The sequence below is a fragment of the Neoarius graeffei genome, chromosome 21, assembly GCF_027579695.1.
Source record: "Neoarius graeffei isolate fNeoGra1 chromosome 21, fNeoGra1.pri, whole genome shotgun sequence".
Taxonomy (NCBI): Eukaryota; Metazoa; Chordata; class Actinopteri; order Siluriformes; family Ariidae; genus Neoarius; species Neoarius graeffei.
The window spans coordinates 40,926,525-40,990,566 of record NC_083589.1 but is presented as its reverse complement, the minus strand read 5'-3'; the positions used below and the strand labels follow the sequence as shown (position 1 = coordinate 40,990,566).

Here is a 64,042-nt window from a genome sequence, read left to right as displayed (position 1 = left end):
GCTCACTGACGTCCCTCAGAGTAGTGCCAGGCTCGTAGAGCTGGCAAACAAATTCTTCAATGCATTTCTCCATATCAAGAGTAATTTCTTCTCTTGCTCCAAGACCAGCAAATGCAGACCACACCTCTGCGGAACACCTACTGAATGCTTGCCAACATGTCAGCTTTCCCTTACCAGCAAATCGGCCTGTCTGGTCAGCTCCAGAGAGAGCGTGGAAGCCTGGCAAGGCTGTGGCTCTTTCTTTACCAAGAGCATTCACCACTGGTTCCAGCGAAATAATCCATTTTTTGTTACCCACACCAGTGATGAAGTAGGTGTCTTTGCATAGCTGATGGTACCGTCGAATTGCAAGAACAAACACATCAGTGTCAGGTGACTCTATATAGAGTTTTGTTGCCCCTCTTTTAACAGCATCCAGACTATGAAGTATTATCCTTGTGTCGGCCTCTTCTTGGGAGCTGTGAAGATGCTGCACATCAATACAGTTTGACAGAACATCTTGCCTTAATGTAACAACCAAGACTTTTGGTTTTCCCTGAAAGTGTTGAAGAGCTTTCCTCGCAAGGTAGACAGTCAGTTCATCTTTGGTACTGGTACTCGATAGGAACTGTTTTGCAGACACTTTCCTCACTGGTGTGCTGTCTGCTACATGGTAAGCAGTTGGTTGCTTGCCACCTTGGCGTCTCTCGCATGTGGCCTCCTTTAGTGAAGAAGGAAGATCATAGCGATCAAACACTACATGGATCTCGTTATACTCTTTGGTCTTGCTTTCCAGTGTGGCTGTGAAGTGGTTGGCCCATTGGGCACATGTAGTGATATATGGTGGCTTTCCCATTCCCTGCACAACTGCCATTCCATCTATTACAATGACCTTCTTGGTTGGCAATGAGCAACTATGAGCTGTAACATCCCGTTGTTGTTGATCATTTTCATCACAAGTGCTCTGATTGGTCAGGTCCTCAAGTATAGACATGAGCGTACTCTTGTCTGTACATGGCAGAAGGTCTCCAGTCACTGAGAACAGGGCACGTGGTTGGGGAGTAAACTCATGCTGTCCAATGGCTTCTTTCAGGTTAATCTCTGGTCATGAGCGAGCAACTATCAGCATTCGAGCAAAGAGCGACCTCTCATCCTTCAATTCCACAACCTGGTCAACCAGCTTTTGTTTTACAACTTTCCTTGCACACTTCCACATCTTCAGTTGAGTCTTTTTCATTCTGGCCCAGACACTAATTTCATTTTTGTTAATGCGCTGTTCCACAAAAGTAACATACATCTGCTGTCCAATCTCATCTTGGCTGCAGACATCCTTCTGAATATGAGGTGGCATCACAGCCTTTGTCAAAACATTTGGCAGATCTTGACCATCATATGTCATAGGATTCAAGGATGATCTGATTACATCTTTGAGTCGTACAACATTCTCCTCCTGCCTGGTCCAGACAGTCATGGACAGCTCATGGTGCTGATTTCGCTTCATTGTGGGTGAGCCTGCCATTTGGAGTGCTTGCTCAGCTAGCCGACTCAACTCAGGTGCAGTCAGGAAAAATGGTTTTCGCCGAACCGCGTCATAGCTCATTACCATGATATTAACTGACTTTTAGCTGCTGAAATTCGCTCTGATTGCCCAATTCGTTTTCAGTCGCTCATTTCTCAAATTTTACCACAGTACCTGCATATAACTTATTTATCCCATTTATTATATTCTACTTGTGTTTATATTCTATTTATTTCTCAGAAAAGATGTCATTTTGTCTCTATGGAACAATCACGTTCTAACCAAAAATTTCAACACGTTTTGGTTAATTCGGTTACTTTCTACAAAAAATGTCCAATAAATGTGTATTCATGGAATTAATTGCCAATAGTATTAAAAAAGATGCTTCTGAAAATGTGTTAAAGACAAATATAATTAAAAAAAAATCAGACCGTATCGTTTTGGGCTAACTCTCGTAAAAGAATAGTAAAAATTACGAAAATTTCCATAATAAGTTAGCAACTACATCAAATATTACCATAGCTTTTGATTATTCATCTCATCTCATCTCATTATCTCTAGACGCTTTATCCTTCTACAGGGTCGCAGGCAAGCTGGAGCCTATCCCAGCTGACTACGGGCGAAAGGCGGGGTACACCCTGGACAAGTCGCCAGGTCATCACAGGGCTGACACATAGACACAGACAACCATTCACACTCACATTCACACCTACGGTCAATTTAGAGTCACCAGTTAACCTAACCTGCATGTCTTTGGACTGTGGGGGAAACCGGAGCACCCGGAGGAAACCCACGCGGACACGGGGAGAACATGCAAACTCCACACAGAAAGGCCCTCGCTGGCCATGGGGCTCGAACCCAGGACCTTCTTGCTGTGAGGCGACAGCGCTAACCACTACATCACCGTGCCGCCACTTTTGATTATTATTTGCATCTATCTATCTATCTATCTATCTATCTATCTATCTATCTATCTATCTATCTATATAAAATCAAATATCTTTCCACAAAATGTCTTTTAAATTATATTTTTGGTTCAGGGACAGCAATTTGCACCAATTCTGTAGAATCGCCCATAGAAAATATATGTTTACAAATCTCGCCTTTTTCTAGTCACTAAAAGTGACAAGAAAAAATGGAGACATGTTTTTTTTAATTCCTTAGACCCCCTAGAATGAATATATAATGGTCTCCAATAATTAACATGCAAAGCCAACGAGACCCCAAATCAGATACATAGGCTCCCCCACTAATAGACTTCCATTACGGAAGAAAGTTGAACAATAATAAGAATACATAGAAACACCCCCGGGGCGGCACGGTGGTGTAGTGGTTAGCGCTGTCGCCTCACAGCAAGAAGGTCCGGGTTCGAGCCCCGTGGCCGGCGAGGGCCTTTCTGTGCGGAGTTTGCATGTTCTCCCCGTGTCCGCGTGGGTTTCCTCCGGGTGCTCCGGTTTCCCCCACAGTCCAAAGACATGCAGGTTAGGTTAACTGGTGACTCTAAATTGACCGTAGGTGTGAATGTGAGTGTGAATGGTTGTCTGTGTCTATGTGTCAGCCCTGTGATGACCTGGCGACTCGTCCAGGGTGTACCCCGCCTTTCGCCCGTAGTCAGCTGGGATAGGATCCAGCTTGTCTGTGACCCTGTAGAACAGGATAAAGCGGCTAGAGATAATGAGATGAGATGAGATGAGATGAGATATGAGAAACACCCCCCAAAAGGGTGCTAAGACTGTGTGTGTGTGAGAGAGAGACACACACACAGAGAGAGAGAGATTGATTTTGTCTCCAGGTCAGTAGATGGCGGTAATGTGAGTTTAAACGCGTTTGAGTAAACTGCAGTGGGGTAAAGGGGAAACGCGCCTGAAGCGCTTAATGTTCCTGTAGTGATTAAAGTTTTTATACAGCAGTTATACACTGAACAACGACATGGGTATGTACGAAAATGCATTGCGTTTATTAGTTAATGTTATGCTATAATTATTTTCGCTTTCTTCGTGTATATATGAAATAAACTCCGGTTAGCCTCCGGTTAGCTAGCACAGCACAGCAGCAGCAACAACAGAAGTTTGTGCGTGTTTGGTTCGCGTTCAGAGATTTTCATTCTCATATAATGATCTCGTTTTGATTTGTCTGGTCGTTTCATTGGGGATTCGTGCGTTTCTGAGGTTTACAAGGAAAACTCCACCCTGATTCCTGTGTTTGAGTAACTTATTGTAAACATACAGGTGTTTCATGGCCACTCACTTTGGCAGTGAGTTTTGGGATATTAATTTTTAATTTTCTGTAAAAAAAATAAAATGTTATGATTAGTAAATCCGAAGTACAATTTTGTAAACCTGTAAGTTTCTTACTCTGTGGAAACGCCTGGTTTGCTGGTGTGAGATGGTGTTATACTGGTGTAACTGGAAGGCAGGCAGGCTAACCAACTCGACCAACCAACACCATCTACTGTAACTGGTCTTGGGCTGGTCCTAACTGGTTGGCCAAGGGATGGTCAAGCTGACTGGCTAGAACCAGCCTGAAAATGTTCAAAACTTTCCTAAAACCAGTAAACCTGACCAGTTAGAACCAGCCATACCAACTGGGCTGGTCTAAATCCAGCTCACTCAGCAGGCCAATCACTAATTTAGTATTCGTACTTCTTGTGATGTTATTGTTATCATCATCTAAAACTTTTTTTCCCCACAGTTAAAGGTGGAGTATGAGATTTTTTTTCAGGAGTATTTTTTACCATATTGCTTGAAAAGCTCCTCACACCCATGTTGCAAGCAGTACAATAGAAGGTTTGACCCAAAAACGAAATATTTTAATCCAGTCTACAGTGTAAAATAAAGGAAAAATGCCATCCAATCATATCGAGGTACCACCTCAAAATGATTGGATACTGACACGTCAATCAGACTGAAGCCCGAGCAGCCCGGCCCTTCTGTGTGTGAGAGAGCGTGAGCAGAGCAGTGTCACACAGAGCGCAGGATTTTGTCAGTGCGCTCCCTCCAAACAACGGGGATTTACACGAAAACGGAAGGAGATATTCACAAAATTCTTTCACAGTGAGTGCCACAATGATCTCCTGCACACACTGATGTAATTTTTTTGTCTGTAGTGTAAAAAATGAGGTCACTAGAGCGAGTTAAAAACGAGTGACTTTTCTGCTAAGTTTATAATGGCAGTCTGTGTGGCTGCGCGGCTGTGCTCTCCTCACTTTCAGGCTTCTCATTCAAAAACTGCAAGTCCTATCGTGTAGGTAGACACATTGTGTGAATCAGGACAAGTGTGGCTACTACTTTTGAGAAAATTATGTGTGTGGAGTGAAAAGTGGGGCTGAAAACAATTTAAATGAGAGAGTTTGAGCTATTTTTCCAAGCTCTCTACACTCTGCTCCACTGGTGTGTAACGCAATAGACACCCATTATAAAGGCTGATTTTCTCAGGCTTTATAAGGGGGAGGAGGGATGGAGACGCGGGGGGTGGGAGCATGGCGAGGGCGGGCGTGTTTCTTTTCAAAATATGGCTTGCGGGAACCGTTATTCCAAAATCTCATACCCCACCTTTAAGGGCTTAAGAAGGAAAAACAAGTTGTCATTATTATCTCATCTCATCTCATTATCTCTAGCCGCTTTATCCTTCTACAGGGTCGCAGGCAAGCTGGAGCCTATCCCAGCTGACTACGGGCGAAAGGCGGGGTACACCCTGGACAAGTCGCCAGGTCATCACAGGGCTGACACATAGACACAGACAACCATTCACACTCACATTCACACCTACGGTCAATTTAGAGTCACCAGTTAACCTAACCTGCATGTCTTTGGACTGTGGGGGAAACCGGAGCACCTGGAGGAAACCCACGCGGACACGGGGAGAACATGCAAACTCCACACAGAAAGGCCCTCGTCAGCCCCGGGGCTCGAACCCAGGACCTTCTTGCTGTGAGGCGACAGCGCTAACCACTACACCACCGTGCCGCCCCTGTCATTATTATTATTATTATTATTATTGGGTGGTATGGTAGTGTAGTGGTTAGCGCTGTCACCTCACAGCAAGAAGGTCCAGGTTCGAGCCCCGTGGCCGGCGAGGGCCTTTCTGTGTGGAGTTTGCATGTTTTCCCCGTGTCCGCGTGGGTTTCCTCCGGGTGCTCCGGTTTCCCCCACAGTCCAAAGACATGCAGGTTAGGTTAACTGGTGACTCTAAATTGACCGTAGGTGTGAATGTGAGTGTGAATGGTTGTCTGTGTCTATGTGTCAGCCCTGTGATGACCTGGCGACTTGTCCAGGGTGTACCCCGCCTTTCGCCTGTAGTCAGCTGGGATAGGCTCCAGCTTGCCTGCGACCCTGTAGAACAAGGTAAAGTGGCTAGAGATAATGAGATGATGATGATTTATTATTATTATTATTATTATTATTCATAATAACTTGTTTTTCCTTCATAAGCCCTTAACTGTGGAAAAAAGTTTCTGATGATGATGATGATAACGTCTCACAAGAAGTGTGAATAAATTATTGTTGTTGGTGGTGGTGTTATTAACATCAGTTTGTAAAATTTACTTCTCCCTTTATTGGTTTATCTCCTTCAGGTTATACAGTAAACACTCTGGCAGCGGTTCTCTTAGTCTTGCAGTAGTGTTGCAACATCCCTTCACAAACCACGAGCTGTACTTGGTCTAATGATTAACTTTTAAAGCCAGTAGTTTTCAGTGTAAATGTATGTTGTAGGCTCTCTCCCTCTGTGCTCTTTGCGGCTGCTGGTGCCTCCACTGCGCCTCATGTCTGCCTTCATGTGGCGAGTTGTCCAGCAGCAGAACCTGGAATATTTTGACAAGCTTGAAGAGTACGTCCTCCTCATAACAAGGATGGTCCCTGAGATTCTGAGTGAAAGACAGAGGAGTGTGCTCGTTATGGGTTTGAGAGCAAAGGTGAGATTCAGTAGGAGCTTCTCAAAACACTAATTGATGCCTTCTTGATTCCTTGATCCTCCCTTCTTCAGCTTGTAATGTGGAAATTGATCAAGGGATGTACCTGTTCTTAAAGTGCAAAATAATCAAGGAGGTAGGAGAGAGAGAGAGAGAGAGAGAGACAGGTTGTTCCAAAGCAGAAGTACTTCAGTTTTTATCTTGCATGATCCCCCCCCTGTTTTTCATACAGATGATTCTTGAAATGTGCAAAGACGAGTTACCAACTGATCTAAAGTCCATCAAGGCACGTCTTCACACAGTTGAGTCTTTAAGCATGTCTAAGGTGAGAATGATCAGTGAAAATGTTTAGATACTTAATTAGACTTATTTGAGAGATGATGTACTGTTTCACTGTCCTGCCTTCCTCTGCAATTTGTAAAACTCCAGTTTTAACATTTTGATATTCAGGGTGCTTCACATTTAGTTCATTCAAATCAAACCCTCGTGTGTTTTCTTTTTCAGGGTGGTTCTTTACAAATAGTAAACCAATCAAAAGTATTAGTATCACTCTGACTCTAATAGGTGTGAAAACACACTTTGATTTTGTGTGACTGGAGTATAAACATTTGTTCTGTACAATCAGACTTTACTCTTATTGTCCCCTTTACATACATTATAAATTTCAGGAGTAGTATGAGCAGTAATTAACATTAACAAGTAGATCATTAATGTCCACCTTCTTTAGAGCACTGGTTCAGAGGTGGAGGTGTTACAGGGCAGGTTGTTAAAGCTTGTCATAAGCCTTCTTGAGGACCCAGTTAAAAAGGAGCATTTCTTTCAGGTAAGATTTTTGTGAAATGTTAAAGAGGAGGTAAAGCACAACACATTTATACAGTTATATTCTGAAACCGGTTTATTGTTCAGAAGAAAAAAATACTCTCAAACATTAGAGCTAATGGCACAAAAACATCCAAGTCTTCATCTAATATCTAATGTTAGCTAATTGGTTAACTTTTGCTAACCCTGGTGAAAAATAAATGTGCTAAGTGTACTAAAATGTAGCATACTTTTGTGTACTTGAAGCCACACTAATCATCAATATACTTCAAGTGTGTTTATGATTAGTTAACTTAAGGCACGCTATTTTGGAACAACTAATTTTGTACTAAATATATTTTAATTGTAATTAAATTGTAGAAAATTGCAACTTGAAGTGTATTTAGTGTACTTTTATGTGCTAAATTACACAACTTTCACTTAAAGTATATTTTAGTATAGTATATTTTAGTATAATATATTTCTATAAAGTGTAATATAGTATAATTATGTTAAAAGTGTTAGCGTGAAAGCGTGATGTTAGTATACTTTTTATATATTTACAAAAAGTACAATTTGTGTAAGTACATTTTCAATATACTATTGAAAATATGAATATACTTTAAATACAATAAAGTACATTTTTCACCAGGGAAGCTTAGTAATATTGCAGTCATTTGTGTATAATTAACTGAAAAGGACAAACAGTGATCACAGTTTAAATGCAATCTGTTGTGCATTTCTGTAATCAATTTAACGCTTTATTTGCCAAAATGTAGACTGATGTGAGAAAGATTAAATCAGCCAAAAACCAGAAAATGTCTTCAAATTAATTTAGAATTTTGGAGACCAACATGCTGAGACTCTGTGTCATGTTATGTTCCTGTTTCTCTAGGAGGTGTTCCCACATGAGTTCGGTCCTGAATTCGACAAAGCAATGCAGGTCCTAGTTGGCCATTTTCTGTCCAGGCTGGAACAGCTCTTACCGATACCCAACTTCAAACAGGTATTCTGTGATGACTCTTCACTGGACTGTTTGTTGCTTGGACGTGTACTGCTCCTTGTCTTTTTAATGCCTCGGTCACAACCGGTCGTACATGCTCCTACGGCCGGTCTATGTGCAAGAAACGCACGGAGGGCGCGTGTGTGACGTGCTGATTTTCGAGCCGCAGACCGGCCGCAGAGGTTCTTTGTCATGTCAAACTCTACGGGCGCTTACATTTTTTTCAGGTTGCAAGACAAACTTACGGCCAACGTGCGTCTTTCTCCACGAACAAAAAAAACGCAGCGATTTGGGAAACGCCAAAAATCGCACGGCCAAAAAACCGTACGTCCGGTTGTGACCTAGGCTTAAATAAGCTCACCCTTCTTCATCCTGAGAATGGAGGTCTGTGTTTTACATTTTTGTGGCACAAACATCTTTGGAAGTTGAGGGTTTTTTGTTTGTTTTTTGTGTGTATGTGGCAGCCTGATTCATATGGTGAAAACTAAAACATTTTTTTTAAATTGTGTGTATGTAATATATAAAATATGACGTTTTGAAACTAAAGACTTTCCTATGTAGTTGGACTGCATGCGCTGTAGGGTTGGTCTGAAGAATCATTTCAGCCAGTTGTTTGGATTTGTTGCTTTAATATGTCATACCTAATTTACACAGACATGAAAAAAAGATTGATTCAAATATCTTGCTGCTTTTTTGTTACTTGTATATAAATTCATTATTATTCATTCATTTTATTTATTTGTTTGCTTGTTACTTATTTCTGGAAATTACAGATTTTCGTGAACTGAAATGTTTATTGTCATGTATCTCAGTCAGAAGTAAAGTTTAGTTATCTCCAAAAGTGAAAAATTTAACATGTAGTAAATAAAATACACACATGATGATAAATATGGTTTGAAAACTATGTATTTGAGAGACTGGTTGGCTTTAAGTGAGGCTGATACCGAGTGCCAATTTTCTATTAACACAATATTGCAGATAAATAAATACTTTCTGATGTATTGCCATATTTTGGACAAAAATTGACTGGTTTCTGCCTACGGCAGACTGATTCCCTCAGCCCTACTTATTAATTTATTCATGGCCTACATCCATTTTATAACTGAATTTATTCAACCTGATCCTTATTAAGTAATTTTTGTGGAAAGTTTAGAAAGTTAATAAAACATTTCTGCATCATTTTGGTCAAAGATAGTTATTTTTTCTTAAAGTTTAAGTGTCTGTATGCTCTATGCAGGGGAAATGTGTGGTGTTTTTGTTAATTTACTTTTCCAATATTCAACCACAGTGACTGACGGGTTTTCCCAAACTACTCCCCAACACACACAATCTTAATATTCTGACTGATCAAATTAATTTGTTGTAACATAAAATGTTATTTATGAGGATATTTCTGATTTTTTTTTTCTTTCAGGCTGCTCAGTGGCTAGATACTGAATCCACAGGCTGGGAGGATTTAGTACAGATGAACTGTGATCCGACCCACTTGCTTCCCCTGCTACAAAGTGACTATCAAGGAAACCTGGATAAAAATGGTAAGGCATTCTAGAAAGCAGGGGCAAGGCTACAATTTAAGCAAAAGTCTTAAATGGGAATACTAACGTCAAGAATTCTAATGTACTTCCCATCTGACCGTGCATTCAGACTAGCAAGTGACAAGTTGCTCATGCTGCTCATAGTTTGTCTCTTGTAGGAGTGTAGTGACCCCGGCTGTTGTTGATTGATGTATATGACCCAGTTTTAATAGGCAGCACTAATAGCCAAAATGTAAATGCTGTAAAGCTAACTAACTAAACACAAACAAAATAATGCACCAGTCAGGGTGAAAATGAGTTGTTTGATTTAGTGTTAGGTCCTGCACTAGCTTTGTTGGAAAAATTCAGTTAAAGTTTAGTGCTTTGAATGCAATATTTTCTCTCCTTGATATATTTTATTGTCAGGACTCCCATCGGTCGTGGAGGAAAGAATCATCTCCTCTTTGTCTCTTGCTTCTTTGACTGACGAGGTCATCCCAAGTGAGAACAGGTCTGATCGAGCTGAACCTCCTCACAGCATGGACAGTTCCTCCCAGACAGACCAGGATGTGATGCAGGACAGTAAGACAGATATTTTAACCCATGTCGTCGTCACTTCAGAGCAAGCATTGTGTCATAATGAGACTGTGTTTGAAGAGCCGGAATTGCTTACAAATAATGGACAAGAAGAAGAAAGGGATTTAAATGAGAGAGGTGTTTCTGAAACCAGAGAGGAGGAGATGAAAACCTCTCAAACAGAAAGTGAGGATGAAACATCAACAAACCTTGAAAAGGGTGAGCCAAGCGCAGTGATCACTGATCTAGGAAATGATGGTGGAAGAAGTGCTGAGGAAGTACCTGCTGGATCTGAGGGCAACAGTGGACAGATGCTGAAAGTGATTGTTCCAAAGCATCTGTTACCTGCAATTAAACACATCAGCCTGCCATCTGTTTTACTCTCTCGCTGTACGAGCAGTGAACCAGTACCACTGAAGTGAGTGCTTTGCTTTTATGTGCATGAATATTACTCAAACACGTCTTTTTGTGATGCATATGAAACAGGTTATCTATGTTTCTTGACAGAGTTGCATCTGAAACAGGAACATCATCTTCCCTGAATTCAAGTGTTTCAGGTATTTGAATGAATGAATGAATGAATGAATGAATGAATTTATTTTATTTCAAACATGTATAAAAATGTATGTAACTATTTGTACATACAAAAGAAAGAAAAAGAAGTGACAAAAAAAGAATAAATAAAATAACCAAGAGCTAATACATTACAATACACTGCACATTGTTCGAAAAAGGAGTGGGAAGAAGTACAATACTTTTTTTTTTTAAATTTCCCACCCCTTTTTAACTACCCTGAAATCCAAACTACATTAATACACCTATAAAAATATATACCATATATACACTTCATGAATATCCATATAAATATATAATTACAAAAATAAATATATACTACATACCATGGGCGGCACGGTGGTGTAGTGGTTAGCGCTGTCGCCTCACAGCAAGAAGGTCCGGGTTCGAGCCCCGGGGCCGGCGAGGGCCTTTCTGTGTGGAGTTTGCATGTTCTCCCTGTGTCCGCGTGGGTTTCCTCCGGGTGCTCCGGTTTCCCCCACAGTCCAAAGACATGCAGGTTAGGTTAACTGGTGACTCTAAATTGACCGTAGGTGTGAATGTGAGTGTGAATGGTTGTCTGTGTCTATGTGTCAGCCCTGTGATGACCTGGCGACTTGTCCAGGGTGTACCCCGCCTTTCACCCGTAGTCAGCTGGGATAGGCACCAGCTTGCCTGCGACCCTGTAGAAGGATAAAGCGGCTAGAGATGATATGAGACTACATACCATATATATATATATATATATATATATATATATATATATATATATATATATATACACATACATACACACACTTCATAAATATCTATATAAATATTTAGTTACAAAATTAAATATATACTTCATTCCATATATACACTTCATAAATATCCATATAAATATATAATTACAAAAAAAAAATATATATATATATATACACTTTATACCATATATACACTTCATAAATATCTATATAAATATATAATTACAAAAATAAATATCTACTACATGCCTATCCCTGTAAATATGAAGATATCTACCCCCATAAATAAATATATACCATATATTTAACATGTAGCATAGATGCAGTTAACAGTGTTATCAGTTTTATAACCTCTCCTGATTGTGTGTTGCTGAAAACGTTTAGTTGAAGCTCACTTATAATGCAGCATTATAAGGATTCATTACCTCCGCCATGGAGGTTATGTTTTCGGTAGCGTTGGTTTGTTTGTTTGTCTGTTAGCAACATTACGGAAAAAGTTATGAATGGATTGCTCTGAAGTTTTTCCCAGAGGTGTGACTGGACACAAGTAACAATCCATTAAATTTTGGCAGCGATCCGGATCACCGTCTGGATCCCGGAATTTTTTAAAGGATTCTTGGCGGAGGTCTGCGCTCTCCGAGTGCTTTTCTAGTTTGTTAGTTGCATTTGTTACTTTCTGTCAATAAGCGTTTTAAAATACAGTGGTGCTTGAAAGTTTGTGAACCCTTTAGAATTTTCTATATTTCTGCATAAACATGACCTAAAACAACATCAGATTTTCACACAAGTCCTAAAAGTAGATAAAAAGAACCCAGTTAAACAAATGAGACAAAAACATTATACTTGTTCATTTATTTATTGAGAAAAATGATCCAATATTACATATCTGTGAGTGGCAAAAGTATGTGAACCTTTGCTTTCAGTATCTGCTGTGACCCCCTTGTGCAGCAGTAACTGCAACTAAACGTTTCCGGTAACCGTTGATCAGTCCTGCACACCGGCTTGGAGGAATTTTAGCCCATTCCTCCGTACAGAACAGCTTCAACTCTGGGATGTTGGTGGGTTTCCTCACATGAACTGCTCACTTCAGGTCCTTCCACAACATTTCGATTGGATTAAGGTCAGGACTTTGACTTGGCCATTCTAAAACATTAACCTTATTCTTCTCTAACCATTCTTTGGTAGAATGACTTGTGTGCTGAGGGTCATTGTTTTGCTGCATGACCCACCTTCTCTTGAGATTCAGTTCATGGACAGATATATCCTGACATTTTCCTTTAGAATTCACTGGTATAATTCAGAATTCATTGTTCCATCAACGATGGCAAGCCGTTCTGGCCCAGATGCAGCAAAACAGGCCCAAACCATGATACTACCACCACCATGTTTCACAGATGGGATAAGGTTCTTATGCTGGAATGCAATGTTTTTTCCTTTCTTCAAACATAATGCTTCTCATTTAAACCAAAAAGTTATATTTTGGTCTCATCTGTCCACAAAACATTTTTCCAATAGCTTTCTGGCTTGTTCATATAATCCTGAGCAGACTGCAAATGAGCAGCAATGTTCTTTTTAGAGATTAGTGGCTTTCTCCTTGCAACCCTGCCATGCACACCATTTGTTGTTCAGTGTTCTCCTGATGGTGGACTCATGAGCATTAGCCAATGTGAGAGAGGCCTTCAGTTGCTTAGAAGTTACCCTGGGGTCCTTTGTGACCTTGCCGACTATTACACGCCTTGCTTTTGGAGTGATCTTTGTTGGTCGACCACTCCTGGGGAGGGTAACAATGGTCTCGAATTTCCTTCATTTGTACACAATCTGTCTGACTGTGGATTGGTGGAGTCCAAACTCTTTAGAGATGGTTTTGTAACCTTTTCGAGCCTGATGAGCATCAACAACACTTTTTCTGAGGTCCTCAGAAATATCCTTTGTTCGTGCCATGATACACTTCCACAAACATGTTGTGAAGATCAGACTTTGATAGATCCCTGTTCTTTAAATAAAACAGGGTGCCCACTCACACCTGATTGTCATCCCATTGATTGAAAACACCTGACTCTAATTTCACCTTCAAATTAACTGCTAATCCTAGAGGTTCACATACTTTTGCCACTCACAGATATGTAATATTGGATCATTTTCCTCAACAAATAAATGACCAAGTATAATGTTTTTGTCTCATTTGTTTAACTGCGTTCTTTTTATCTACTTTTAGGACTTGTGTGAAAATCTGATGATGTTTTAGGTCATATTTATGCAGAAATATAGAAAACTCTAAAGGGTTCCCAAACTTTTGAGCACCACTGTATAATGCAAATTCAAACCGACAGTTAGACCTTGATGAGAGACTCTGAGGTTCCCTGAGTTTTTGTGGTATTCATTAATTGGAAACTGAGACACTTCAGAGGCAGACAAATAGTCATAATCTCAATAGCTAGCAAACCAGGCAAGTAAAAACATACTGTAATGATGTATGGTGAGCTAGTTAGCCAGTTAAGAGTATTAATACAGACTAAGCGTACAGGTAGATAAATGGCCTTGTGTTGCATACGTAGTGTGAATTAGTAGTAGTTCACTTGTCTGCCTGATTAAAAAACAAACAAAAACAAAACCGCACTCCGCGCCCAAACATGCATTCAGACTTGCAGCTTAATTTATTAACACTTGACTGAAGAATCCATGAAAGCATTTTACAAAAACCTGTCTTTGATATGTTTATTGGTATATTCTGTTACACTTCCATTTTAAGCATGTTTAGAGTAAAATGGTTCTTGTCTATGGTAATCACACACATGCTCCAGCTATAATGGCTAGAGAAGAGGTTGAAAAACGCTAGTGTATTTGTTTAAATGTTCACTCACTGTTTTATCATGTCCCCCCCCCCCCCCCCCCCCCCCACCTTCTCCTCTAGAAAATACCAGAACCTTGCAGAGGAGGAGGCCGAGAGCTCGCAAGGAAAAGTGTGATAGTACAGGCAGCTATAAATGTGTGCCCTGTAAAATGAGCTTTAAAACCCATTGCCAGGCTTCAGTGCACCAGCGTAAAAGGCACAGGAAGTTAATTTATTCCTGCCCCAACTGTGAAAAGAGTTTTGAGTCTATGAAGGCTTGGACGAGACACCGCACAGAACACAAAGAAGAAAAACCACAGCGGTGTACAGATTGTGGAGAAGAATGTGCGAGCCTGCAAGCTCTAGTGGACCATTCCAAAATCCATAACCATGTGGTGAGCGAGAGTTTGCCAGCTTCTGAGAAAACGGTGCCTCCTCCAAAACCAGCACCAGGAGAGTGTAAATTTTGTGGTGAGACGTTTACTCCAATAGAGCTGAGAAACCACTTAAAAACGCATCCAGAGTTCCGACCTCACCAGTGTGATCACTGTGGGAGGTGTTTCGCTAACCTGAGCAACTTGTTAGCTCATATTTCAAACCACACAGGAGAAAAACCTCACGTCTGCTTAAACTGCGGCAAGAAGTTCTTCAGCAAGTCACAGCTCAAGTCCCACATGAAGTCTCATTCAAAAGAGCGGCCATACTGCTGCTCTTACTGCGGCAAGTGCTTCCACACTGCTGGGAACCTTAACATCCACACAAGGATACACACAGGAGAAAAACCTTACACGTGCATAGAGTGCGGGAAGGCCTTCAGCTCGGCCGGGCGTCTGCAGGTTCACCGCCGCTGCCACACTGGAGAGAAACCGTATCAATGCGACGTGTGTGGAAGAGGATTCATCGTGTCGAGTCATCGCACGATACACATGAGGTCACACACAGGGGTGCGACCTTTCAGCTGTGAAATCTGCGGGAAGACCTTTTCAAGGCGGAACTGCTGGAGCGAACATATGTACAGTCACACAGACTCAAAACCATTTCCTTGCCCTGTCTGCCCAAAGAGCTTTATACGCCGGAGCCATTTAAAGAGACACATGCAGAGCCACAGTCGTGATCAAAGCAATGCTGTACAGAAGAACCTATAAAAGTCTACACAATGCTGTATAATTATTAGCTGTGGCACCTGTAGGCTCCAGATTTATTGTGGAAATTTTTGACATGACACAACTGCTTTATAGCAATAAATCCTGCTTGTTTGTTAGAATGGCCTTGCCTCACACCTGTGCTATTTTGTGTAGAGGAAATATTGGTGTTTAACTGCATTAAGCTCTTCCAAGTGGTGTCTAGTTTTTTAGACCACTATATAATCTGCTATTCTGCATGTATTTGAAAAATGTATTGCTTTATGTATTCTACTGATCCTGTCAATTAATCCGAAAAGTGTTCTATGGGAGTCTAGTTAATTTTCAGTCAGTGTCCCAGCTTTCCGTTATTTTGTCAGTCAAGTAACACAGATTTGGCCCTAAGCATATCTTCCACTTGTTATCCTGGAATGTGAGTGTGTCAGGGTTGTATTCTCCAGTATTATACTAAGCTGGGTTTACACTGTGCAATTTTTATCCTGATTTAGCTGTTACAGACTAAAAATTGCACATCGTAAAATAATTATTTTGCCCATCAGCAGATGAAGGAGGATGGTATCAGAGAATGTGAAACTCTCAGAACATCTATATATCCACTGTCGGGGTAATTGTCCACAAGCCAGTTGATGTAAGTTGAACATAGTCTTTAATCGCATGTCTGTTGTTCGAGGATCTTCATTGTACAGGGTGTTTCAAAAAATTTGATATTTGAGATGTAAATATCCCAGAAACTACATAGTCTAGGTAAATGAAACTGAACAGGCTTAATGTTGAGCAATACAAGCTTTATTCCTCAAAATTTGAATGAGAAATTCAAAATGTATGTGGATTCCATGAACAATTTCACAAATTTTCAATACGCGCACCGCCCGAGACACAAACACAGCCTTCCTCTTTGATCTTTTTATGCCATGTCCAAATCTGCATTGCAGTTGATGCAGTTTTAGAGAATTCTCTCATAAATGCACGCTGCACAGTCTTGTTCGACTGTGTTTGAGCGTACTCTAACACACACAACAGGTCATAAAATTTTGACCTGTTTCTACACATGCTGTTAAAATTTGAGGTCAATTGAAAGAGAATTGGCAAAGTTATTAGATTGTGAAATGATATCACATTTTTTTGAAACGCCCTGTATAATGACACCTGGAGAACTTTTACGTTATATAGTCTTATAAAATTTGGTCATGACTTTATTAGGACCATTTTGTGCATTACTTTTCACAATGTTCTTTACACTGCTTATATTGCAGTGCAAAACAGGCTCTAAAGCAAAAATCCACCATCAATGAGTTGCGATTTTTATCCTCATAATCGACATGTGATCTTCAGTGGTGCAAAAGAGTTGTTTTTCACTGGCATGGTGATCTGTTTTCAACATGGCAGTTTGGATCATGGTTTCTCATATTACCCTCAATGCCGTTCAGCTGCTTGCCAGTGGGATTTATGCTGAGTTCAGTTTGACATTGCAATGTGTAATTCCCAAGTTCCAAACAAGAAAAGCCAAAGAAACGCCCCATTACCTTGAAATTCCTACTCATCAACTTGGCATATTCTTCCTCACTACAAGTTTCTGACCTGTTTATGGAGTGATGTCAAATCAACATGGCTGTGCGCAGCGTCAGAAGTAAATAAAGTAGCACCTCTTACCTTTCAAATATACACTAAGTAACTTTAAAAATGCACATTGATAAAACTTGCTGAATTCGTGCTGAGTTTATCTCAAGAAGAAAAGAAATATATCACAATGGAAAAATAACTTCGTTCCGCCCGAATAAGTTCCAAATCTGTGCTCAAATCAGAAAATTAAGGGAGTTGTACTCAATAACGTACAATATGACTCGGGTAGTCAATGACATGGACAGGCTTTAATTTTCAAACAAATTTTGCATACACTGTACACACACAATCTTGCCTATAAATACCCGGGGGAAATGATGGGAAAATTGTCATTATTGAAGATGCCATGCCTAAGCCAAAATCAACGTGAACAGGCCAATGGGATGTTGCGCGCCGGAAGTACACAGACAGAGGTCGCCCGGCACTTCGGTGTTCATCATTCGACCATTTCCCGTTTGAGTCAGCGTTACAGACAGACAGGGAGCACCAGGGATCGTCCACGCCCTGGTCAGCCTCGAGTCACGACGCCAGTTCAGGATCAGCACATCAGGCTAGCTCACCTCCGTGACAGATTCCTGACACCCTCAGTCACTGCTGCTGAGACCCCTGGACGACACAGACCCAGAATCTCCAGCATGACGGTCCGAACATGGACTTTGAATTTTTTTATTGTCAATTAATTCTTGAGTTTGACAATAAATGTCCTTTATCGATGTTTCAAGATGTGTGTGCATTACATACAATATCATAAATTTCACATATATGCATGGATCTAAAGTGATATCGTGTTGAATTCCATTGTGCGTTTTTAAAGTTACTTAGTATATTTATACTGTATCAAGTATTTGCACACAGACATTTGTTTGTTAAATAGAAAACATCACTCACCATAGTTAGCTGCGTGGCTTGTTGCTAACAAACGATGAACAGGGAAGAATCCATGTTTTGTTCATCTTGTATGTTGAATTTGCAGAGGTCAAAAATGTCATTCAGACCTACCAAATTACCACTTATAAGGGAGGTGTAATGCAGAATTAGTCCTCACTTCACCTCTGCTGGAAGACAGTGATGCAGCAGCGCTTTAGTCCATCCAGCTCTCTCACCTCCTCAACTATACTTTCTGCACAAACGGAACAAGCTCCAAAGCGTCAACCTTCATGTTTATTGATACCATCGTGTTCATCATCTCATCGAGCTACAGAACTAGCTGTGTCGATTCTTTGTCATAACTCTGTGTAACTGCATCAGATATCTTCACTGTGTACTAGAACTTCGAGTCCAACATGTGCTGTGTCCAATACTTTAAAAATAACGATGAAGGAAAAAAAGCTGCTTCTCTTTTGTTTTTACAAAAAAACTTATTTACAGTGCTCAGCGTAAATGAGTACACCCCCTTTGAAAAGTAACATGTTAAACAATATCTCAATGAACACAATTTCCAAAATGTTGACAAGACAAAGTTTAATATAACATCTGTTTAACTTATAACGTGAAAGTAAGGTTAATAATATAACTTAGATTACACACTTTTCAGTTTTACTCAAATTAGGGTGGTGCAAAAATGAGTACACCCCACTGAAAGTCTTTGGAGCAAATCTAAATTGTAGATTACAAATGTCTAATTTAACAAGAATACAATTACAGGTGTCCAGCAGACAGTTGACTATAAAAGGGTGTTACTTAAAGAAAACCCCTTCCCATTTCATGCTGTCAGCAATGGCACCACATGGAAGAGAAATGACGCAAGACCTGAGAAAGAAAATAATTTCTTTACACCGCAAAGGTGAAGGCTACAAGAAGATCAGCAAAGCTTTATTTATCAGTCAGAATACTGTAGCAAAAGTGGTACAAAAATTTAAGAAAGATGGAACTACAACCATCTCACGGAGATGTCCAGGTCGTCCACGGAAGTTAACACCTCGACAGGAGCGTCTTCTGATGAGAAGGGTTGAAGAAAATCGGCATGCAAGTTCACTGCAGTTATCTAAAGTAGTAGAAAGCCAAACTGGGGTGACTATTTCTCATGACACAATATGGCGTACACTGCAGAGGAACGGCATACATGGATGCTGTCCACGAAAGAAACTTCTAAAGCCCAGGCACAAAAAAGCCCGCCTAGAGTTTTCCAGGGCCCATGCTGACAAAGATGAAGACTACTGGGACTCTATACTCTGGAGTGATGAGACCAAGATAAATGTTTTTGGAACTGATGGCTTCAAAACTGTATGGCGTCGCAAAGGTGAGGAATACAAAGAAAAATGCATGGTGCCTACAGTGAAACATGGTGGTGGCAGTGTCCTTATGTGGGGCTGCATGAGTGCTGCTGGTGTCGGGGAGCTGCATTTCATTGATGGCATCATGAATTCACAGACATATTGCTCTATACTGAAAGAGAAGATGCTACCATCACTCCGTGCCCTTGGTCGTCGTACACTTTTCCAACATGACAGTAATCCTAAACACACATCTAAGGCCACTGTTGGATTTCTGAAGAAGAACAGGGTGAAAGTGATTCAGTGGCCAAGTATGTCTCCTGATCTGAACCCAATCGAACACCTATGGGGAATTCTGAAGAGACAAGTTGAGCATCACTCTCCATCCAGCATCCAGTCACTAAAAGAGGTCATTGTTGAAGAATGGAAAAAGATTGATGTTGCAAAATGTCGCCAACTTGTTCATTCCATGCCTAGAAGACTTGGTGCGGTCATTAAAAAATCATGGAGGCCATACAAAGTACTAGATGTAGTAGTTTTTGCTGTGGGGTGTACTCATTTTTGCACCACCCTAATTTGAGTAAAACTGAAAAATGTGTAATCTAAGTTATATTATTAACCTTACTTTCACGTTATAAGTTAAACAGATGTTATATTAAACTTTGTCTTGTCAACATTTTGGAAATTGTGTTCATTGAGATATTGTTTAAAATGTTACTTTTCAAAGGGGGTGCACTCATTTACGCTGAGCACTGTATATTTGAGTTTGTTGAATAATGTTCTCTTGATAAACACCGTTGTTGTATGACTTCTTTTGGCTGCTTCTAATTTATGATCTGCATATTAGGTTTGGCATAGGTTTTACACCAGATGCCCTTCATGATACAGCCCTCCCCAGTCTATCCAGGCTTGGGACCAGCACTACACTGAGTGCAGAATTATTAGGCAAGTTGTATTTTTGAGGATTAGTTTTATTATTGAACAACAACTATATTCTCAATCAACCAAAAAGACTCAAATATCAAAGCTGAATATGTATGGAAGTTAGAGTGGGGCATTTTTAGTTTTGGCCATTTTAGGAGAATATGTATGTGTTCAGGTAACTTTCACTGTGCAGAATTATTAGGCAACTTAATAAAAACCAAATATGTAGCCATTTCACTTATTTATTTTCACCAGGTACACTGATATGACAACTCCAGATTTGCAAATAAACATATGACATTCAAACACAAAACAAAAACAAATCAGTGACCAATATAGCCACCCTTCTTCATGAGGACACTCAAAAGCCTTCCATCCATAGATTCTGTCAATTTCTTTATCTGTTCACGAACCAACATTGTGTGCAGCAGCAACCACGGCCTCCCAGACGCTGTTCAGAGAGGTGTACTGTTTTCCCTCTTTGTAGACCTCACGTTTTATAATGGACCACAGGTTCTCTATGGGGGGCGGCACGGTGGTGTAGTGGTTAGCGCTGCCGCCTCACAGCAAGAAGGTCCTGGGTTCGAGCCCCGGGGCCGGCGAGGGCCCTTCTGTGTGGAGTTTGCATGTTCTCCCCGTGTCCGCGTGGGTTTCCTCCGGGTGCTCCGGTTTCCCCCACAGTCCAAAGACATGCAGGTTAGGTTAACTGGTGACTCTAAATTGACTGTAGGTGTGAATGGTTGTCTGTGTCTATGTGTCAGCCCTGTGATGACCTGGCGACTTGTCCAGGGTGTACCCTGCCTTTCGCCCGTAGTCAGCTGGGATAGGCTCCAGCTTGCCTGCGACCCTGTAGAAGGATAAAGCGGCTACAGATAATGAGATGAGATGAGGTTCTCTATGGGGTTTAGGTCAGGTGAACAAGGGGGCCATGTCATTATTTTTTCACCTTTCAGACCTTTACTGGCTAGCCACGCAGTGGAGTATTTGGACGCATGAGATGGAGCATTATCCTGCATGAAAATCATGTTCTTCTTGAAAGATGCTGACTTTTTCCTATACCACTGCTTGAAGAAGGTTTCTTCCAGGAACTGGCAGTAGGTCTGGGAGTTGAGTTTGAGTCCATCCTCAACTCGAAAAGGTCCAACAAGCTCGTCTTTGATGATACCAGCCCATAGCAGTACTCCACCTCCACCTTGCTGGCGTCTGAGTCGGAGTGGAGCTCTGTGCCCATTACTGATCCAGCCACAGGCCCATCCATCTGGTCCATCAAGAGTCACTCTCATCTCATCAGACCACAGCACCTTAGAAAAATCAGTCTTAAGATATTTCTTGGCCCAGTCTTGACGTTTTATCTTGTGTGCCTTACTCAGTGGTGGTCGTTTTTCAGCCTTCCTTACCTTGGCTATGTCCCTCAGTATTGCACACCCTGTACTCTGACACTCCAGGGATGTGGCAGAACTGGATGCTAATGGCTGCTTGTTAGCTTCACGCTTGATTTTCTGCAGATCATGTGCAGTTATTTTGCGCCTTTTTTTCCCCCCACACGCTTCTTTCGACCCTGTTGACTATTTGCAATGAAACGCTTGATTGTTCGGTGATCACGTTTCAACATCTTCGCAATTTCAAGAGTGCTGCATCCGTCTGCAAGACATCTCACAATTTTAGACTTTTCAAAGTCTGTCAGATCTCTCTTCTGACCCATTTTGCCAGAGGAAAAGAGGTTGCCTAATAATTATGCACACCTGATATAGGGTGTTGATGTCATTAGACCACACCCCCTCTCATTACACAGATGCACAGCACCTGATATACTTAATTGGTAGTAGGCTTTCAAGCCTAAACAGCTTGGAGTGGGACAACATACATTAAAAGGATGTTGTGGTCAAAATACTCACTTGCCTAATAATTCTGCACTCAGTGTAAGTATGCATTGTCTTGTGCAACCCCAGTGGCTGTGGATTTTTATATCTAATCTGCATGGCTTTGAACTATGGAAAGAAACCTGCACAGACGCAGGGAGAACATGCAGACTCTATGCAGAAACGTCCCCATGAGGTTTGAACCTGCAACCTTCTTGCTGTGAGGTGACCATGCTAAACATCATTGTACCTGGGCTGGACCACAACTGCTAACTACTTCTTCTTCTCCCCGTTAGGGGTCGCCACAGTGGATCATGTCCCTCCATCTCCTGCTGTCCTCTGGATCCTTTCCTGTAGCACTAACCGTCCTCAGGACCTTCTTCACCACATCTACCCCATGCTAACTTCTCACACAAAAATACAACACATTAACAAATATTTCCTGTTCAGACATTTTAGGAGGGACTTTTCCTTTAAAGTTGTCCAGATGCACAACCTGTACACTGTATACAGTTATAAAGTAAACAATTTAGCTGAATACTGACTGAAATGAGGTTTTTGCTATTATTCATATTTTAAGTAGTGTGTATATATCAACAAAATAATGGTACACATTAATACTTTATGAATGTTTACTGTTTAAAGACATTAGTCGCGTGCTGACAGGAAAAAGCCGGAGACTGTTGACCAGCAACGTCACTTCCGGACACCTTTCGTTCAACAGCTGGGACGGACGTCATCGCACAGAGAAATACAGGTTACTAACTGCACGTTATATCTTACTTTGTTACTTACTTATTAAAACAGGGCGGGTAATGAACACCTGACCGTCCTGTGAATGCAGACTGAACAGAAACATACACACATTAGTGTCTGTGATAACGGCATATTCTAAATCATATGACCCAGGAAGCTAATTCCGCTAACCGAGCTATGCTAAACGCCGTTTCCGTTCGCTTGCGGATAAACAGGTTTTGTTTTCATACCCATATTCTTATAAGTCCCGCCTCTTGCGCTATGATTGGCTGGGAGCACCCCTACATCTTGGTTACGATTGGTTTATAATAAAGACACGTGGGTGAGTATTAACCACTAACAAATCGTAATGAAGGAGGCGGGAGTTGTTGGAATACAGGTGGGGGGAAATAAAGCCTTTTTTTAAAGCGAGATAGCTATGGAGATGAATGGTACTTTTTAAATCACATTACTTTGTTAATAATAATAATGGCGCGTCTCAGAAAAGTGTCTCAAACAAAAACAATTCGCAGTGCAGAAAAAAACATTTTGTTTCACATAAGAATTATTGTGTGTATACATACATACATACATACATACATGTATACACATTTTAATACTTTTATTTGGATCTAAACACAAGGGAATTTCTTATTACAGATCCAAATACTGATGGAAGTAATTTCATAGGATTAGTAAGAACAGGTCAATCACAAATGTCATGTGCTATCCATTGCTATGCATTAACTAGGACAGGTCAATCACAAAGTGTCCCATACTATACATTACACTGTATTGATAGTTAGGGGTAAACATGTAAAAATAGGCATGGTTAAGGGTACACATGGCATCTCCTTCTCCAGATTGATATGCTGCCTATTATGTAGCGATTGAACAATACTTAGCAAGTTTTTTTGAATTGTCCTTATTCAGTCCACAGAATTGCAGCCCACGCAGGGCAAATCTATGTACATGTCCCAGGCTGCCAAACAATAGAACAAAAAGTTTACACCTATAGCCCTGGTTTGTGACTGTATCCAAAAGTGGCTCGTATTTTAAAAGCTTGGAGTAGTAACAAGTGTCCATGTATAAATCAAAACAACAACCTACTAGTGCATCTCAAAAAATTAGAATACCATGAAAAAGTTACTTTTTTTCATAATTTAATTCAAAAAGGTAAACTTTCATATATTCTATATTCATTACATGTAAAGTGAAATATTTAAAGCCTTTTTTGTTTTAATTTTGATGATTATGGCTTATAGCTCATGAAAATCAGAAATCCAGTATCTCAAATTATTAGAATATTCCCTAAGATCAATCAAAAAAAGGATTTACAATACAGAAATGTCCAACTTCTGAAAAGTATATTCATTTATACACTCAATACTTGGTTGGGACTCCTTTACCATGAATTACTGTATCAGTGCGGTGTGGCATGGAGGTGACCAGTCTGTGGCACTGCTGAGGTGTTATTGAAGCCCAGGTTGCTTTGATAGTGGCCTTCAGCGTATCTGTATTTTTGGGTCGGGTGTTTCTCATCTTCCTCTTGACAATACCCCATAGATTCTCTATGGGGTTCAGGTCGGGCAAGTTGGCTGGCCAATCAAACAGTAATATCATGGTCAGCAAACCATTTGGTAGTAGTTTTGGCACTGTCGGTAGGTGCTAAGTCCTGCTGGAAAAGGAAATCAGCATCTCCAAAAAGCTCGTCAGCAGATGGAAGCATGAAGTGCTCTAAAATCTCCTGGTAGATGGCTGTGTTGACTTTGGACTTGATAAAATACAGTGGACCAACACCAGCAGATGACATGGCACCCCAAATCATCACAGACTGTGGAAACTTCACACTGGGCTTCAAACACCTTGGATTCTGTGCCTCTCCACTCTTCCTCCAGACTCTAGAACTGTGATTTCCAAATTAAATGCCTAATGTACTTTCATCTGAAAAGAGGACTTTGGACCACTGAGCAACAGTCCATTTCTTTCTCTCCTTAGCCCAGATAAGACACTTCTGACATTGTCTCTGGCTCAAGAGTAGCTTGATATTAGGAATGTGAAAGTTGTATCCCCTTTCTTGAAGATGTCTGTTCGTGATGGGTCTTGATACACTGACACCAGCCTCAGTCCACTCCTTGTGAAGCTCTCCCAAGTTCTTGAATCAACTTTTCTTGACATCCCTGTTGCTTGTGCACCTTTTCCAGCCACCCTTTTCAGCACTGACCTTTTGTGGCTTACCCTCCTTGTGGAGGGCATCAGTGATCATCTTCTGGACAACAGTCAAGTCAGCAGTCTTCCCCATGATTGTGGTTGTGTGTACTGAACTAGACCGAGAGATACACTGTGTTCATACTCATCTCATCTCATCTCATTATCTCTAGCCGCTTTATCCTGTTCTACGTTTTACTCAAACTCGAAATGAAATATTCTAATATTTTGAGATGGGTTTTTTTAATGTTTTTGTACTGTATGCCATACTGATTAAAATTAAAATAGAAAAATGCTTGAAACATTTTAGTTTATGTGTAATGAGTCTATAATATAACATTTTCACTTTCTTTAATAACTGATGGAAAATATTGAACTTTTTCACAATATTCTAATTTTTTGATATGCACTAGTATTTCCACAAAAATAACATTCTTATTGTCAGCATCTATAATGGTGATGTCAGGGGTGTTTGTAATGTTACTAAAGGGGGTGTCTTCATGATTAGCGCTAAACCAGTCCATTTTTACTGCACAGTGGTTATGGATTTTTATTGAAAGTCCGTACACCTCTTTGATGCCTTTTATTACCAGGTCCTCCAACCTGTCATGCCATGCGATATAGAGACCTTTATAAAAGTTGCATCCATTTAAAATGTGTGCAACTGTCTCATTATGATGGGTAGTGAGATGGAGAATGCAATGTGGATGATGTCTAGATGGATACCAGATGGCCAGATTAGATTTAGTCGGTAGCATTTGAAAATGGGCTTTGATGGTAAAAATGAGGATATCCTCACCGACTGAGGTGTTGGAGTATATAGTATGAGACAGGGAGTGATTTGCGTATGGTAAACACGCCAGTACACACACACACATATATTATAGTTTCAGAGGTCTTGTGGTTTGACCAGTAAAGTTGAGTCCTGTATTATGAATGCTGTGTGTCTGTTGCTCCAGATGTTTGTTGCTGGATAGCCAGAGTAAGCCTTGCTCTACTGAACACTTCCTTTCCCTCTTCCTTTCCCTCCTCTACATCCACCAGTGATGCTTCCCTGCTGCACCTTCCTCTCACGCTACACTCACCATCACCTGGTTGCCTTCCTCCTCACCTTCTTTAGGTAGGCTCAATCCTCGCCATTGCTTTGTTACTGAATCATGCAGCTCATTCACATCTAGTACTAAAACTAGTACTGGATATTTGTTGCAACAACTTCTAGTTCACTGGAACATTCAAAATACACTGGATCTTGAAAATTTTCATAAAACTCAATCACCTTTCAGGTTATTAACACTATATGACACATTTAAATGTTAATGAATCAGTTAATAAAAAGAACTGTCCAAACACTCACCAGATGCTGGAAAGACATGACTGAAAAGCAGGCTGTAACTGGTTTTTAACTGTATGTTAAGCTTGAGTGCATTTCTTAAGCTAGACATTACATTACATGAATGGCATTTAGCAGACGCTCTTATCCAGAGTGACGTACAACATACTCAGAGCAGCCTGGAGAGCAGTTGAAGCCATGCTCTAGGGCACTTCAGCCATTCCTGCTGGTCCAGGGACTCGAACTGGCGAGGTTTTGGTCCCAAAGCTGCTTCTCTAACCATTAGGCCATGGCTTCCCCATGACTTCAGGTTTGATCCAGTCTGTATTTTGGAAGTATGAGTTTGTTTTTTAATCTGAAGCTAAAGTTTACAAACTGTTTTGCTCTTTGTTTTTGTCCTTTTCCCAATTGGACTTTCTGTGAATGGAAAAAAATATTCAGCGAAAAGTCAAATTTACACAATTGTCCTCAGTCTGAATAAACAGCTTCTTCATTTTTGAGTCACATAAAATGTTCAGACATTTCTGCTGTTCTTTTCTGTTGACATTAATGTTAGATATTTCAAATTTTGTTAGTGTCATAGGGTAACCTTAGAGTCTTTCCTGGTAATGTCCATACATGAGTCTTCTGATGTTATATCATGTTGATGGGTTGGATTTGTTCAGACAGAATGTTATGTAAACTCATAACCCTTTCTGTCTTTTTGTCATCGGCTATCTCTCACACAGCTATGTGTTGCTGCATGCTTCACGTAAGACTTTCAGCAATGTGAAAGTGAGCATCTCTGCACAGTGGACCCCTTCATTGCAGAATGGCAGCTCTCCTACATTTTCCCCCAGAGAGGTAGGCACACACTGCCGCTTTATGTCTCAGCACATGACTACTGAAGAACTAAGACCAAAGCCTCATGTGCTGCGAACAAGATGTGGTAACATGAAATTTGGCAATAGAAGAAAACTTAAAATGCTCTCACATATAAAGAAAATGATCTACAAGCACATCCAGAAAATTAGAGTTTTAGCAACTGAGTTATGAAATCAGACAACACTAATGGATTTTATTTGAACACAACTGTGGAAAAAATGTCAGTCATTCTCATAGTGCCTTAAATGAACTCGTCGTCAGGACTTGTGGGTATGTCTAGGCGATAAATGAAACCTTCACAAGAAAGAGATAAGATAAAATCAGTTAGTCCCTTTATTTAGTCGAGCCACTGTTAGCTCACTAGTTTCATGCAGCAGGTTGGAACAACAATCTAAAAACATTACAAAACTGGCAGAAAAATGGGAGATTTCTTTTGTTTCTTTTCCCCCTTCTCCCCTTTTTTGGGTTGATAATTGTGGTCGTGACATGCAGTACACAAGTATATATTGTAAATGTACAGTATATGCAGCAGTCATGCACAGCACAAGTAAATTGTGTGATGCCCTTTTTTTTGTGCCTTTTCTTGTGCAAATGCCAACAGACATGGGAAGAGAATCGACTTTTTACAGATACTGAGGAGGCCACGCTGTTTTTGGGTGCCCTGGACTCCATATTTCTCTTCTCTTATGCTGTGGTGAGTGACACTGAAAGAGTGAATTTGGATGTTTAGCTGAAATGACAAGGTCAATGAAAGTGTTGATTTTTGCCTATTAAGTGTACAAAAACGGCTCATTTTACTTGGCAGCACAGTTTTTTTTTTTTTTTTTCTTTGTTCCCTCAAGTCAGTAAGGAGTTAAACATGATAAAGCATGCTGTTATTGTAAAATATTCAGTGATGAGGTTGATTGTTTTATAACAACAGCACACCTCAAAGTGTTATTATTTGTAGAAAAGAAATTTGCCATTAAACAACGATACTTAATGTTTTATTGTTTTACAGTTACATTTAATATTATGGAAGGTTAGTTCATAACAGTTATAAACAACTGTTCAGTCACCAGCCTTTCCTTTTTAGTCTCTTTTGAAGACAAAAAATGCAGCTTGTCCAAAAGTTCTCCATCCTGAAAGCCTTTCCTGTGTCAGTAGACTTAGTTACAGCTTTACCTCTGACTAATACAAAGCACTGACACTGGCGTCTCCTTCTAAAAATACTAAATGAACATCTCTTCACAAATAACTTCACCATATGAACAATTATACATGCTTTTTAATTCGTTTGGATGGAGCATTTGACATAAATGTCGTGATAGAAATGTATTAGAATAAGTCTATTAATATCAACCTATCAAAGCTGCTGTAATCAATGTCTTCTGACCAATCAGAGTTGACAGTTCAGCAGTGCTGCGGTGTGTGTGTGTATGTGTGTATATATATATATATATATATATATATATATATATATATATATATATATATAAGGGTGCATCAGTTGCCCTCACTTTCATAAAATCTGATGCATTTTTGTTTGGGTGTTCCTTTTCACTAATAAAGACATCCTGTAAAATTTTTTGACCATATTCAAAAGTCTAATGGTGGCACCATGAGGTAGAGGTCTGCGCGGGACAGAATTTTCAGTCCCGCTCCCGCATTGTGCAGTCCCGCTCCCGCAAAGAATTATGATTTTCAGTCCCGCTCCCGCCCGCGCCTGCCATATTTTGTCCCGCTCCCGCCCGGAAATCCCGCATGATGCAGACGTTCGCGTTATTTCTCACGAAAGTTCTTGTCATTGGCTTGGGGAATTAAACATGCTGAGCTTAGCTGAGCTCTCCACTGACCGATCCTTCATTTATTGTAAGTTTATTGTTTAGACTCTGACATTCTGCTGATACAGTCCAAGTTGAGCGCTGCATGCGCTCATGATTGACAGCTCTCACTTTGATTGACGGCTCTCGCTTTGCGCACTCGCACTCCCACTTCCGACAATGTGGCGTTATGATTCCAACCGCGATTTCATTCTCCTCTCATATAAAGTGCTGCACAACCACAACCAGCTCCTCAGATTATACACTGTCTATTTATAACCCAGCTTTGATAGGTTGATATTAAAAATACTTTTTAATACTTAGGACTAATACTCTTGACTTTTTAACGGTAAATGTACCTCTTTTTAAAGCAGCACTTACTTCTGAAGCACTGTGAGCTTCACTAGAGGAGCTCTGCTCTTCTGCCATGATCGGAGATCTCAAACACGGAAGAGCGGAAAGGAATCAGAAGCGTACGCGAGATTAGACCACATCCGCAAATTTAGGCATCTTAAAATGTTTTTATTAATGCCAAATAAAACATCCAGCACAAATTATATATGATAGACATAAATTAATAATTTATAAATTTTATTTTAAACACGTTTTTAGTTAGCGGGACTGCAGCTCATCACCTCTCACGCCCGCGTCCGCATTGTGCACTCCCCCTCCCGCCCGCGCCTGCAATGAGCTTTCAGAATTTGTCCCGCGCCGCACTGCTTTGCGTCGGGTCCCGCGGGACTCCCGCAGGAGTGCAGGGCTCTACCATGAGGTTCATTTTTTGCCAAAAAACGCTTATTTTATGTTTTCGCGTAAGGTTTTTTTTTTTTAAAGATTTTTTGGGGGCTTTTTTCACCTTTATTGGATAGGACAGTGTAGAGACAGGAAATGAGCAGGAGAGAGGGAGACGGGGAGGGATCAGGAAATGACCTCGGGTCGGAATCGAACCCGGGTCTCCGGATTTATGGTATGGTGCCTTATCCACCTGAGCCATGACGCCCCCATTTTCACATTGATTTCTTGTGACCCAGACATCATGTTAAGAACCTTTGCAAGGGATTGAGAAGCATTAATGTGATTCATAATACATTTGTATTGTTTAAAAGTAGTTGAACAATGATTCAATGAACAGCTAAAACTCAAACTGTGCTTGATAATATATTTAGAATATGTACTAAAAATGTGTATCTAAGATATTTGGTATACTCTATAAGGTGCCATAATGTTTCATGAAAAGTGATAATTTTGTCATAAAAGTCATAAAATAGCAGCTTTTTCCATAACTTTGAGCTCCTGGTGCCACCATTAAACTTTTGAATTTTGTCAAAATATTTCACCCAGTGTGTTTTCTTACCAAAAGGAACATAAAAACAAAAATGCATCATGATCGGAGGAACTTTTCATTTTTAGGGGGCAACTGATGCACCCTAATATATAATATATATAAGCATTCATGATTTTTTTTTTTTTGTGACAGAAGTGTATTCCTGTGACAGTCCATAGGCTTATAATGTAAAAGAAAGGTCTGTTCATTCTGTTAATCAATTGCATTAAACATATGGTTTGAATGAGCAAAATACAGTATTCATATACAGAGAAATATTTGATCAGAGTAGTTATTATAGACATGTAATTCACCCTCACTTACAATGCTGTACAGTAAATACATTACAACTAACGCAATAATGCCACCAGTGTAATGTGTTCTGTTGTCGACATCTCAGCCAGCACTCCCAATGTCATCTGATAGTCACAAGCACACACAACTTATGCCCTAGTTACTGCAGTGCATGTATTTCTGTAACACATAGACACACACTCATATACACCAACACACTAATGTAACAGTTGCAGAAGCATGCTGGTTCAGTACTAATCACAAATTCACTTTAATCATACTGTTAATCCAGGTGTTGGTGTTGTGCAATTTAAAAACGCATGTAGCATCCAAAAGTGTTTGGTTCTAACAGTTCATATTGTGTCATTTTCCTCTTAGGGTTTGTATATTAGTGGCATCATAGGTGACCGTCTGGACCTTCGTTACGTTCTTTCCTTTGGGCTGTGTGGCTCCGCTGTGGTGGTACGATAATGTTTTCTTGAAGTTGTTTTCAGGGAATTGTAAATTATTAATAGGAAGTCATTATATAGTCCAAGGTTAATGAAATTAAAGCTTATAAAAATACAGATATGGATTTCTCTCTCTTTTTTTCTCTGTAGGAGTTCGTTTTTGGCACTCTGACAGAATGGCTGCATTTTTATAATGTGTATTTCTACTGCTTTCTGTGGGTGCTAAATGGCCTGTTGCAGTCTGCAGTTTGGCCCTGTGTGGTGGCTGTCATGGGCAACTGGTTTGGCAAGTCTGGGTGTGTGTCAGTGTAACATATTTTCTTTATTGCTACTTTAAACATGTCGGGTTTAGGGCAACAGGACAAACTTTAAAGTTACAGTTAACCCTCTGAAGTCACAGTTTTTACTTGCGATAACAAAACATTCAGTTAATATATAATTTAAAATTATAGTGTAACATTCTGTGTTAATATTTTGAAAGCTCATCGTTCATGACCTCTGCAACCCTTATTTTGCTAAAACAGTTCAAAAGACTATTTATACTGAATGTGGTGTGACTGATCATCACAAAGACATGTAAAATATAGGTACAATGTGTGCATTTTTTTCACATTATAGCCCTTATCATCAAAGCACGATGTGCTTTTCACCATTTGAAAAATCTCAAATTTTAGCACATGAAAAACATAAAGAAATAACAAATGACACTACTGTGTGATTTTTCCATTAAATCACCGTTTGAGTGCTGAGTAGAGGTCTGCGGGGGTCGGATTTTTCAGTCCCGCTCCCGCCTGCGCCCGCATTGTGCAGTCACGCTCCCGCCCGCGCGCACATATGTGCACTTCCGGTCCCGCCCGCGCCTGCAATGAGCTTTCAAAATTTGTCCCACGCCGCACTGCTTTGCGGCGGGTCCTGCGAGTCCCGCGGGACTCCCGCGGGAGTGCAGGGCTCTAGTGCTGAGCTGAAAAAATCCCTCCCCGAGGTCTTACCATAAAACGGTTTGTTTGTCTGGCAAAAGTTTTCTGACAAAAATTGACACAACTTCTCAGGTCCTGTGCTGATCAGAGGACATGACATAAACCATGAATTGCATGAAGAATTCTCTATACAGACAAGATGTACAGTATTCACCCCATTGAACTTTTCCACATTTTATAGTGTCACACTCTGGAATTGAAAAGGGGCTATACAATTATATCCAGTTGTTAGTTGAGGGATGTACAGGTTTTCCAAAAAATACACATATTTATTAAACATAATTACAAAAAAGTTTATTTTGCATGAATAGGCCTGAATTCTAGGCATGTGTAAACAACTTTGAGAAATGATTTGTATACCAACATGCTTTTTGTTGTTGTTGGTGATAGCAGTAACTTCAGAGTGCCACGCCTCGCCTTGCCTGTCTGGATTCTGATTACGATTATTCCCGTCATAACATTCTCTGTCTGTTCCCTGACCTTTGGCATTATCTTTTGCTTCTTGAGAAATTCAAAATAAATAGGCTCTGTCGTGCATCCTCCTAATTCTTAGTGATAAAAAAAGCATGTTTAAAATTTTATTTATTCACAGCAACATAATTTTGCTAATATTGTACTAAATTTAATCTTAGTTAAATCTAATGGATCTTTCATTTCAGTGTCTAACCTGTTTTTGTGTGTGTGTGTGGCTGTTGGTTAGCCGAGGCTTTGTGTTCGGCTTGTGGAGTGCGTGTGCATCAGTGGGGAATATTCTAGGAGCATTCCTGGCCTCCAGTGTTCTGAAGTATGGCTATGAGGTTAGTGAACTTTGGTGCATTCATCATTCTTACAGTTGAAGACTGGAAAAAGACCAGGTGATTTTTTTTTTTTCTTCTTCTAATCTTTAACTATCCAGTTGGAGTAAATCTGTGTCAGTGATAGCCTCAGGTTCCTTGGTTGACAGGAATGGAACCTGATGTGGTGGTCTGCTGTTGTAGCCCATCCACCTCAAGGTTTTATGCATGCTCAGCTGCTTTTCTGCTTACCATGGTGGTAAAGAGTGATTATATGAGTTACTATATCCTTCCTAGCAGCTCGAACCAATCTGGCCATTTTCCTCTGACCTCTTATTAACAAGACATTTCCACGCACAGAACTGTCGCTCACTCAGTGTTTTTTTTTTTTGCACCATTTTGTGTAAACTTTAGAGACTGTTGTGTATAAAAATCCCAGGAGATCAGTAGTTTCTGAAATACTTAAACCAGTCCATCTGGCACCAAAACCCATGCTACAGTTAGTCACAGTGATCACTTTTCTTTCTCCATTCTGATGTTAGACGTGAACATTAACTGAAGCTCTTGACCTGTATCTGTGTGATTTTATGCATTATGCTGCCGCCACTATTTGGAGAACTGCATAAATGTTCAGGTGTTCCTATTAATGTGGACAGTGAGATTATGTAGCACTTTAGATAGAATGGGTAAAATCTGGGAGAATTTTTTCACTCAACAGTCTCTAGATTTTTCACAGAATGGTTCAAAAAACAAACAAACATGCAGCGAGTACGTATTTTGCAGGTGGAAAAGCCTTGTTAATGATGATAGCCAGATTGGTTTGTATTGACATTAAGACAGAAGATCATTCTTGCCAGCCCAGAACAGAAATCTGAGGCTGCAAGTTGGCACAGGCTCACAGAAACTGGACAGTTGAAAATTTGGAAAAAGATGAGGACATGTTTTGTCTTCAGCAGTCCAGTTTCTGCATAATTTTATGGATTGCGCTACTGCCACATGATTTTGACTAACTGGATAATTGCATGAATCATCAAGCGCATCTGTGTTCCCATTAAAGTGGCTACTGAGTGCATAAGTCATCCCCTCCGGAATTCTATTGCTTTAGCTACAAGTCTACAGTTGTTGCAGGAAACTACTTGTGAAACAGAAAGAAATAACTGTGTGTGTGTGTCTGTGTGTGTGTTTGTCAGTATGCTTTCCTAGTGACATCAGTGGTGCAGTTTGCAGGTGGAGTAGTTGTGTTTTTCGGTCTGCTCACCTCCCCAAAGGAAGTGGGTGAGTTTCAGGAAGAGGCTGCGTCTTTTTCGCTTTCTGTTCACATACCTTTTAAGAAACCACCACATTTACAACAGTTAGAGTATATAAATTAAAGTATGTTTCATAATACTGTTATTTGCTCATTGCTTATTAAAATGTTTTTGTGATTCCACTGGTAGCATATAAAACATGTTAACAGTTTGGTAAAGAATACATCACCACTTAAGATGTTTCTTTTCTAATTTGATGCTAACTTTTATATCTGCGATAGAGTACAGGAAACATTTACAAATAACTCACCTGTTGAATTAGGAAAGGTTATATTTGACCAGGGGCGGCATGGTGGTGTGGTGGTTAGCACTGTCGCCTCACAGCAAGAAGGTTCTGGGTTCGAGCCCAGTGGCCAATGGGGGCCTTTCTGTGTGGAGTTTGCATGTTCTCCCCGTGTCTTTGTGGGTTTCCTCCTGGTGCTCTGGTTTCCCCTACAGTCCAAAGACATGTGGTTAGGTTAACTGGCTCCTCTAAATTGTCCATATGTGTGAATGGTTGAGAGAAGGAAGCCTGTATAAAAGTACTAAGTATAATACTATAAATGTAGAAGGCAATGGGAAACCGCTACTGTAATTCTTCCCTAGAGACTTTAATAGCTGAAGCTGACAGAGCGGACCTGCCATCAGGCAGAACACTTAAGAAGATATTTCAACGACTTCCAGTACAATTTTAGCTTAGTCTATATTACATCTTCAGATTGATTTGAGAAGAACTATTGGCTCAAAGTGTTTGTTTTCAGTATCTAATTTTTTGAATGATTTAAAGTGACATGGAGATTAATACCTTAAAGCAGGAGTTCAGTCAAGAATTACTTTCACACATTTTAACCTTGCCTCAAATGTAGTTGAGCAAGCTGTTTTTTTGATTATTTAGGCATGTAGTTTACACAATTGTAACCCTATATGCTTCCCATGTTGGCTACATTACTGCAAACTCAAGAAGCAAATTTCAGTCGTGAAACATGTTTTGGTTTATGAAACACATTTGGGGTAAGTGAAGAATTGTACATTTTATTTCCAAGCAAAACAATTATTACTATGATTTCATATGTTTAAGTCTCACAATTTCTGTGTGATGTGCCTTTGAAATTTAAAAGGTACAGTGGTGCTTGAAGGTTTGTGAACCCTTTAAAATGTTCTATATTTCTGCATGAATATGACCTAAAACATCATCAGATTTTCACACAAGTCCTAAAAGTAGATAAAGAGAACCCAGTTAAACAAATGAGATAAAAATATTATACTTGGTCATTTATTTATTGAGGAAAATGATCCAATATCACACATCTGTGAGTGGCAAAAGTATGTGAACCTTTGCTTTCAGTATCTGGTGTGACCCCCTTGTGCAGCAATAACTGCAACTAAACGTTTCTGTTAACTGTTGATCAGTCCTGCACACCGGCTTGGAGGAATTTTAGCCCATTCCTCCATACAGAACAGCTTCAACTCTGGGATGTTGGTGGGTTTCCTCACATGAACTGCTCGCTTCAGGTCCTTCCACAACATTTCGATTGGATTGAGGTCAGGACTTTGACTTGGCCATTACAAAACATTAACTTTATTCTTCTTTAACCATTCTTTGGTAGAATGACTTGTGTGCTTAGGGTCGTTGTCTTGCTGCATGACCCACCTTCTCTTGAGATTCAGTTCATGGACAGATGTCCTGATATTTTCCTTTAGAATTCGCTGGCATAATTCAAAATTCATTGTTCCATCAATGATGGCAAGCCGTCCTGGCCCAGATGCAGCAAAACAGGCCCAAACCATGATACTACCACCACCATGTTTCACAGATGGGATAAGGTTCTTATGCTGGAATGCAGTGTTTTCCTTTCTCCAAACATAACACTTCTCATTTAAACCAAAAAGCTCTATTTTGGTCTCATCCATCCACAAAACATTTTCCAATAGCCTTCTGGCTTGTCCACGTGATCTTTAGCAAAGTGCAGACGAGCAGCAATGTTCTTTTTGGAGAGCAGTGGCTTTCTCCTTGCAACCCTGCCATGCACACCATTGTTGTTCAGTGTTCTCCTGATGGTGGACTCATGAACATTAGCCAATGTGAGAGAGGCCTTCAGTTGCTTAGAAGTTACCCTGGGGTCCTTTGTGACCTCGCCGGCTATTACATGCCTTGCTCTTGAAGTGATCTTTGTCGGTCGACCACTCCTGGGGAGGGTAACAATAGTCTTGAATTTCCTCCATTTGTACACAATCTGCCTGACTGTGGATTGGTGGAGTCCAAACTCTTTAGAGATGGTTTTGTAACCTTTTCCAGCCTGATGAGCATCAACAATGCTTTTTCTGAGGTCCTCAGAAATCTCCTTTGTTCATGTCATGATACACTTCCACAAACATGTGTTGTGAAGATCAGACTTTGATGGATCCCTATTCTTTAAATAAAACAGGGTGCCCACTCACACCTGATTGTCATTCCATTGACTGAGGCCCTGTCCACACGGCAACGGATTCAGGTGAATCCGATAAAATTGTTTATTGTTTCGGCCTGGCGTCCACACGGCATCAGCGTTTTGGGTGCCCCAAAACGAAATCTTTTGAGAACGGGTTCCAGAGTGGAAAGATCTGGCAATGGCGCCGTTGCGAAGTCGTCTGGATGAGTAGAACGGATTTGTTTATGATGACGTCACAACCACATGTGCTTCACGCCGGGTAGAAGTGTAACGAACTCGATGCGAGTTGTCAACAAATCCTACAACTTGGTTCATGAAACGCGCTTACAAAAAATTTTCACTGTGAATATTTATTGTGTAATGGTGCAAAGTGGGAGAGAGAGAGAGAGAGAGTCAATCCCGCCAGCAAAAATAGGGAAAAAAAGGAGCGATCTCACCTCTTCAGATGTTGGTTTAAGTCCTACAATACATTCCTCAAAAAGGGCGTAGAAGAACAAAGTAATCCATCAACGTGTAGCATTCAATTTATTCCAGACCATTAAAGACGCCTCCTTCCGCGTAGAATCAGACGTCATCCTCGCCGCCATATTGGATGGGTCAAAGCGGAGAATAAAGATGCCTCATTCATGTGCTGCGTTTAACTGTACCAACAGGTTTACCATCCAAACGAGATCACATGGGATTACCTTTCACAGGTGAGACTGGAAAAATACTTTTCATTGTATTTGGTCATTATAATGTAATTTTACAAACAGATTTTTCTGACTTTGTGGCTAATATGAAGTCTCGCGCATAATAGTTTATGCACATGCGTCCTTACTTCTATTGTTCTGGTGTCTCCGAAGGGACCGTCTTACAGCGCCCCTAGAGGTGTGGCATGTGTATTGCGTTTAAAGCAAGCGTTGCGCTGCCATATGTACCTGATATTTTACTGATCTGTTGCCCATGTGGATGCGATATTTTTTTTAATAACATCTCGTTGCCGTTGTCGTGTGGATGTAGCCTGAAAATACCTGACTCTAATTCAGGGGCGTCAGAAGCATTTTTAATGTGGGGGGGGAGATACACTGGCGGGGGGTCTGGGGGTCCTCCCCCAGAAAATTTTTAATTAATTAGATGTCATTTCCTGCATTCTGGTGTATTTTTTAACAGGTTGTTAAACACCTAATTTTGCCTACAAAAGTCACTTAATTCAATGACTATTTTAGACACTCAACAATAAGTCCTCATTCAACTAGTCCATATATTCATCAGCCTGTTTTTAAACCCACTGCTATGCCCAAGATCATGAGATGAATGTGACACAATTTATCACCAACAATGACTTTATGGGTGCATTTTATTTTTTATTTTGTGTTTCCTTTTTTATTTAGTTTTAGATGTAACACAACATGCCACTGTGCCAAGCGATAGTGACACTCAACTGTATGTTTAAAAATAAGAATATTCATAATTTCACACAATGAACAGGCATGACATGGCATCATCCAAACTTCATAACACAAAATCACATTGTGTCAAGCAACGGTTATACATAAAAAACAACTTCACACAATGAACAGGCACAATTTTGTTAACCACCAACAGTGACTTTAGTGGGTGCATTTTACTTTTTTATGATTTCGTGATACTCGTAACAAAAATGACATGGCATCATGCAGTCTTCATAACACAAAATTACACTGTGTCAAGCAACGACACAAAAGAGAACTTCACACAATGAACAAGTGCAGTTTTGTCAACCTACATGCAATGGTGGTACTACAGTAACATTTACAGATTAGTATAACAAATAGATTTATAGATATAACTCCTTCTTACATTGGTGCCACCACAATTTCTACCACTTCATAACTTTTATCCCCCTTTCCTTCACAATCCACCTGGAATAACATCCATCTCTCTCCATTGCTTTCCTTTCTACTATTCCTTCCCCATACACTGATTTCCCATGTTACTTTCCAGAAAACTGGCAAAGACCAGACAAAACAAGTTCTTCAAATCACAACAGGGAATCAGTAAATATCATCAGAGCAGACTTGACCTCATTCTTGGCATTACAGTAAGGCAGGCCTACTGGGTTTGAATTAAATGATAGCTAACATTAAGGTAGCTGATACATCTCCTAACATTGACTGATACAACTGCACTAACATTTCCATTGGGACAAAAAACCCTGTCCTGTGGGGAAATTTTGACTGACTTTCCGCTTCTTTGTAAAGAATTTCCTTATGTTCATTGTGTCTGGGGAGGGAGCAAATATTGGAAACAATTCATCATCAACCAAGAATACCCCATTAGGCTAAGCTTATTTCACTGTTTAGTTGAACATTAATTTAACGTGGCCTAAGGTTAATTTTGAGGGCACATAACAAAAGAATAAGGTTTTAGCCAAAGCTAGACATTGTGAGGTGGCAGTGGGGCTGACGTCACCTCCTCCACTTTCGAGCAGCTGCACCAAAATGTCTCTGCTTGCACTGAGATTCGCTTGCACGTGGTGAGTTGTTGTAGGTAACGCCCAGAAAACCCGGAGTGGATTTTCAGTGGTCTGTGTATTCTCTTATCAAGTGGAATGGATTCTTTCACGAAGCAATAGAAACGGCGCTGGGTGAACTAATATTTTATGTTAAATGTGTGTGTGGGGGATCCAAACGAAGAATTATGAAATGTGAGGGGGACACGTCCCCTTCACATTCAATGGTGGCGACGCCTATGCTCTAATTTCACCTTCAAATTAACTGCTAATCCTAGAGGTTCACATACTTTTGCCACTCACAGATATGTAATATTGGATCATTTTCCTCAATAAATAAATGACCAAGTATAATATTTTTGTCTCGTTTGTTTAACTGGGTTCTCTTTATCTACTTTTAGGACTTGTGTGAAAATCTGATGATGTTTTAGGTCATATTTATGCAGAAATATAGAAAATTCTAAAGGATTCACAAACTTTCAAGCACCACTGTATAAGTGCCTTTATTAATTACTATACAGGTCCTTCTCAAAAAATTAGCATATTGTGAAAAAGTTCAATATTTTCCATCAGTTATTTAAGAAAGTGAAAATGTTATATATTATAGACTCATTACACATAAACTAAAATGTTTCAAGCATTTTTCTATTTTAATTTTAATCAGTATGGCATACAGTACAAAAACATAAAAAACCCCATCTCACAATATTAGAATATTTCATTTCGAGTTTGAGTAAAACAGTATGAACACAGTGTATCTCTCGAGCTAGTTCAGTACACACAACCACAATCATGGGGAAGACTGCTGACTTGACTGTTGTCCAGAAGATGATCACTGATGCCCTCCACAAGGAGAGTAAGCCACAAAAGGTCATTGCTGAAAAGGGTGGCTGGAAAAGGTGCACAAGCAACAGGGATAGCCGCAGTCTTGAGAGGATTGTCAAGAAAAGTTGATTCAAGAACTTGGGAGAGCTTCACAAGGAGTGGACTGAGGCTGGTGTCAGTGTATCAAGACCCATCACGAACAGACATCTTCAAGAAAGGGGATACAACTTTCGCATTCCTAATATCAAGCTACTTCTGAGCCAGAGACAATGTCAGAAGTGTCTTATCTGGGCTAAGGAGAGAAAGAAATGGACTGTTGCTCAGTGGTCCAAAGTCCTCTTTTCAGATGAAAGTACATTTTGCATTTAATTTGGAAATCACGGTTCTGGAGTCTGGAGGAAGAGTGGAGAGCCACAGAATCCAAGGTGTTTGAAGCCCAGTGTGAAGTTTCCACAGTCTGTGATGATTTGGGGTGCCATGTCAGCTGCTGGTGTTGGTCCACTGTGTTTTATCAAAGGCAGGGTCAATGCAGCTAGCTATCAGGAGATTTTGGAGCACTTCATGCTTCCATCTGCTGAAAAGCTTTATGGAGATGAAGATTTCATTTTTCAGCACGACCTGGCACCTGCTCACAGTGCCAAAACCACTGGTAAATGGTTTACTGACCATGGTATTACTGTGCTCAATTGGCCTGCCAACTCTCCTGACCTCAACCCCATAGAGAATCTGTGGGGTATTGTGAAGAGGAAGTTGAGAGACACCAGACCCAACACTGTGGATGAGCTTAAGGCCGCTATCGAAGCATCCTGGGCCTCCATAACACCTCAGCAGTGCCACAGGCTGATCACCTCCATGCCACGTCGCATTGAAGCAGTCATTTCTGCCAAAGGATTCCCGACCAAGTATTGAGTGCATAACTGAACATAATTATTTGAAGGTTGACTTTTTTTGTATTAAAAACACTTTTTTTTTATTGGTCAGATGAAATATGCTAATTTTTTGAGATAGGGATTTTTGGTTTTCCTTTACTTTTTTGCCAAAATCAATATTAAAACAATAAAAGGCTTGAATTACTTCAGTTGTGTGTAATGAATCTAAAATATATTAAAGTCTAATGTTTGAGTACATTACAGAAAATAATGAACTTTATCACAATATGCTAATTTTTTGAGAAGGACCTGTATACGAGGTGAGCCTTGGCCCTTATCTCTAGCTGTGTGTGTTATACTGTGTGTACTGTGTTTTTTCAAATGCTTGTGTGTGATATCCTTTTTCTCTCAGGTCTCTCAGGGGAAGGCCCAGTAACAGATCTAACAACGGTGGAGAGAGACACGGACAGTCATCAGCCACTCATGAGCGACAATGAGGAAGAGGATGATGAAGTAGTGTGTGACGGAGGATACTATTCCATACAAAGGCAGGATAATGAGCCTGAGCCCCAAACCAAAGCCATTGGTTTCTTCCAGGCCTTCTGTCTACCAGGAGTCATACCTGTGGGTCAAATTCTTAATTTTGTTTGTTATCCAGAATGAGCTTTAATTTACAGCTATTCTGCTGAACATGTCGTAAACTTTTATTGATATGGCAGTCCAATAAAGGTTGCTTAGTTATCTGTTACATGGTTGCTGGGAAAAAGAAAAGCAACAGTGTGCTTTGTTTTTATCTTTCTGGCAACTCCTCAACCTTTGTGTCAATATATAGAAACGTTATTGAGACTGAACAAACCGCACATTGATGTGTGTTGGTTCCTCATGTTGCTGTAATGGGTATCATTGCCGTATACACGCTTTACTCTGCAGCTACAGGACGCACCTTTACATTGTTTTAAATGATGACTTAGATCTAATTGACCTAGTGATTTGAATCTGTTTCAGTTCAATTAAAATGTATTTGTATAGACTTTTTAACAATAGACATTGCCACAAAGCAGCTTTATAGAAACCTGGATGTAGCTTTAGATCCCTAATGAGCAAACCAGAGACTACAGTGACAAATAAAAACTCGTTGAGATGACCTGAGAAAGAAACCTTGAGAGGAAGACTCAAAAGGAAGCCAACATCTTTTGGGTAACACCACATAGTGAGATTATAAATCATTCCAGTATACAGTTGTAGGAGAGCCAGACTAAAAGTCAAGCCAGACTAAATGTGTTTGAAAGTTTCATGACCGGAATTAACTGTGGGTGGTAGAAATGGGCAACTGGACTTGCTTGAAGATTCTTGAAAACGTTTCACCTCTCGTCCAAAAGGCTTCCTCAGTTCTGTCTGACTAATAGGGAGTATCCCTATTATACTCCCTATTAGTCAGACAGAACTGAGGAAGCCTTTTGGACGAGAGGTGAAACGTTTTCAAGAATCTTCAAGCAAGTCCAGTTGCCCATTTCTACCACCCACAGTTTACTATGACCTGGATGATTGAGAATCTTCACAGACATGCAGAAATTAACTGAAACTTTCTGAAGAACTGAATTAACTTTTGGTGAGTGTTTTAGTCAATCACTGTGCTTCTACCTGCACTAAAGTCATTTATGATTATTCTCCTCTCTCTGCTCTGGCAGTACTCTCTTGCCTATGCTTGCCTGAAACTGGTGAACTATTCCTTCTTCTTTTGGCTGCCATTTTATCTGAGCAATAATTTTGGCTGGAAGGAGGCAGAAGCAGACCGTCTCTCTGCGTGGTATGACGTGGGAGGGATCATCGGTGAGTGGCAGTGTGGATAGGATTATTCTATCTACTGCAGAGGACTGCTTACCACGAACACAACATTTGACATTGAATTTCCCTGTACTGAGAAACAAATAGAAAACCTGTTCATGTTCATACTCGCTTACAGTGGATATGTAAGGGCAATTAAACTGTCAATACAGGTTTAAAGACAGAGGCACTTGTAAAACACATGTAAAAACAAAACATATGAACACATGAAATACTGTAAAGGCAGGTCTTTATATGTTTCAAACACCGTATCAATACAGGAACAAGTAATACTGGATACTTAATCCTTTTCCTAAAGATTTGTGGTGATCAGTTACACATGACCATGCTGGTACCATATAATCATAAATTCTTCTCTCTGTAAGAGAAGTCCCATCCCTGTTCCTTTCTCAGTACAGGGAAAATATGTTGAAATTATTCAACATAAAATGGTAATCTCACACACTACAGATGAGGTAGACAGGTAGATAAAACGTAGGCTGAAAAACACTGGAGTACCCCTTTAAGCTGAAAGCATTCCATTACTTTTTAAATATATTTGCACAATTTAATTTATATGTCAGATTTCGAATGATATAAGGAAAGAAGTAATAATAGTATAAAAAAAAATTCACCCTGGAAAAAGTGCCCATTAGAATTATTTTTCTTGGGCATGCTGCATCTGAGATTAAATTGTTATTCTTAAGATTTTAATTGTGTTCAACTTTTGCAACCTTTATTTTCTTAAAAATGTATATTTCTGCACTTTCTCTATCTCAGGAGGAACCGTACAGGGTCTGATCTCTGATTTCTTGGGGAAAAGAGCTCCTGTGCTGTGCATTAGTTTGCTGTTCGCTATGGGATCTCTAGTGGGATACAGCCGTGAGTCTAGACTGCAGAATACAGACATATAGAGTCATGTGACAAAAAAAAAAAATCTGTATATTCCTTGACTGCTGTAAACCTATTCCTCACTTAATTTGTTTTCTTATTTAGACTCTCCAAATGACCAGATTGTGAATGGAGTGCTCTTGGCAACTACAGGTGAGCGAGAAGTAGAATCTTCAAGAAATCCATCACATTCTTACCTCAGCACACCAGAAATTAAATAAATGCAGTCAGTCTGCCTAAAGATGTCCAAGTCCATGCTTGCTATGGTTATGTGCACTTTTCTCACAGTTTGATCAGTGACATGTTGTAGCGAAATGGATATAAACCTCATCAGTTCAGTTTATGATCAGATACCGACGATCAAAATGTCCACCACAGAGCAACACAGAAGACTGTTTACACACTTTATACAGACGATAAAATTAAAAATGTTTAAGTGACTTAAAAATAAATGATTAATAAGAAATTTGGCAAACAGGAATGACTAAATTAATCAATGATTATTTCCCCACCAGTGTGGGATGATGACAGTGAGGTGACGTTTAAATGCCATGAATGACTTTTTCCTCGGGTGATGAAACAGAGACAGATGTGGATGATGCTGGTAGTCAGCATCTGTAGTATTGACTCATTTCCCACTGTACATCTCACTTTTTATCCCACTTGATGTATAGAAAATACACTCACTATCCACTTTGAGAGAGAGAGTGAGTTATATATGGTAGGTTTTTCCAAAAGTTGTTATAAATGTTTCCATGTGGAGTAAATGTAAATATGGAGGCAGGTGGGGTGACTTTCAGTGGAATAACTGAAACCAGGGTCGTCATCACTGCCAAACCATGTTTTGGTTGACTTGGCCAGAATTGCAGCAATAGGGTGGCCAATTCCTTTCTTTGCACTCACACATATGGGCAGTTTAGAGTAGCCAGTTAACCTAACTGCATGTCTATGGACTGTGGGGGAAACCAGAGCAAACCCATGCAGACATAGGGAGAACATGCAAATTCCACACAGAAAGGCCCCCATCAGCCACTGGGCTCGAACCCAAAACCTTCTTGCTCTGAAGCAGCAGTGCTAACCACTGCACCACCGTGCCACCCGGGAACCAGGGTTTTTAACCATGCTTAAAAATACTATGGCATTACTTGTGATTGAGGTACATGCAAAAAGAGGAAATGGTTTACCCACACCACCACACAGATACGCATATGCTTTTAATGGCATGCCACTCACAAAAAAGACTTGATTTGTGACCTGTACTGTGCTCATAATACTCATGCTAAAGTTCATATATTGTAAACCCAAGTGAGGGGCAGAATTTCTGAGAGAATAATTTTTAACCATAGCTATTTCTTGCTGAGTAAAGCATGACGATTTTCTCTTCAGGTTTCCTCATTGGTGGTCCATCTAACATGATAAGCTCAGCAATTTCAGCAGACCTGGGTCGACAGGAAGCTCTGCAGGGGAGTCAGGAGGCTTTGGCCACTGTCACAGGCATAGTGGATGGAACTGGCAGCATTGGGGCTGCTGGAGGGCAGGTGGGACTTGAAAATAAAATAAACTGCTTATTTCTCAGCCTAGACCATTTTTGTGGATTGTCTCTGCAAGAGTCAGGACAATATAGACATTTTGCATAGTGCATGCAACTTTTTAACTCTTACTGGTAAAATCAGAAAGACATATTTTGTCTTATATCAAACATACGTATCAAATCTCAGTCAAACTTACTTTCTTGGCAAAAGTAGACCCAGTGGTACTTTAGTACGTAGGTAGCTGTGGTGTAAAATAATCATTCTCTTCAAAATCTTTATCCCAAGCAACTAAGAGAACAAACAGCTTTTAAATGACACACCGTCTGTGATTATCATCATCCTAATCTCTCTTTTAGTACCTGGTATCTCTCATCAAGAGCAAATTAGGATGGATGTGGGTCTTCTATTTCTTCATAGTCATGGTAAGCTTTCTCTTAAAGGTTAATGCTCTGATCGTCCAGCTGCTAAACTTCAAACCTGTCATTTTTGGAGCTGCTTGTTTGATGTCTTGGTTGTGCTTCTTCTCCATAGACGGGATTCAGCATCATATTCATCATACCTCTTATTGTTAAAGAAATTCGCTCCATGTGCAGAGACGGTCAAGCAAGGGCACATCAGCTGTGAGAATGCATCTCTGTTTACAACCCCTCGTCTTGTCAGTGTTAGTACAGAGAAGTTGGAGAGTATGTAAGCTAAGTATGTAAGACACTCTGTTTATGGTTGACTTCTTAATTGTTTTTAAAGCTGCTTTTTAATTACAATAGTGATATTGTTTTAAATAGTGCTAGATTCCATCAGTATCACTGGCGTTAATATAATGCTAATGACAGCAACTGGCAATGGTAAAATATCATCAGGACAATCATTATAAATAATGTGTTGATAATAGACTTGAGCAATTATTATTGTCTGATTTTTAGTAAAAAGCAAAACAAAACATGGTTAATATAGACCAAATGTTGACAAGCTCAAGTCAGACTGCACAACTGAGTGCACAAGTAATATGACCTTTATCTGCTTTTTAAATTGACGGAAGTGGTCAGGTAAACAATAATTATATCTGATAAAATATTTGGCCATCCAGGGGCTGCTAGTGGCACGTTAGGCTCACAGTGATGAACACTAAATTAGACTGTATAAATCCAGATGTAATGAGTTATCACTATGTGTGTGTCTGTTCTTTCATCCCATGGGCTCCAAATCAGTTTGAGGAATGAAAATGAATGCTGTTAAGCCAGAAACAAAAACATTACCAAAAATCTAATCACCCATAACTGTTTGAGAACAGAATGATGCAAACCCAATTATTATTATTATTATTATTATTATTATTATTTTTTAAATTCTGATTTCTGAGCCCTGGCTCAAGCACTAACATTTAACACCATAGCAGGCTTGCAGCTGTCAAAGCCAGGGATCACGTGTGTATTGCTAATACGAAGGTCAGGTATCAAAGTGGACTGAAATAAATACAAATAGACAACAAATTTCAAACCTTTAGAACATACATTTCAAGTGCCTTTATTTCAGCCTGCATTTTGAGCTTGAAGAAATTTCAGCTTGTTGGTCTTCGGGATTAGTCCAAAGGACTTGGCCTATAAAGACATTTATGTAGCTTATACCGTACGTTTTTTTTTCTTTCAATCAATATAAAGTGAGATTAATGGATGCAAAAAGAAAATTATTTGGTAATTAAGAACTGTGCTTTGTTTTTGAAACATATTTATGAATCTTATTCTTTTTTTGTAAATAACAAGTGTATATTTTTGGCTGCTGGAGGAGCAGGGCATGGAGTAGATGTGCTCTATGTGGAGTGGCTAAAACACTGTCAAGCATTCCACATTTTTAATCGTGTTGCCTTTTGATTTTTTTTTCATGGAATTTGTGATACCTGTGACACCTTTCCAAAAGGGGTTTCATTCAGTTTTTTTTTTTAAAGCAGTGTAGGGTTAAAGATGTATTAGTAGATCTATGTTATGGTTTTGACCACTCATTCGTCTGCTTCATAAATCACCTAGAGGGTTACATTCAGTTGCCAGTTTATAAGATTGACCTAACTTGTACCTACACTAAATAGCCATTTTATCACAAACCTATAATATAAGACACTTTGAATGTGTACAATTACTGACTGTAGTCAATATGTCACTACAACACAATTTGGCATCCCCCAGTGGAAAGAGACCTCCACAGGACCTCTGGTGCGCAGATATTATTTATCAGTGACACTGACATGGATATTTTTTTTTGTTTGGCTGAAACCAGCAACGAGGTATTTAAAAACACTACACCTGATACTCAGAATGAGCCACCATCCAGATTATATCAGTGCTAGTTCCATGGATTCTTTCCATTACTAAATGGGGTAGAGGAGCTGACAGAGGAGCTCCAGTCACACAAACTACACCTGTATGGTTGGTTTACCTGATAAACTGATGACTGAGTGAATATTTGTGAAACAAATATTTAGAATAATTACATGTTACATAGTGTATGTTGTGCACAGTAACCTTAAACCTATTTTTAAGGTTAAAAATTTTAATCAAATTTTTACATACCTGTGTTTAGGCTAACTGTAACTTATATGTGATGTGATATTCTGTTAGTTATCTTTTATGACCAAAATATTCAGACTTTTTATATTTGCTTATTGTTTATGTGAACATCTTGAACTGTTAAATGCAGGATGATGTTGTAACTGACAGTTAAACAAATCTGCTAGTTTATTAAGTAGTTTATTTACTGCAGATTTCATTTTTAGCACATGCCCTCAGATTTGTTCGTATTTAATGAAACACAAATGGAAACGCTCACATGGTGCAGGTGTGATTTCTTAGATCGAATAGAAAATCAACTTGGTGTCATGCATATATTGTTGAAATCAAGCTCAGGTTCATTACTGAATGTTGTGATAATGAAGCAGAGTTGCAGTTTTAATGTAATAGCGTTTTATTATTTTCTCTTTTTTTAATGTGAAAGATTTGACTTTATATGAATGTTTCACATTTGCACTTCAGAAATATTTAGCCATTTCTTTATTTGCCAAATGTTTACATGCTATTTTCTTTTCTATAATGAATGCCTATCCTGTTTTAGATTAAGAATGCTTTTAAACTCATGCAAACACTTTGTATATAAATACATATTACCCTGGTTCCAAATGTTCATCTCACCATCAGTGTAAAATCATTGTTTACATTATATTAAAATAATTGTTACTGATGGATATCGATATTTATATTATAATATACATACACATTATATATATGGGTCTGTCTCAGAAACTGGGTACTGTGGGGGTACCCCACTAAATATACTCACAGTCAATAAACTATACGGTTTTGAATGGTGATGTTGGTTTTAATTTGAAATAAAATGATGAAATAAATAATACAGATAAAACTAAATCTTTGATGTGAATATTCAGAATTTGGCAAAAATTCTGCAAATTTATGGAAAAATGGCAGCTTGATCTGGGACATGATAAATGGTTGACTACATCACATTCCCTTAAAAAGGTTGTAGTCCACTGAAAAGTCTACAGTTATCACTAATTGTATTTTAAGTTGTAACTTTATACACCTAAGGATTGGTGCGCTTGCAGAATAATCATAACCGTAATAAAACATCATGCAAAATATTTGATCACCATTGTAACTCCATTTTCCGCATACCCAAAACGAATACGATCGTTAGTTTTGATCTAAACGGAAAGCCTCAGGATCAAGGTCACTACCTCACCAAAAGTAGTAACTTAAAATCACTACGCCATATAAAAATTTAGTTATAAATCTGCGATTTTGTTTTTTAAAACGAAAGCTGAAAGTTAGGTATAGAATGTTTCTTACAGAATATGTTACGATGGTAGCTGGTCTTGTATGAATTTCTGAGCTATAAAATGAGTTGTGGTCTATTTTTTACCGTAGCGTGTTATTTGTGTGCGGGAAAGGACACACATTAACAATTTGCTTGTGTAGAATGGAATTTTCCACTCCAACAGTTAGAAGTTGATCGTGCTTCCATTTGCGGTCTTTCTGTTACGTGGGTGATCTGTTCGGACGTTATCACTGAAAAGGTGAGTTTTGACAGTTTTATTTTGTTTTAGTCTTGCAGTATAAGGCAATAGAATGTTTCTTTTTCATCTTACTTTTATATTTCGTAGTGTTTGCGTATTTTTGGCCAATATTTTGCAACCATGGTCAATTTAGATCGAACTTTTAATATAATCTACGGCTAGTCATTTTGCCCTGCCCCGCGCTCCGTCCGGTGCGGTAGTGATGTCCCGTTGCTCGCGCGCTGCAGCAGAGACCCGCGCGACCTTCAGCCGGTACAGTCGCTGTTCTTTTACCAGCGCCATTATTCTCATCTTTCCGGTGTGTTCTTGATTTTTCCATTGTGTCCTATTTCACCATATCAAATACCCAAAATGTATCATATTATTCATATTTAAGTGAATAATCAATTCAGTCATCATAACTTGGCATTTTTAACCCAAGCAATCAAAAAGAGGAAATTTATTCAATATTTTCACTCATCTGTGAAGGAGGGGCTTTAATTCTTCATGTAGTTATTTTAGATGTAAATCAATTTTACAAAAGCATTTGAATTGTAATAAAAAAAAATTCCACAGTGGAGGCCAGATAAAGCAAGATGCTATCTTTATTCTTATTAAACATGACAAAAGAAACATTGAGTGTTAGGTAAATGCAAAAAAAAAGTAAAATTAGAAAATTTATTTTTTGACCATAATGTCCCAAATGAGAGACCAGTTTCTGAGACGGACCCTTATCCATCCATATAGGCGCGCACACACGAGGGTAAGTCAAAAAATTCTAAGACTTTCTAAGAAAAGTTATAATTTCAAAAGGAATACAACGAAGGAATTCTCTGATGGAAACCTCACTTGCAGAAGTGTTTCAACTTCAATGGAGCATATGTAGAGAAATAGCTTTATTTTCATAAATAGATTTTTCAATTTGTCTTCGAACTTTTTGACTTGCCCTCACACACACACACGATGATAGTTATTTTATAAAGTTGTAGACTTTAGCTTAGTTCTAAATATGACAGCACACAGATTTTGCTGATTTCAATTTTTTTCCCCAATTGACAGTAAAGATTTGTGAGCGTTAGATTTTCTATGACATGTTTGTCAGTGAAGCTTTAACTGAAATTTCACAGTTCCAAAGAAGTCACCAGACCAACTTGCAATTTACATAAACATCTTTTATTATAATTTGTGATTTAAACATAGCAACATTCATAATATGAGAGACACTAAGAAAAGGAGAAACATTTGGTTGATCTGAGAAGAATTAAAGAAAATGCAGTTGTGTTCACAATCAGTATCACTTTGTTCCCATATAATAATAAAAAAAAAACCCAACAACAACTGTATAGGGTTTTAGGTATCCAAAATACACATGGCTGCCTCTCTTATGTATACAGGGTATCGAAATATTTTCGTCATATCAATTATTGAATAGAGAATTTTGGAAGCCTGATTTTGCTTTTTTTTGGCGAGCTGTTAGTCATAAAACATTAAATCAAATGAACATCTGTAATTAAAAAAAAAAAAGAAAGAAAAAAAAGTAAATGTTCTCGCTGTGCACTCAGACCTGGCCTATTCATGCTGCTCTTAACACCACTGAAGATTACAATACACTGACAATAATATTTAATAGTGCAAAGTTAATACAAAATCGGTTAGTAATCCTTAAAACAATTATCTTTCAATAAGTTAAACATTTTTGTTTCAGAGCAACACTGCCATATTTAAATACAATGAAAAAATCATCGTAAAGCAAACACACAACTGAAATGCAGAAATTAGGGGGAAATTTTCAGACCTTTTCAAAGTGACGTGATGTGTGTAAACCTTCTATGAACTAATAGGCATTTACTCAGTCTTTAAAAAATAAAAAAAAAATTACATGGAAGACAATGATTCCTGGACATAGTGGTGTGTAACTTCAGATATCTTGGGTGTGGTTTAGGGTTTGACCTTTGTTTGGTCAGTTCAATTAGTGTAAACACTTTTCTGATTATTTCTAGGAAAGCAGAGAACACTAGACCCAATTCATACAGGATTTGGCATTAGGGTATTTATTAAAAAAAAAAGGGGGGGGGGGCTTTTTTATTTACAGCTCCACGTCTTGGATCAGGAGGGTTTCTGATAAGAAAATGAACACTTCATTGTTTGTGAGGTAGATGAACCCTCTCCTTGCAAAAGATTTACAAATACAAAAATAGCTGCGCTGCTGTAGGACATGGTGACTGTCACCAAAAATATTACGAACACCAAACAGTGTTTTATTTAAAACCTGTGCCACTGCCACAAGACCAAAAGAGTGTTTTGTGAGCTTTTGCAGCTGGTTAAGACTAGTGGCGTTGTCCCTTTTCTCTGACAGCAGTTGGTAGTTGTTTACTTTCGACAGTGTGTGGAGTAAATCTTTGGCTAGTTTCCTAAGCTGCCTTTTCAAAATCAAACATAATGACTTGAAAGAAATGAAACAATTCCATATAAACTCATAGCAAACACTGAACAAACAACTGCAGATACTTCCTTATTTACATGCTGAGCATGGTTTTGTAAGTCTCTTATGGACAGTTATAAACAGTTCTCCATCATATGACACAACTCAATCCACTGTAATTAAAATGCTACATTTTCTTAATATAGTATTCAGATCTGTATATAACAGAAGTAAAAAACTGAGATACAATGCTACGATTAATACTCAAAAAGAAATGTATACAGTCCAAAGATAATGTGCGTCATCACTATTAATACAAGATATTATTATCTTTGTCCATACAACTATACATTTACATCTTTATGAGATTTACATACAGAGATAAAGGAAGTCTAACCACCAATGGCTAAAAAGCACAACTAATGTTTGTGTACACTGTGAATAAAAAGGCCATATTGATAAAACAAAGGAAGTTTAAAAAAAAAAAAAAGGTCACCATTTTACCCCATAGGAACACTAAAATATCTGAACATTTAAACCCAATGTAGTTTAGGAGGACTGGTATAATTAATATTTTATAGCAACTCTTTCCATGTAGGCAATTAAAAAAAATGTAGTCAGCAAGGTAACTTGTAACTCGGGTAGTTATATATAATCTGTTTGAGCTGCTTAAACAAATTTTGCACTGAATGGTGAAGTAGTTAAATATTTACAAAGTGGACTTCAGGTGTACACCAGAGGTCAGAGGTCACATGCTTTCTGAAATCTCACTCAGTGACCATCTTGAGGTAAGAGAGATTAATTCATTCACAACTTTTTTTTTTTTCTTCTGTGAACAATTCTCTATAACAAAACACAATAAGGCCATGGCTCAGATATACCAGTCTCTCTCTGGTTCACTTTCTCTTTTTAGGTTCTAATTAAATGTTTGCCTACATGGAAAAGAATGAATATGTAGTAAATAGCAATATTCTCGAATATACACAGTAAGGCTCTCACTATTTAACATATGTACAAGATGCAAAAATCAACGAGGTATCAAAACAGCAAGACTATCTGTTTAAAGTCTGCCGGTCAACATTTAGTTTGTTTCTCGTGAGGAGGGGAAAGTGTTTTATAACCAGCTAAGCCATTGGGCTTTGTGCACAAAACTAGTTAAGACCCAAAACATACTGACATTTAATACATGGGGAAGAAATACAACTGTTGTAACTTGACTATTATCAAATTATTAATGAAAGTGTCCTTTTTGGAGTGCACTTCTGTACCTTCACAGTATACTTTAAGCGTTTTAAATATAACCCAGAGAGACAATGAATAACTAGAAGTGTAAATACTGTATGTACATTTACATACACAGTGAGGAGCTGACAGTATCTTCAGCTGCTCAAGTGTCGGCTCTGTTCTTACTGCCTCGAGACTTTGTGATGAAGAAACCTCCTCTTCTTCACGGTAAAGAAGTCTAGAGGAGAGAATACATGTTAGGAAAGAGGTTTTCTCTAAAACCCTCAAGGACTCCTGGCTAGACCACATGTTTGTTTGTTCATTTTTTATCATGACCCATCTGTCCCAGATATACAGCATTCTGCAGCTCCTGACTTCCTGGTACAGTTGTGAATGGAGGGTAAATAGAAAGTATTAAGTGGACTACCTTGGTGACCCTGAGGGCTGAAATGAGAACTTATGCAGTATAATAAGTGTTACACAAGCCTAGTATGGGTTTAAAGACACATTCCTGTACATGCATTTGGCTCTGGTCTCACCTGTGATAGCAGCCTGTCTGTATTTGACTGCTCTCTTTTCCAGCTCCGCTTCTCCGTATGCCAAAGTTCCACCAGCGCTGATGGGAACCTCTGGTCTGCGCTTACCCATCCTCACCACACAGCTATGGTAGAAAGCTGGCACATCCTGGCAATGTATTTCTTCCCACTCCACTGAGCCAGGGGTAGGACGCTCACTCTGGAAGTCAAAGTTCCAGCGCTGCTTGGCCACCTCCATATTCATGTACAAGAGCTTGTGGAAGTCCTGCTGAAGCTCCTGGTGGTCGACTGGACCAAAGAGGTTCCGCCGCACCGTCGAGCCCTGCAGCTTAATGCCCTCCTCCACTCCTTCAAGCTCCACATGTTCAAACTGAGATGATGTTGTTGCCATTTTGCTATGGACAGAAGAAATACAACACAAGCAAATTAGTTTCAGGACTTTCATGAATCTTGGTATTAAGAATATAAATACAAAAAATGTAATGGAATTTGAAGCACAGTGTGTCCTTCTGAGGAAGACCAGAAGATGCACAAGTGTGACAAATGTCTCACCTGAACTCAACATTTCAACAAAATCTGCCACCAATTTAAAAAACACATTTAACGCAAAAAGTATCTCTTCAGAATTGACAGAGTTGTCATGATCCCGCTTTAAATCTCATCTCATTATCTCTAGCCGCTTTATCCTGTTCTACAGGGTCGCAGGCAAGCCGGAGCCTATCGCAGCTGGCTACGGGCGAAAGGCGGGGTACACCCTGGACAAGTCGCCAGGTCATCACAGGGCTGACACATAGACACAGACAACCATTCACACTCACATTCACACCTACGGTCAATTTTAGAGAGTCACCAGTTAACCTAACCTGCATGTCTTTGGACTGTGGGGGGAAACCGGAGCACCCGGAGGAAACCCACGCGGACACGGGGAGAACATGCAAACTCCACACAGAAAGGCCCTCGCCAGCCACAGGGCTCGAACCCGGACCTTCTTGCTGTGAGGCGACAGCGCTAACCACTACACCACTGTGCCGCCCGATGTGGGAATATATAAAATCTTATTTCTGAACTCATTTTTCTCAAAAATATTTTTCTTTATTCAGAACTAAAAAAAAAAAAACAAAGACAACAACAAAAAAACTCAGTTCCTTGATGACCTGTATTCGTGCATTTTACATGTTCATCTCATCTCATCTCATTATCTCTAGCCGCTTTATCCTTCTACAGGGTCGCAGGCAAGCTGGAGCCTATCCCAGCTGACTACGGGCGAAAGGCGGGGTACACCCTGGACAAGTCGCCAGGTCATCACAGGGCTGACACATAGACACAGACAACCATTCACACTCACATTCACACCTACGGTCAATTTAGAGTCACCAGTTAACCTAACCTGCATGTCTTTGGACTGTGGGGGAAACCGGAGCACCCGGAGGAAACCCACGCGGACACGGGGAGAACATGCAAACTCCACACAGAAAGGCCCTCGCCGGCCCCGGGGCTCGAACCCAGGACCTTCTTGCTGTGAGGCGACAGCGCTAACCACTACACCACCGTGCCGCCCTTTACATGTTCATTCTTATAATAAATTTTTAAAACACTTGCATAAAAACACATCATTAAAAGTGGTCATAACAGCGCATGTTTTTTCTTGATTAAATGATAAATAAATGAAAATTTCAACACATTGTTCTATAAAAGTCTTTCTCTGAAGAGTAGGTTCACATTGATTTTAATTCTAACATCACCCAAAGACTAGATTTTTGGTTTTATTAAAATGTGTAGATTTATGGGTTTTTAATAAGATGAAATCATTTGAAAAAGTGACTTGTAAGAATATCAGCAATCCAGGGGCAAAAACTGAAATGTATTTTTCAGGAACCTGTTGAAATGCTCTTAAGAGCCACTTTGCTGAATGTGTTTGTGTGTATATACACGCGTTAGAGAGAGTTTTCAAGCCATGCAGCAGAATTTGGAAAAAAAAAAAAGCGTTGGAGTAAAAGGATGTTTGTGGAGAGGAAAGTGGGCGTGGCCTATCGACTGACTTCGAGGAAAAGTGGGTACAGGACGTCTACTAAATTACTCCGAAGAAATGGGCGTGGTTTAAATAGCAGCTTACTACGAGGAAGGTGTGATGTGTAATTCTAAGAAAATGGGCGTGGCATGCTCACATGCAACACGATTCCCGCAAAAACATCGAACACATGGGCTACTGAATAATAATAATAATAATAAATAATAATAATGAAAGTAGTTTGGACAGAGTGCTGTTCCCAGTCTAGAAAATCTATCTCGAAAATCTCAGCACCAAACTGATCCACACAAATGCGTGATGCTCAACACTGTATTGCACTGACTCATTCATAATAATTAAATTATTGTTACTGGAAGCTCAGCAAGAAAAAAACAAAACCTGTTGCCTAGTGAAAGCTGAGATGAGGGAATATATAAAAGTGAATTATAAACTAAACAAACAAAAAAAATCACTTACCCGCACCAATAAAATCAAATCTACTGTTTTAGAACAAAATCCCTTTTTCATCAGCCTGGAAAAAATGAGCCTGTCACAGAAAACGGAAGGAAAGTGAACACGTCGCCTCCTGTTTGTTTGTTATTGAGCTGAGCCACTTTAAGACCCGGCCCACCGTGACGTCATCATCACGAGCAACACGAGACAACAACAGCACGCGCCCTGAGCTCAGTGTCAGTCACATGCACGGTAACTATATTGTGTTTAAGCGAATTAGAGCAGCATGAAACTCAGTTCGTTTTGGACTAATACATTTATTTAACTAAAAATATAAATAAATAACGTATATAGTGATGGCCAGATGAAACTTCATGAAACACTGAAGCTTTCCAGCCAGTTGTGTTGTAAAGTGGATCATTTCTCGAGGCTTCACCTGCTCACTAGAGACATCTGCTGGTCAAAAGAACAATCACACATACAACACAGGCTGGTGCACAGCAATTCAACAAAGCAGTGTTACACAATTAGATATAAATTAAATTAGAAATATACTTATATAGAATTAGAATTTTGATGTATAGAATTAATATATACAATTAGTATATTTCCATGTTTTGTCTTATATTAAGGATTTGAGCAACGTGATGGATCATAATTGTATTACTACAACTATACGACACCACATGAGCAGGAGGAAGCAATGTGCTTGTGAAACTGCAGGGTTCCCGCCGACGCTGACCAACATAATCCATCAGTGACGCAATTACTAGCAGTCGTCACAGTGACGAACGTATTTGTTATCTTTTCTAGAAATCCAACCGCAGTGAAGAGGCGGCTGGAAACCAGAGGGTAAACAATGAGCACGTGCTTGTGACCAATAAAAATCGACCACACGGAATGACCAATCACAGTGCGTCTTAATCGGCCTGGTGTGGTGATGTCATTATCTTAGCGTGAACCGAAGAACGGCGCAGTCTAAGCTGATGAAGGGTTGTTTTCTTATTGTTATTTATTCTTTTTTTTTTGAGAGGCCTTCAAGCACTGAAGATGATTTAAAGGCCGAAACAGCCACGACAGAGGCACACTCAGAGCCCCGAGCACATCTGGCAGGGTCAGTAAGACAGGGGTCATTTAAAACAAAAACAAAACAAAACCAAAAACAAAACCCAACAAAGTGAGAATGTTGTCAGCCGGAAAGCGGCCGAAGAGAGCTACATTTCAGGGCTATAATCTCGGGTATTTTCACCCTCAAAAAAAAAAAAAAAGAAGCAAGAGATTAATAGAAAACCACTGACCTGGATGTCATCTGGGATTTTGAATGCTGTAACGTAATAATGCAGCTTAGAATGTGTTTCTGTGGTCCTAAAGGAGAGATATGTGAGTGAGAAATGATATCTTTATTAAGCCGGTGATGAATTTTACTAGGCTAGTGATATTAAGTGAGTTGACACATGTCTCAGTTTCCTGAATCATTCTGGGTGTTGATGATGATAATAATAATGAGACAGAAACTGAAGTGAACGATAAATGTAAAAAGAGCAGTGCAAAAATCACTAATAAAGATGTCCCATTGTTTGAGTGTGTGGGTGATCACATTACCTTGTAAAGTTCGAACCTAGCGATGCTAATCTCCGTTAAAAATACAATCCTCAGGACAACTGGACTGAGCCACCGATCGCTTCTGTTGCTAGGATAGAAATAGCCCTGTAGCTAACTGACGTAATATATAAAGCGCTGCGTCATCGTAAAGCGCTTCGAATTCGACTGGAAATTACTAAAACCCGGAACGGAACGGGACATGTTATGTGTGTGTAGTTGTGTGTGTGTGTGTGTGTATATATATATATATATATATATATATATATATATATATATATATATATATATATATAAACGAAATTGGTCCAGAATATGCACTTTAAGCTGGTAAATTATATATATATATATATATATATATATATATATATATATATATATATATATATATATATAATTTACCAGCTTAAAGTGCATATTCTAGACCAATTTCGTTTTTTTTTTTATATGAAAGTATGTCCTTTTACACACTCATCCAGAAGAGTAATTTTGCACAAGGCCATCTGTCCATAGCAGAAAAAAATAAAATAACAAAACGCGTCTGGAAAAATCCCAAGGGAGTCTGGAGCCAGATTCGTGACGTCACCTGCGGAAGCACCAGCAGGCTGCGTGAGCTTTGCACAGTTTCAGTACACAGCCTGTGTAGACCAAGCGCTCCCATTTCTCTCTCATTGTCTGGTCTTTTGGAAAACAATGAGTACTAATCCCATCAAGATTGGTGTTGCTACACCCTCCTACGATACATCTGTTAACCATTTTAATAATTACGCGATAACGTTGAAGAAATTTACAGAAACCCGCCAGGTCGTTTTCTCATAAACAAACCAGCGCTGACGTAGGATTCAGAGGGAGGCGTCCCGCATGCGACGTCATGAAAATCAATGTTTGCCGGGAAATCCAAATGGCAAGTTTTTTCAGAGGTGGACCAATTCACCTCAAATGGCTTGATTTCAACTGAATTTTTCTGGTATTGCGCAAGGTAAAAAAAAAATTGCACAAAATGCAAAATGTGACAGATATTTGACCAAAGTTTAATATAAAATAGGAGAATTACATTGATCTTGCTCCTGAATTTACCCGTGATATGCACTTTAAAGCCCAGCGCACACCTTCCTGATTTTATCGGGGCTTCGTGTGTCTGGTGATCGGTTAAGAGTGTACGGGCCCGATTTGATCGGTTCAAAATTCCCCACACACATTTGCGAGACATCGTACACATTCAGCCCGAATAGATGGTCACGTGTTCAAGATATCACGTGATAGTACAAAAAATATATATATAATATATACCTACCTACCTACCTACCTACCTACATACATAGAGAAGTATTAAATTTTGAATATTAGAATCAAAAAGGGATAATAATCCCAACTAGACAAATCAGTAATAAGAATTGATTCTAATTTGTTCAGTCGTTCTTAAAATTTGTTCTGGGATTACGGACAAGCGATTTCTGTACCACTGACAATGCTATAATACTTTACCAGGCATTTTCAAAGCTGACATGATTACAGCCATAGCCTTCTTCTTCTTTTCCCGTTTGCTCTAATCAGGTGAACTAATGTCATAAAGACAGGTGGACACTTCCCAAAGTGACACAAGTTGTGCTTCCTGGTCTGCAGTCCATGTGTGATTGTTGCAAGTCGCCATTTTGCTTTATTTACACCATGTGATCAATCCTGGCACTCCAATTGGCTGTTTAAAATTATCGTAACCGATGAGATCGTAGTAACAACGCACACGCTACTGATTGTGGTCCGTACGAGGAGATCGCGTCCGAAAATATCAAGACCAGTTTGATCTAAACCGAGCAACCGAGAACCGATGAAATTGGCTACGAGGTGCCCCTGCACACATTTACAATTCGCAAGTGATTTAATCAGCCAAACAAAATTGTAAGCGAATCGGGAAGGTGTGCGGTGGGCTTAAGGTCGGTCCGTTTTGTGAAATACCGTGACCGAGGTCTTGAAAATACTGACTGAGGCCTCTGGGCCGAGGTCATGGTATTTCACAATACGGACCGACCTTAAGCTGGTAAATAACATATTTATTTTTTCCTTTACCAAATTCTAACAGAAAATGAGAGCACCCGAAAGGGAAACCATACAAGCTCATTTTCGTCTTTCTCCTGAAATGTTTTCTTTTATTTCGTCTTCATCGGGGTAGTAAAACTCGCTTTCACTGTGAACACTGTCATTATCGCTATCCATGGTGTAAAATTAATGCTATTATACTGAGAAATGCAAAAATAAATGTTGACAAAAAATTGCTACTATGTTTGTTGTTGTTGTTGTGAACGAGCAAGTCGCCAAAGGTCCATAACCGGGGTCCGGATCGTAGGATTCCGGATCGCTTGCGAGCCAATCAAAGCGCATGATTTGATAGAAACCGGGCCGCGAAAAAAATAATATCGCTTATGGTCAGTGACCTCCCCGTCCCATCACGGACTGGAATAATTGTCACGGACATATTATCGCTCATGGACATTGAACTCTTGTCGCGTCACATCCCCGGGGATCTTACCTTATCTGTCCTGTCCCGTCCTGTGGGATCTTACCTTAGCTGTCCTGTCACATGTCACGGTATAGTTTGGATCACATACTATAGTTATTTAAGAATAATCAAAAGAAAGAAAAGAAAAGAAATAACAAACAAATTAGTGTGTATGTGTTAATATTTATTTCTTCTTTGGTCTTCACGTCTCGGTATTACAGTGGCAGGATGACTTATAGGTTACATGAGTATGATATGAGAAGAAGAAATGACAAGTCAACACAAGAATTTTTCAATTAATTATTTATTAATTAGCAAATTATATCCCGTCACGGATAATAAGGTAGGTGTCCCATCCCATCTCGCGGGGAGGTCACTGCCCGAATCCTCTTCCATGTCACAGGTTTTAGCAACAACCAAATTCGGATTCCTTCACTGTTGTTTGGTCCAAGACTCTTCTCGACTCTGTTCCATTGTAAATCAAGTTTTGTGTTGAAGTAAAAGCTAAGGGGAATCCTAATAGCTCTTTTGAATAATTCCCTGCTAAAATAACCTGAAATAAGCTCAAACTACAGAAGTTTATTTTAGCATGATGGTGCACAGGGGGCCCAAAATCAGGCCTTTGTGATTAGAGGCTGGAGTGGAGCCTAAATTTTATATGTAATGGAGAGACCTAGCTGTATCTGTACAAATATTTGAATTGTGCCAGTTTGGTTTGTGTAAACCTGTATTAAATCCACTTTAATAAGTCAGTAACTAAGAAAAAAAATACGGACTAAGAAGAAGTGAAAAATACTTATTTGACTTTATTTTTCAAGGAAAAAAAGTGGAGAATATTTTTCAGAACCCAGGGGGAACCCTGAAACTGGACAGAAGAGCCTGTGGGACTGGATTGACATCTTATGTTTATTAAGAAATATAATTTGTTCCACAGTATTGGGACTAAGACAATAAAAAAAATTACCCAGCTTTGAAAAAACCTGTTCTCAGGGACCAGAAGAGGCTGTGGGGTACACAAACATCTCAAAGTAAGGCGATAGAAATGTTGGTAAACATATTTTTGTTCTTCCCAGGGTTCTGCAAAGGGTCCTCTGATCTAGAAATGTTCGGCTTTTAAATATCGATTGGAAATAAAAACCTGCTGTAAAATACCGAAGATGTAATGGAATTGACGGTTACATATAAAAACCCGGGCGGCACGGTGGTGTAGTGGTTAGTGCTGTCGCCTCACAGCAAGAAGGTCCTGGGTTCGAGCCCCATGGCTGGCGAGGGCCTTTCTGTGCGGAGTTTGCATGTTCTCCCCGTGTCCGCGTGGGTTTCCTCCGGGTGCTCCGGTTTCCCCCACAGTCCAAAGACATGCAGGTTAGGTTAACTGGTGACTCTAAATTGACCGTAGGTGTGAATGTGAGTGTGAATGGTTGTCTGTGTCTATGTGTCAGCCCTGTGATGACCTGGCGACTTGTCCAGGGTGTACCCCGCCTCTCACCCATAGTCAGCTGGGATAGGCTCCAGCTTGCCTGCGACCCTGTAGAAGGATAAAGCGGCTAGAGATAATGAGATGAGATGAGATATAAAAACCCATAAGAACACTAAATACATTACATTTCACCTTTGCCAGAGATGGGTTGGTAGATGGATGTAAGCGTAGAAGCATTTTATTTATAAAAAAGAGACAACAGGCAAACAATCCACATAGGCAGGCAAAGTCAGAAACGAGAAAACATGCAAAAGGTCAAGTGAGGCACAAACAGATAATCACAGGCAGAATAAAAAACAAACAAACAAGGAAACAGGAAACTGGGAAACCAATCAAGGAACTAAGGCTCGGTAATGTGTCCACATGTAACGCAATACTTCATGATGATCGTCAGGGGCATAGCTGGGGGGTCCTGGGGTGCCCGTGGACACCCCCTTGTCAGACCATACATTTTTTCAATAGCTGCGTAAGAATATTAGAAAAGCGCCCACTGCAATTTTTCTAGCATTTAAAAAAAACAAACTAGATTGTCACCTCAGCTTCATTAGGGTTTCTATAACCTTGTATGGACTTCCTGTGGTTTGGGTGCGAAAACCCAGTTCTGCCCAAGTGCAACATGATCGCACTAGAAAGCGTGGTCAAGCTGCCAGTGTAGCTGCAGTCTTTTTAGTTGCAAATTACGAGTATTTCCTCTTGTGTTAATAATTTGCCATGTCAAAACAAGCAAAACTTTCCTCCTTCTTTTGACGTGAAGCGAGATAAGCAATTTATTATATATTTTTTTCCATCAAAGTTGCATTTTGTAGCTTCGAAACTAAGTTTTAGTGTGCCATTTCTAGAACACAACATCAAGAAAACGTGGAAGAAGCAGCAATAATGGAAGAGCCGGTTTCTAAGCTACCTAAAACTAGCAATGGTAATTATTTTTTGTTACGTAATGTACTCAGGCTGCCAGTCAGTGTGTGACACCCCCCCCCTTTGAAAAATCCTAGCTACACCCCGAGTGTGTTTTTAAACAGTCTTTATATTGGCGCACTGACTATGCCTTAATCTTATGCAGGTGTGCATTGTTAATGGCGCGCATGCGAGAGTCCGTTCAGCGTGCGCGCAGCCCGGAGCGCGCCTGAGAGTCTGACTGATGCACGCGCCACGATGCACAGGTGTGACAACCTTAACAGTTGATACAATTGTAAAGTGTTGCCATACAGGTAAATATCTTATCTTTGCTGCTGGCTCCATCTTAAGGCTCTCACAAATAACATTACTTTATTCTAACATTACAAACTCTACAATATACTGTAGCTATTTAAAGTATAAATGAGCAACAATACCTGTGAAAAACACTTAAAACAGATTGTGCGACAATAGACATGTTTTTACACAAAATGAGACCAAAGTGCCGTTTAAATACAGATTTATTATATTTAATTTAACTTACATCCAGTTTTATAGTTTAAAAAAATAAATAAAAATGTCGGAGTGTCAGTTTACAGCTCTCCAGTCTACACATCAACAACTTCTGAATTGCGGCGCGTCACTTCTGGATATCTAGATTTCTTAGTAAAATTTTATAGGTTTTTATTTTATATCTTTCTATGATATTGAGTCCACAGCTGGGACGAGGCCTCGGTTTTTCATTGGTCATGTGGTTTTATGCAAATTGATACACGCCTCCAAGTGGGTTTTCATTTGGCATGCCCTCGTATCCATGGTAATTATAATTTATGATAAATATGCAAAGTATTAACATTCCGACCAAACACGAGAACAGTTTTATATTCATTATTTTTCTTTTAGAATTACCTTTAGCTGTATTTTGTTTTGGTTTCTTATTCAGTCTGTCGCAGCGTCGCACTCCAGCTATAATTGACTGAATGTTAATGCCAAACGACACAACTGCCATTTTGAGTTCTCCTGTGCGTGACCTCCATTTAGGTGTTTTGATGTCGTCACAGGTTTGGCACGTGGCCAGCAGCTTCAGTCACGTTGATCTACAACATGACCTGAGAGAGCGCGTGCTTTCCCGCCCAGCCTGATTCAAAACTACTGGAAAGATGAGGGCTTGTTCTGGGAGAGTGACAGTGTGGGCTGTGTTACAGTGAAATAGGCCGGGTTTAAACAGTAATTTTTCTGCACCATGAATCAGGCCATACTTTTACACTTCTATTTAATATACAGTGAAAAAGTATTATAGACACTCTATTTTCTTAGTAAAATGTTATAGATGTTTATTTTATGTCTTTCTACAATATCGAGTCGGGACAAAACATTTCAGATTTCCAAACATCAGTTTTCCAGCACAAAATTAAATGTTTGAGAAAAACACTTTTGTCAGTAAATAAAGCAGCATATTATGTCAGAGGCCATTTTTCAGACAAGAAAACATAATGAAGGCTGCTGAGTTTTGTTGCACAAATGGAAAAGCAAGTGTCCAGTCAGAGTGTCCAGAAGAACTGTGGCTGGTTCTGCAAGATGCTCAGTAAAACCTACAGCTCATTTCCTCATAAAACTGTGCTAATTCTACCCGAGAGGTAGTCACAGGGTGATGAAGAATGCCTGTGACAAGCCCAGAGGCATCCAGTGGACCCAATTCTCCCAGCTAGAAGACCTTAACTTTGTGGATGACCTTGCTGTACTGTCCACCAAGCTTACCCACCTCCAGCAGAAAACAGACAGGCTGAGTGACTTTGCCGCCAAGGTGGGGCT

The 64,042-nt window shown here is 39.6% G+C and overlaps 3 protein-coding genes and 1 long non-coding RNA gene across 6 annotated transcripts; 2 read left to right on the top strand and 2 right to left on the bottom strand.

Moving 5' to 3' along the window:
• Window positions 1-3,333: 3,333 nt before the first annotated feature.
• On the top strand, window positions 3,334-15,874 carry zgc:171422 (uncharacterized protein LOC100001353 homolog). Of its 3 annotated transcripts, XM_060903115.1 has the most exons (9): window positions 3,334-3,431; window positions 6,211-6,410; window positions 6,640-6,732; window positions 7,135-7,230; window positions 8,101-8,211; window positions 9,623-9,743; window positions 10,149-10,716; window positions 10,806-10,855; window positions 14,508-15,874. In XM_060903115.1, exons 1-9 carry the CDS (start codon window positions 3,428-3,430, stop codon window positions 15,569-15,571), a joined length of 2,307 nt encoding a protein of 768 aa, XP_060759098.1. In that variant the 5' UTR covers window positions 3,334-3,427; the 3' UTR covers window positions 15,572-15,874. The 3 variants fall into 3 exon arrangements, with proteins under 3 accessions (XP_060759098.1, XP_060759099.1, XP_060759097.1); XM_060903116.1 differs by lacking the exon at window positions 6,211-6,410; XM_060903114.1 differs by lacking the exon at window positions 3,334-3,431 and having other exon boundaries at window positions 5,792-6,410.
• Window positions 15,875-18,286: 2,412 nt separating this feature from the next.
• LOC132869742 (uncharacterized) lies at window positions 18,287-23,101 on the bottom strand. Its single transcript, XR_009651004.1, has 3 exons — window positions 22,980-23,101; window positions 22,435-22,588; window positions 18,287-18,308 (listed from the first exon to the last, which is right to left on the bottom strand). It is a non-coding gene; the product is annotated as an uncharacterized LOC132869742 (long non-coding RNA).
• On the top strand, window positions 22,840-48,415 carry slc37a3 (solute carrier family 37 member 3). Its single transcript, XM_060903117.1, has 15 exons — window positions 22,840-22,941; window positions 26,172-26,247; window positions 27,186-27,300; window positions 27,923-28,015; window positions 31,120-31,203; window positions 31,341-31,486; window positions 32,868-32,964; window positions 34,131-34,215; window positions 41,235-41,446; window positions 42,511-42,652; window positions 43,427-43,528; window positions 43,643-43,690; window positions 44,924-45,075; window positions 45,426-45,491; window positions 45,601-48,415. The coding sequence occupies exons 2-15, from the start codon at window positions 26,174-26,176 to the stop codon at window positions 45,691-45,693; spliced, it is 1,509 nt and encodes a 502-aa protein (XP_060759100.1). The 5' UTR covers window positions 22,840-22,941; window positions 26,172-26,173; the 3' UTR covers window positions 45,694-48,415.
• A 1,859-nt stretch (window positions 48,416-50,274) lies between these two features.
• Window positions 50,275-55,929, bottom strand: cdkn1d (cyclin-dependent kinase inhibitor 1D). The gene is made up of 3 exons (XM_060903118.1): window positions 55,791-55,929; window positions 53,309-53,700; window positions 50,275-53,007 (listed from the first exon to the last, which is right to left on the bottom strand). Exons 2-3 carry the CDS (start codon window positions 53,694-53,696, stop codon window positions 52,952-52,954), a joined length of 444 nt encoding a protein of 147 aa, XP_060759101.1. The 5' UTR covers window positions 53,697-53,700; window positions 55,791-55,929; the 3' UTR covers window positions 50,275-52,951.
• Window positions 55,930-64,042: the final 8,113 nt, after the last annotated feature.

Coding starts and splice junctions, on each gene's coding strand:
- zgc:171422 (XM_060903114.1), top strand. CDS start 6,198: ATGTATGTTGTAGGCTCTCTCCCTCTGTGCTCTTTGCGGCTGCTGGTG. Junction 7,231..8,100: donor AAAAGGAGCATTTCTTTCAG/GTAAGATTTTTG, acceptor CTGTTTCTCTAG/GAGGTGTTCCCACATGAGTT. Junction 8,212..9,622: donor CGATACCCAACTTCAAACAG/GTATTCTGTGAT, acceptor TTTTTCTTTCAG/GCTGCTCAGTGGCTAGATAC.
- slc37a3 (XM_060903117.1), top strand. CDS start 26,174: ATGCTTCCCTGCTGCACCTTCCTCTCACGCTACACTCACCATCACCTG. Junction 27,301..27,922: donor CTACATTTTCCCCCAGAGAG/GTAGGCACACAC, acceptor AAATGCCAACAG/ACATGGGAAGAGAATCGACT. Junction 32,965..34,130: donor TTCTGAAGTATGGCTATGAG/GTTAGTGAACTT, acceptor TGTGTTTGTCAG/TATGCTTTCCTAGTGACATC.
- cdkn1d (XM_060903118.1), bottom strand. CDS start 53,696: ATGGCAACAACATCATCTCAGTTTGAACATGTGGAGCTTGAAGGAGTG. Junction 53,008..53,308: donor CAGACAGGCTGCTATCACAG/GTGAGACCAGAG, acceptor TCTCTCCTCTAG/ACTTCTTTACCGTGAAGAAG.